Here is a 72,089-nt window from a genome sequence, read left to right on the forward strand (position 1 = left end):
CATGACCCGAGCCAAAGGCAGATGCTTAACTACTGAGCCAACCAGGCGCCCCAAGCCATGTAATTTGTGAAAAATGTTTCCTACGTTCTCGGAAGCAAATAGACTATTCTTCCTTGCTGGCCACATTCCCCCTAAATGGCCTGGGTACTTGACAACCATGGCGTTCCACTAATTCACTTCACCTTCTCAAGAACATCATGACTAAATGATCTCACGTGATTAATCATGTTATAAAGCCATCCCTATAAATAGCAACTTCTGATAATACATATGATTTTTTAACATATCATCAATTACCAAACTAAGGAGAGGCAGAAAAACAAAGGGAAAGTACAAATGCACTGAAGAAACCCCTTGTTTCACCAAGAAAGCCTCCCAGAAAGTAGAAAAATGTAAGCCTCAAAGTACAGTAGAGTCCTTATTTGCCACTGATAGCTACGGATGCCAACTCTAGAAGTAGAAACTGAGTTACTAATGTTTTATTCTGAATGTTTGAGTCCCCAGAAAAGAAATGGATAGGGAGAGGTGAAATTAGCCCATTTTTAGGGAAATAGGAAGGGAGCAAACTTGTAATGATGATTGTTTTATTTTATGCCACAATAAAATACAGGGCTACTGAAAATGGTATATTAGCTGTGAGTTCATATTAAACATTGTAAGCAGTATAACTCACCAGTTATCTTTCACATTAAGTGCTTTTTCTCCCTTCATCCAGTAACATATCAAAGCTATGTCAGAGTCTTATTTTAAGAGCTAGAAAAAGGGTTTTTTTTTTAATTCCAAAAAGAATAAATAAAATAAATTTTAAAAATTCCAAAATTAAGACCAACTTGCCAAATATTAAAAGTGTGACATGGTGGAAGACTCTAAATTGCCATGAAACAGGTCTCAATTCTCAGTGAATACCTACAGCAGTTACAAAACTGGAAAAGGGAAGACACCGGGGGTGGGACCAAAGGGGAGGGTGTGCAGAAGGGCTCAAGAGACAAGAATCTTCGAAGCCCTGAGAGGGACACAAGAGTGAGCAGGAAGTGTGTGTGTGGGTGTGTGTGCAGGAGGAGGACTCACAAGAGGGCAGGCGTGGAAGGCAGAGACCCAAAGAGAAGGCATGGCTATTGGGAAACTGGGCATCTGGGCAGAGGGACCCAAGAGGGCAGAGCACAGAGTGGGGTGGGGGGATTTGAGGAAGGGGGAAAGAACAGGGTTATGGGGAGGAGGGAGGAGAAAGAGAAGAGAGTAAAACACTTGAGAGAGCTAGTCAAAAAACAAAACAAAACAAAACAAAACAAAAAAACCCAGAGGAATGGCATTCAAATGCAAAAAAAAACACAAACAAATAACCCAGCCTCAAAGGCATACCCATTTCCCCAAAACACTGGAGAAGTAGAGCAAAACAAACGAACAAACAAACAAAAAAACCCATAGACTTCTGAAGCACGGTATGCATAAAAACCTCATACAAGCCTGCAAGTAATAGCAGTCATTTAAAAATTTCAAAAACTATCATTTTACAATGAAAGGTAGATCTGGCTAATATAACTTAATTAAAGTTTTTTTTTTAAGATTGTATTTATTATTTGACAGTGCAAGAGAGAACACAAGCAGGGGGAGCCGCCGGCAGAGGGGGAGAAAGAAGCAGGCTCCAGCTGAGCAGAGAGTCCCATGCAGGGCTCGATCCCATGACCCCGGGATCATGACCTGAGCCAAAAGCAGATGTTTAACCAACTAAGCCACCCAGGCATCCCAATTAAAGTTCATTTTTAAGAATAAAACTAACTTCTCTCAGTGCTTCACTCCACAAAAAACAAGGCAATCAAGTATATGCCTTTGAAAAATAAGCATAACTCTTAGGTTTGTCATTTGTGATTGTGGTAAAATATACATAATGTAAAATTTACCATTTTAACCATTTTAAGCATACAGGTCAGTGGCATTAAGTAAGCTCACAATGTTGTTCAACTGTCACCACTATCCATTTATGAAATCTTCTCAATGCCAGAGTTGGGCACTGAAAAATAATTCCCCTTTCCCCACTTTCACTTTATTTTTTTGTCTCTATGAGCTTGTCTATTCTAGGAACTTCATATTAGAACCATATAGTATTTTATGGCTTATATGAATATTTGTATACTTGAAACAACCTAAATGTCCAACAACAATAAGGAAATAGAGATTTTTTAAAGTGGCATAGTTACATGATGGAATACAGCAATAAAAGATACTTTATCTTTATATTTAGCAATTTGGATAAATCTCAAAAACAATGGTGACCCAAAAAAGTTGCAGAAGAGTAAGTAAGTTGATAAGACAAGTATGGAACACTGTTGATGGAAATGTTAAAGGCATACAAAAGAACAGATTATAAAACAGGGGTGTCTGGGTGGCACGTAGGTGAAGCATCTGCCTTCAGCTCTCTCTCAAATAAATAAATAAAATATCGTTGTTTTTTTTTTTTTTTAAAGAACAGATTACAAATCATTTATGGCCATCGATATTTGAACACATTTAACATAGATTGGGAAAATAGACAACAACTTCAGAAGGACAATTATCTCTGGGATGGAAAGAAATGAGACTGGGAAGGGGTACAAAGAGTTAACTATATAATGTTTTAGTTCTTTAAAAAACAATACCAAAAGAAAATATGGCAAAATGTTAACAATCATTAAATCCTTGGTAGGTATGTGGATGATGGTGTAGAATAGTCTCTGTACTTTTGTCTGAAATACTTTATAATTTTAAAAAGGACTAGTTAGTGTTTAGAATGACAGAAAATAAGACAATATGTGCACTTTGAAAAGGGAGATGTGCTAAAAAGGCCAATTATAGCTTTTATTCTCCCAGTCAACTTAATTGGTTCCTTTATAAAAAAAATTTATAATTACAAATGAATACACACTCATCATCTTTGGAAAAGATATTCATAAAGAAAGCTAATCAGAATGAGTGTTGTTATAGCACTTGAAGCTGCTTGAAGCTGCTATGATTCATACATCTTTTAAAGTAAATCATTTGAAAATTATTTAAAATGTCTATACCTATTAAATATATTTATAAAGATAAAAATTTTACACAAAAAATACATTCAGTCTAATTCATATACACAATAGATATCATGGTTGATCACTGCTGCTCTAGCAACAGAAACCTAGATGGGTAAATTCATACATCTAACTGAAGCCAAAACTAGCATCTCAGGTCCAGATCCCTGGCCTTCCTGTTAGGATTCCTCTTGAGTTTCATGGAAGGTAGAAGTTATATAAATGATTTTATAATTCAAACTTTAGGGGCGCTTGGGTGGCTCAGTGGGTTAAGCCTCTGCCTTCAGCTCAGGTCATGATCTCAGGGTCCTGGGATCGAGTTCGGCATCGGGCCCTCTGCTAGGCAGGGAGCCTGCTTCCTCCTCTCTCTCTCTCTCTCTCTCTCTCTCTCTCTCCCGGCCTGCCTCTCTGCTTACTTGTGATCTCTCTCTGTCAAATAAGTAAATAAAATCTTTAAAAAAAATAACTCAAACTTTACAGCGTTATTGATAACGTGGAATTACCGGAAATAAATGTTCTGTTGTTGGATTAGTTAGGCTGAGAGAATCATGGCCGTCTCACTCTATGGAACATTAGGAGGCTATTACTAATAAAAATTTGAAAACTATCAACCACATAGAAAAAACTCCCAGAACAGTATTAAACAAAAGGAACAAAACTTATATAAGAAAGGATTAAGATAATTCAAACATATGGGTACATATGGGGTGCCTGGGTGGCTCAGTCAGTTAAGCATCTGCTCTCTTTTGGCTCAGGTCATGATCCCATAGCCCTGGGATCAAGCCTAAATGGGCAGACTCCCTGTTCAGTAGGGAGTCTGCTTCTCCATCTCCCTCTGTGGCTCCCCCTGCTTTTTCTCTCTCACTCCTTCACTCTCTCTCTCAAATAAATAAATAAAATCTTTTTTTTACTTAATGTCTTTTAATGCTGGCTTAATGAATTACTTAACTAGTGTTTTAAGACAGTTCTATATATTATAGAAGGATTAGGTAAACTAAATCCCTTTTTCATAGCTATAACCCACAAAAACTTTTAGGTGTATTTTTTACTTTTTAGATCTCTCAAGTTTCATTTCATCAAAGCCTGTCAAAGCCCGAAATTCTGTAGACTCTGCAAGTCAGAGAAGCTCTCTTCCTATTTCAACTTCTGCCTCTAGATCTCACCTGCTATCAAGATTAGACTTCAAAAAAAAAAAGAATATTAGACTTCATTAAGTGAGTTCTATCTCTGAAATGCATTTACTGACAATGTGATCCTGGGCTAATCACTGAAATGCTGTAATGTTTGTATTCTTCTATCTCTAAGTTTCTGTATTTACAAAATTCTCCATGGAAGTCAAGTACTCTAAGATTCATCTCAGATCCAGGGCTCATTCACTACTTTCCTACCTCCTAAACCCCGGGAAAAACAGCGCTTAACATCAATTGCATCTTGCTAGGGGCAGGCCAAACCTTGAAGAGGGAACTGTATCTCCAAAGATAAATAGCATTTGTTTCCCAAGAAGTAAAGTATTATTTACCAAATACTTGAATATCTGGCACTGTACCAAGCACTTCAAATATGTTATATGAACCACCTTCCCAACCACAGACACAGAACCAATTCCTGGAGCCAGGGAAATCTGTATATGCAATTTAGAGGCCAAGGGTAAGCTGTCCCAAGATGAGCCATTTTGGCATGAAGATTATGCTGAGCTGAAAACAAAGTCCAAAGACTCAGTAAGAAACTGACCTTCCCCCCCCCACACCACAGCAGCCTAAAAGATTTTAGATAAAGGACCTGCTCCAGCAAGAGAGCTATCACCACAGATAACATTATAATAGGAACTAGGTATAGTAGACAGGAAGGAACCTAGCAAAACCTGTTTGATTAAAGTCCTCTCTAAGTCCTACAGTTTCTAAACGGTGCAGCAAACCTTTGTTTACCAAACATATATTCCTTTTCATCTTCTTGGGAGTTGTGTTCCTTCCCTTTGAAATCCCAGACCCCCTTTTCTCCTTAGTTCTGGATGACTTTTATACCTCATTTTGCCTGTCTGAAATCTCATGTCTGTAGATTCCCCTTACGTACAAAATTAAATTTCATTTTCTCCTCTTAATCTGTCTTATGTCAATTTAAGTCTTAGTCCAGCTAGAAGAATCTTGAGGGACAGAGAAAATTTTTCTTCCTCCCCCAAAGTGACAAACATCCTATGTGATTCCTAAATACATACAAGTTTGAAAATCAAAAATGGAAGGCCAGTGTTTTTCAAACTGTGAATAAGAATTCATTAGTGGATTGTGGTCTACATTAAAAATATATACATAATGGAGACTACCAGAGTGAATTGCATGTAGTAAGCATTGTTTTTGTGAAATGGCTGTCAATTATATATTGTATACGTATATACTTGGCAACAACATAAAATTTATTTCTTACTGTGGTCACAGAAAAAAGGTCTGAAAAGTACTAGCTAGGCATTACTGACTTAGGATAATGCACAATGAGGCAGAACAGTAATAAAAAAAATCAAGAAAGAGCATAGTGGGCGCCTGGGTGCCTCAGATGGTTAAGTCTTTGCCTTTGGCTTCTGTCAAAGGTCCGATTCCGCGGACCTGCATCAAGCCCCGCATGGAGCCCCGCATGGAGCCCCGCATGGAGCCCCGCATGGAGCCCCGCATGGAGTCCCACATGGAGTCCCACAAGGAGTCCCGCAAAGAGTCCCGCAAGGAGCCCTGCCTCTGGTCCCTGCGAGGCGGGAAGCCTGCTTCTCCCTCTACTTCTACTGCTCCCCCTGCTTGTGCTCTCTCGCTCTGTCAAATAAATAAATAAATAAATAAAATCTTCAAAAAAAGAAAGAAAGAGCATAGCATATAGAAAAGTTCCACAAATTTCTAGAGAAATAGAAAAACTTAAGACACTTAAACTCTAATTATCTATAGTCATAAGGGATATTGTGGTATAATTAATTTGGCCAAAAAGCCAGTAACTTTACTTTTAGCCAATAACTTAAATATTTCTTTTGTTTGCTGTGGTAATAACAAGTAGAATGGACAAATTATTCAAGCTTGATCATCACCTTCACCAGAAAAGGTGGAAGCTAGAAAAACATGACAGCCAAAAGAAGGAAAGCAATTTAGTTAACTCATTAATCGAATTCCAATCCGTGAATAATCAAAAGTAACCATCCATTAAAGCCATCCTATCTCTCTTTGCTTCCAACGCTCAAATAATGAATTAGGGGCTCCACTATCCAACAAAACTAATCACTTCCGAAAACGCCAAATGCTTATTAAGCCATCTCCCTTTTTCCCCCTTTTGTTTAAAACCAAACCACGGAATTCACGGGAAACCAGTGTCACAACTGCACCTCTACGTGAAGTGAAGACACTCAGATTGCCAAGCAGTGGCAAGCCGGCAGCGCGTCGGCGTTTCTCCACTCCAAGGCGGGAAAAGAAGGGCACTGGGTTCTCTATGCTACTGGGAGAGGGCTGTAGGTCTGGCGGCCGCAGGGATGCTCCCCCTAAGGGTTCGGGCCCAGAAGTCTTGCCCACCGCAAAAAAAAAGAAGTGAGACCCCACCCTACAAACACACACAAACGCTGAGCCGTGAAAAAGAAGCGCGATCCCACCTTACACACAAACACGCCCCTCACGCGAGCACGCGCGCGCACACACACACACACACACACACACGCTGAGCCGAGAAAAGAAGCACGATCCCACCACTCGCGCGCGCGCACACACACACACACACACACACACACACACACGACGAGCTAAGGAAAAGCGCGATCCGAACCTACCCTACACGCCCCCTCCCTCCACACACAAGCTGGGCTGAGGAAAAGAAGCACCATACCTCCTTACCTGCACGCGAGGGTATAAACACACACACACACACACACACACACACACACACGCTGAGCCGGGAAGGAACCACAAAACGTGTCTCTGTCGCGGGGTGGGGAGGGGGCGTGGGGAGCGCGTGCAGAGCTACAGCAAAACCTCAACCCCCTGGCCACCGAGCCTATCCTTCCACCCCGGCTGTCCCAGATCCACGGGAGGAATAGTCCGGTTTGGAATTCACGTGAGGGAAAAGCGTAATGAGCGAGCCTGCAGAGGACTGGGACAAACGAAATCCCCGCAAACTTACCTTGGTGCCTGCCGCCGCCGCTCGCCGTCACGGACCCAAAGTAGATGGATAGGACCTCCAAGACTGTCTTGCAGCCAGAGAGGCGGGCCTCGGCCTAATCCGAGCAGGGAAAAAAAAAAAAAACGGCCTCCACAGCGGGCAGGGTACCGCTGGAGTGACGCTAACTGAGACAGACGCTTAACTGGGGTCCACCTAGTTAACTAGAGAGGGCGGCCATTGACCCTGACTGGCACGCGATCGGATTGGTTGATTCTGGGGCTGTTTCAAAGGAAACTCTTCTGTGATTGGCCAGGAAAGTCAAGCGGGAACCCGGAGGTGGTGGGTGGAGGGGGCAACAAAACTGTTACCTAGGCAACAGAGAGACGCAGCGCTCTCAGCTGTCTATTTTCGGAGCTCAGCCCGCGACCCGAAAACTGACCCAGGTGAGGAAACCTGAACCTTAGGAAGGGGAAAGAAAGGGTCCCCAAATGCCCTGGCTATCGGGAAAACTAGGGTGAACTCTAGAGTAGTTACGACTCTGAAAGCTACCCCAAAAAAGCCACAAGTCGCAAAAAGAGTACAGACCTTTTCCCTAAGTTTCCCTTCCCTAGACACTAGAAGCAGGAGGCAGCTATAACAAAACTCAGTCTATTCAGGATGTGAGTGAGAGATGGGTCAATTTTACCATATAGGGGAATAAATGCTGTTCGACCGTCTGAAGGCCAAAATGAACACACGAAGGCTTCCCAATGCCTGTGTCAACTCACACACACTTATGGTTTCAACATTAATTTGAGAGTGAAAACTGTGTCGTTATAGGTAGATCTGGGCGCTCCAAGGCACCCACTGTTCCTTTTGTTTTACACGTGCAGGCATGATCTACCCAGAGTGCCTTGGTTGGGATATAGATATAGATATAGATATAGATATAGATATAGATATAGATATAGATAGATATCTATGTAGATAGATATATATCTAAGTAGACATGTAGATCTATATCTATATATGTAGATATGTATCTATGTACATAGATATTTTATTTTTTAAGGGGTATAACGTTGTTCAAACTGAAAAAAAATGGCCGGTGCCACTTTCTACGTGGACAATATCCTGTGTGCGAGAATGTGAACACTGTGGCCTGAGGGTTCCAACGGCCGTTGGTCAAATCCGTTGAGGATGGAGAAGCAGTCAGACTGTGCTTGAGTGGGCCAAAGCGTCGTGTGCAAAGACTACTTGTACTTACCTCAGCGAGGCTGCTACTCACCAACAGTTGATCAGAGAGTGAGTATTCTATGTCGTGGTACTATACCTGTTAAAAGGTAAGAAACAGTGTCAAAAAAATAAAATCTGTGTATGAGGAGAGAACAGAATTTGATCAGAGAGTTAGGGGTCATTTCTCCTCAGAGCTTCCTATTGTGACAAGAATTCAGAACAGAGACTGTTTCCCAAAGAAATTAAACAAACAAGCCTTTTGACTTAGGGAGAAAATTTCAAAGTACTGAAGGAAAATTTGCTGTCTCAGCTCCTTTTTAGATAGTGGTGGAGTATGAGAATGAGAGAAAGATTACTGCCAAGTGTATTAAGTCTGTCTAAAATAAAGAATAATAGAGGAAGTATTAAATCAAAAGAAGGTCATATATGAAATATTCCAGGTATTTCCAAAAATCATCTTCTATTGAATACATTTTAAATTTGTAAGAAAACCCTGTTAAGTCCTCATAGTTACTTAAGATTTGGTACATTTTATGACATTCCTAAAAAAGGCAATCATTCTTCGTATTATAAAGACAAAGTCAAAAATGAATTATTTTTACTAATCATTGATGTGCATAGATGTCAAAAATGTAAAAAAAAATAGCCAGTATACTGTAATTTAATTCATACATAGGCAGAGATGCTAAACAGCATCTCTGTTTTCAGAAGAAAACTTTTGTGTTTTCAGAAGAATTTTAATACAGAAATTGCCAAATAAGAACTATGTAAATAAAGTTGCAGAAGAAATGCCAAATATACTTGAGAGTAAGTTGATTTTGAATAATTTGAAATCATCCAGCTGTAAACAGTGCTTTACATAGGGGTATGTGTTTACCTATTAAACAAGTTCCCAAAGGATATTAGGTGGTAATTCTTTATGATCCTGGTTTTATTTACTATATTTACTTGAATTAATAAAATATTTCCTTTTGAATAGTCTGTAATTCAGGGTTTTCACTAATTTCACCTAGATTTTTCTCCAATTAGTTCAGGTCAAAGAGCCATCCCTACAGACACTGTGGGTGGAGGCAAATGAAAAAGAAGGCACAACCCCAGCCCTCATAACCAGAGTCTGATTTAATCTCTGGTTACTGATGCTGCTTCAGTGCCAGGGGTTTGGAGACATCCTGGTTGAGCTTGTTTAGTCCCTAACTGGTTTCTCTATTTCCATAATGAGCTGTCTCTGAAGTGTCTGTCTTTTTAGCTCTTTGTGGCTGGTAAGAAGAGAGATTCCCCCAATCACACATTTATGTATGAAGGCCCTAAGGGCTGAAGTTGATGTGGGCAAATCATAAGCTCTATCTGGAAAATGTTGCCTTTGGAATTTTCTTTATCTTTTCTTTTTAAAAAATTTTTTAATTTTATTTTTTCAGTGCTCCAAGATTCAGTGTTTATGCACCACACACAGTGCTCCATGCAATATGTGCCCTCCTTAATAACCACCACCAGCCCCTTCCACCCCTCCCCTCCAAAACCCTCAGCTTGTTTCTCAGAGTCCACAGTCTCTCATGGTTCATCTCCCCCTCCGTTTACCCCCAACTCACTTCTCCTCTAATTATGGTCCATATATACAATGGACAATTATGCCTCCATCAGAAAGGATGAATACCCAACTTTTGTATCAACATGGGTGGGACTGGAGGAGATTATGCTGAGTGAAATAAGTCAAGCAGAGAGAGTCAGTTATCATATGGTTTCACTTGTGAAAAATTTATTTTCTAAGAACCAAATCCCAAATCGATTTAGCAATATATTTTGTTTTTAATGAAATTACTACTTAAATTTTCTTAATTTCAATTTATTCTTGGCCTATTTAAGTGGTAATACCAGATTCAAGCAGTGGCACTCTAGAATCTTCTTCTTCTTCTTCCTTTTTTTTTTTTTAAATCACTACACTACACTGAGTAGGCAAAAGGAAGAATACATTAGGTATAAAGGCAGGAGATTATAAGTTCTTTTTTTAAGATTTTACTTGGGGAATGGGGAAGTGCAGAGGAAGAAGGAGAAAGAATTCCAAAGCAAATCCCACAACCTTGAGATCATGACCTGAGCGGAAATCAAGAACCGGACACTTAACCAACTGAGCCACCCAGGCGCCCCACAGGGTATGTTTAATAAGCAGTTCAGTTTTTAACAGAACACAGATTGCATGTAGAAGAATAAGTAAGAAGTAGCAAAATTAGGTTGGGGTGATATGTTAAAGGACCTTAATTGCCAGGCTTAAGAGGAACCTAATGCATGTCAAATTTCCAGGTGAAAGATATCCCTACAAATAAATAACACTGTAAAAAGGCATCTTGCTTTAGTTTGTCCAGTTGATCTGTTTCTGCCAAATAAATGTTTTCAACAAAGCTTAATAAATTGTTGAATTATTGTTAATTTTTAGACTTCTAAAAAAGGTGGCAGAATCTGTATTTCTATTAAATTTAGACTATTTTTTCCAAAAATTCACATCACTGTTTTTCTATTGATCCTTTGAACTATTTAGTTATTCCACAAAGTACTGGTGATTCATTTATTTCTCAAAATATAACAACAAGCATATCTTGATTTCTTATTTTGTGTTTGCAGGTTATTATTACAGTTGATATAGTAAAAATATTTTTGCTAGAGTGCCAATTTCATTATGACATCTCTATGCCCATTTAGCTACATATGAATCTGTGCCATTTTATGCCGGCCTAATTTGGAATTTAAGAAGTCTAAGTCCTAATGTGCTTGAGATATATAGAGTGTTACTATAAATTATTGTGAATGATTTGTTATATACTCAAACATACATCCCAAGAAGGGGCATCCTTTGAAAGCAGTCACTTTGGGAATCCATCCACTTGCTGTTGCTATGGCTTAAATTACCTTTGAAAATACCTTAGAATCGCCTTGAGGCCTGTAGCACATTCTTTTGAATCTCCTCAAAGTAGCAAATCTTCATATTTTGAAAGTAGATGTGATATCTCGATACATCTAGAAATCACTTGGAGACAAATCTGTTGTATAATCAAACTGAGTGATACCATAATGATACCTGTTTTCTTGGTGATACATATGAAGGCAATTCCAAAATATTTTGAACACTGATAGCATAATTTACATCAGCGTATAACCTTCTAAGGTGACTACTTTGAAATACAATAGCCGTGTGGATTTAATCATGCTTCATTCAGTATTCATAAACTGCTGACTCTATGTCAGCTCTGGTTTTTGAGACTCTCAGCTTAAAGGGAAGGCTTCCCACTGTCCACAATGCCCTGCCTCTCACCAGGTGAGAGCCAGGTCAGAGCTACTTCCCAACTGGTAGGGATTTAGAATAAATCTGCTTTCCCTAAATCCAGTATCCACTGTACCCACTGAACGACAGACTCCCTTCATAACGTAGCTGCCCAGAGTAACATGAGAAAGCCTATGATTTGGTACCTAGATTTCTTTTCCTGCCATGATGTTGAGCCCTGCCCTATTCTGAACCTTCATCTAGCTGCCAGCTCCTCAAAGATTCTCAAGAGTCAGACCCTGCCTCCTCTACCCCCACCTAAGGATCAGGGTTCTGTTCCACCTAAACAGACCTCCCTACAACCATGCTTATTCAATCTTTCTGCCCTGAAACACTGCTCATATCCCCAAACTGCTGCCATGTCCCTGCCAAGCAGATGAAAATATATGAATAGGAGTTCTGATTGCTACCTCAGACCCGGTATTTGGGACTTCTGAATACCCTTCTTCTGGGTTTGCTTTACCGGTTCCAGTTTATTCCCCTCTCATCTCACCAGCCCACCATTAAGCTCTCACAAGGCTCATCATCAAGTATCTGTGTATGCAGGCACAATGTATGTGCCAAATAAGAATGATAATTTTATGCAGCTTTTCATATTTTAGCAAACTCTCTCACCTACATTGCTATTAATAATAAGGCCATCACAGGGGCGCCTGGGTGGCTCAGTGGGTTAAAGCCTCTGCTTTCGGCTCAGGTTATGATCCCATGATCCCAGGATCCTGGGATCGAGCCCCGCATCGAGCCCTGCATCGGGCTCTCTGCTCAGTGGGGAGCCTGCTTCCCCTCCTCTCTCTGCCTTCCTCTCTGCCTGCTTGTGATCTATCTGTCAAATAAATAAAATCTTTAAAAAAAATAATAATAATAAGGCCATCACAACAATTTTGTAACGGAGGGAAATGCTGGAATAATAAAACAGTTTCTGCTATATTTGTTTTATAAAACCTCATTGTTGGGGCGCCTGGGTGGCTCAGTGGGTTGAGCCTCTGCCTTTGGCTCGGGTCATGATCTCGGGGTTCTGGGATCGAGCCCCACATCGGGCTCTCTGCTCGGCATGGAGCCTGCTTCTCCCCCGCTCCTCTCTGCCTGCCTCTCTGCCTACTTGTGATCTCTGTCTGTCAAATAAATAAGTAAAGTCTTAAAAAAAAAAAAAACAAAACCTCATTGTTTGTGCAATCTCAACTCAAAATACTGTTCATATCACTGCATCTGAGACCTGGACCCATTTCCCCTTTTTTTGTCAAAGGTAGAAAATGTGTCAATAAACTTTTTGCTTTTAATGTTCAGTAAATATTTAATGAACACATAATCAACTAGAACTTTTGAAATATAAACAAGAGCCTCTTTGTTTAATTTAATATGTGTCAATTATTTATTTCCATAGCAGACTACCAGACCATACTGTGAGAGAAGATTGTTTTATCACCATTTATTTCACCTTTTCCAATTTAATGAGTTTCCAATGTAATGAGTTTTATCATTAACTTATTTGACATTATTAGAAGTGATATTCATGCCCAGCAAAATTAAACTTTTAAAGGCCCAATAATAGCTAACATATGTTGAGTGCTTACAATGGTTAGAATGTGTGCGAGGCACAGTTCTAAGCTTTTTGACGTGTGTGAAGCTACTCAATCCTTGTAACAACCCTATGAGGTAGCACTACGATTATTCCTATTTTACAGGTAAGGAGGATGGGGGTGTATAGAGTTTAAATGATGTGCCCAACGTCACACTGCTGGAAAGTAAATGATAGATACATATCTAGGCAGCATGACTCCGGAGACCTTACTCTAAACCACTCTGATATACTGCCTCTATGCTAGACATACAAGGCTATTTCACATGTGTTTCATACCCTTGACATTTTAAATAAGCATTAAGATCAGTTTTCCATTTAAAAAAGAAAGTCAAAATAATAGTGAAACATAATAAAACAGAGGGTTTGTAAAACACCATCTGCATGCAGATTGATTTTGACAGGTGATTTTGTACCAGCACACACATTTGAGAATCCCTTTGTATTACTGTTGTAGGCACAATGCAGAAATTTTAGTGGATCATTTAATAACAGCACTAAAGAAGTGTTTTCTGTGAGTTAGTTTTATAAAATTATGTTTGAAAAATATGAGCAGAGTTGTAGAAAAGATTCCTATTATATTTATGCCCAAATCATTCACAATAAGCTTTATGCAGGTTATTCATTAAAGTCTGTGACATTTCCAAGATGTTTAAAGACCCTGAATTCCTACCCTAAATGTGACTATAAGGATTATTTTATTTTTTTGAAGATTTTATTTATTTATTTGACAGACAGAGATCACAAGTAGGCAGAGAGGCAGGCAGAGAGAGAGAGGAAGGGAAGCAGGTTCCCTGCTGAGCAGAGAGCCCTATGCTCCAGGACCCTGGGATCATGACCTGAGCCGAAGGCAGAGGCTTTAACCCACTGAGCCACCCAGGCGCCCCTATAAAGATTATTTTAAAGGCTGAAGGTTGGTAGGATTTTAAGTCGTGGTGATCTTATTTACGTTTTTAATGTGTTATTTCCTAAAATTTCCGTTATAGGCATATATAGTATCACTATGATAACCATAAAACAGTTCATTTATTTTGTGTGAACTCTTCACTAAAGCCAATGAACCAACCCACTAGAATTCTCAGGTGGCGGTATAATGCTAGGCATCATCGAGGGCTGACTAAAAATTTAATCTTTGGTCTTCAATGAAACAGAAAACCAAAATATCTCTTTCTGATTATCTTCTTCCTCAGAACACGGATTCTGAAAATATGGAATCTGAAAATGCGGAAACCGAAAATATAGAAACTGAAAATCTAGAATATGAAAATATGGAAACTGAAACCATTTCTTCAGTTTCAGCTCTGCAAGCCCTCTCTAAGCTACTTTATCCCGAAGAAGAGGATGATTTTGAGCCTGGACAGGTGGTCGTATACTTACAGATGAATTAGTTCTATTCACTCTAAGTTGTTAAACTGTATTTGAACAACTGGTTCCAACCTTGCTGTGGGAGCCATGTTGTGTCATCCAACAGGAGGTTGCAGGAGTCATTATACATGAGAGTATAACCTCTGGTTCATTCCTAGCAAACATAATTATCTTTTTTCTAAATTACCTGAACACTCTATAGGAAAATATTTCTGTAATTATGGTAGCAATAGCCACATTTCAAAATGTTTGTCATTTATATTTATGGCCAAAGAATGCTTCACAACCATTGCAGAGAGTGGTAACTTGGATTTTTAAGCCTAGACAGTATTTCTATAAAACAAATAATTTCCATGAGACAGTGTTAATTAGGCCCCCACCAACTAGATCCCTTAATTTTTAAAAATGTGTCCACACATGACAACAGACTAGAGAACAATTTGACCCAGATAATGGGATAAACTACTATAATTTTAGCTTACTAAAATTGCCTTCCGGGTGTATGCTCACACATAGCTGTGAAATCTAATTTGTTGGATAGTGTTTGGGATCATGGCAGGCAGCCCCAGGGAGGCTTGCTGCAGCAAGGTGGGCTTCATTTTGGGTAGGATAGTTCCATAAACTGACCTTCAGTCACTGCCCATATTCCCAGAATAATCAAAATACTTCTATGTAACCCCTGCTCTCCATTCTCCTGCTCCTTAGGTATCAGCAAACCTCAGCTGTCAGACTGCCTACATGAACGCAAACAAAATTTGGGCCAGAAATCTCACAAAATAACAGAATATATCAATTTGCTTTACATGATCTTAGTGAAGTTGTTATTATGACCAATTTTCCATGAATAAACCATCTCCAGTGAGCATGCTATCAGTCTGCTCCTCCCCCAAAATTCTTTTCTGCCATTGTGTGGAAAAACAAATGTAATCTGAATAGGCAGCAAATTCAGTGGCTCAGATCAACACTGGATGGAACTTCCACCCTCCAGGAAGAGTTTAGGTGGAAGGCACAGAATCAAGGAAGATGTGCAATGGGAATAAAATTTTTGGATGGAAACTGAATCAGCTTGGAGCCAGAATCCAAGAAGTGTTAGTCAGGGAAAAGTTAGTAGAGGCCAAACAAAAATCAGGACATTAATGATAGCATTGAATATATACAACACACAGGACACTGGAGAAAAATTTTGGAGCAAGGTATCAATGAAGTTGGGAAGACAAGTTCATTTTGGTTATGTTAAGCTGAAGTAGAAGGATACATCCTGGGAAGGGTAGGATTATGTCTTATGCAAAAAGCATATTAAATATTTGAGAAACAGCAATCTTGAAGAAAGGTGAGTGGACCTTGTAACTGGGACAGATTCAAAGATAAAAGATTTACCCTGGTAACAAAGCCTGTTCTCTCTGGCCTTTACGTATGGAGTTGTTTATTTGCATCTAGAGGTTATTCTAGGAGAAAGATGAGTGATTATGAGAATAGACGAGGATAATTTTGTCAAATTGTACAATTCATAGAGGAAAATTACTGTAATGATGTATGATTCTGTATATCTGGGTTACCAGCAATTTTGAGGTAATTGGTCACTCAGACACTGGAGTACAGATATCATTAGAGGATATAGAATTGGAGTATCAGAACAGTGGGGAATAATTAATGTTTCCAATGAACTCTTAAATTTTCCAGGAGAGAAATTGTTTTTCATTTTTTAACATGTATTAATCTTGGGAACTGTGGAATGATTACAAGAGTGATCTGTTTTTTAAAATACTCTCTGAAAACAACATTAGAACTGTTGTATACATGTTGGCTTATTTACACCATCTCTACCACGAATTGCTAAGAATCTGGGAGATTAGGAAGAGAGTGTTTTTTAAACTCACAGGGGAATCTTAAGACCTGTGGGAAATAAGGTTCACCACTCCACAGACACTGTAACCAAGTTGTTCTAACTCTCTTACCTATTGCAAAGTGGCATGAACAATGATAAATTTCTCAGATAATGGGATGTGGCTCCATGGTAAAGGCTGAAATGATATTTTCATGGAAAACATTTGCAAGATGGTTTTTAATATTTTTATTATCCTTGTTTTTCATTCCACTTGAAATTTGTTTTTAATCGTTTATTTTCATTAAGTTAATAAACTGAGACCCTCCTTCACTGACCCAATCATCACTGTGCATGGAGAGCATACCAATTTTTGTTAGGAATGTTCAAGTTTTCCTTTCCATGGATTTTAATTTTCCTTGGAAGGAGTCACTCAACAAAACAAGAAGCTCTCATGTTCCAAGAAATGCTTTGCCCTGATTGACTATTAGTATTCTGATGATTAATAACTTAAGGAAAGCACTACTAGTTTATATGAAATTAGTGATTAAAACGAAAAAAAAATGTAGGTACCATCTTGGGATTTCCACATAAAACTGTCTGTAACACCTTAACCAGAGACATTGCACTTTTGAAGCACCTTTTGGAAAGGAATGGTTACTGTCTTAGAAGCCATTGAGATGTTACAGATTAATTTCTGATTTATAGATGTTGGAATAGTTTAGCATAATAAAGACACAGGTGAGTTTTTCCACCAGCTTTCAAGGACAGACATTATTCCTCTTGCCCAAACAGGACATTGTAACTCTTGTACATACCTGAAGTCTTGGAAGATCCAGGCAGGGGCCTGAGAAAAGAGAGCCTCGTGTGCTAGTTTGCCAGGATTCAGGGAGAGAACAATGTTTTGACTGTCAGCAATGGAGTAAACTGGAGCTTCAGAGTCTGGCATCAGCAAGAACATTTAGGAAAATATTGGGATTTCTTGAATTATCAAAAGACCCCTGAGAGGGACCAGTGAAGTGGTTGCCACTATTCTGATAGTGTAATATGTATCATACTTAGTTGAAAAAAGGAAAATTGTTCTTGTACCGGTGGATAGAGGGGCACTCCTATGGGGGTGTGTTTGCTTGCACAGGGGATGGCAAAATGAACTTGCATGATGACTGAAGTGGTTCAGCATGTATTTGACACTCTTAATTTGGGGTTGCTGTTTAAATCCATTAGTTCAGTGTCATGAGGTGGCGTGACAAGAAAGTGTTTTAGGTCCCCAGAAGAAAAAAAGTAAAATCAGTTACCTGGAGTTTCGAATGAGTCCTTTGATATCTAAATACTTAAGACCCTATTTAGTGGTTTGTTTTTGTTTCTATGAAACTTTCCCATCCTTTTCCATCCCCCATCTAACTCTGGCAAGACACTGCCGAAACCCAAAAGTGTCGATGCTTTCATACTAATACTTAGTTCTGACCTTCAAAGAGATGAATGCGGTTCATTCCGCTATCCGCAGGGATACACAATTCACTGGGCTGGAACTGGGGATTTTGTCTGATCAAAGATCAGTTCTGCCTTTGGGTCTATTAAACTAAATACTTTTTGAAAGGAAAAGGAAAACACGTTCTAAATAATACTTGGCATCTGTCACTCTGTTGTATAACAATGATGATTAAATGAGAAGCTCTATGAAATTTTATATGGAAAGCTTATCAAATTTAAAGCATTACTGGTCATAAAGGTTATACAAGTAATAATTACTTGTTGGACTTTTTTTCTTCTCTCCCAGCCAAATTGTTCATCTGTCCTTGGAGCCATGGGTCCTGGGAATATTGGACCACCAACAACAGAAGAGCTCCAAGGTAAGTTATTTAACAAAGCATATAGATCAGTATAATCAGTAAAATCTTTTCTCTGGGAGCAAAAGTATAAGGAGAGTAAAACTAACACTAGAATTTGTCAAAGATGAACTCAAATAATTGTGGAAATGATGAACAGCCATTTACATATAAAGAGGCTGTTTTTACTCTACTATTATAGGTAAGTCATTTTTATATTAATGGAAATTAATTTGCCTTGAATTATTCACATTCACTTTTTGGCATATTCCCTGAGAAGTAAAACCAAGAAAGTCATGTGTGGTTAAACAACTTTTTATTACTTAAGGTCTAGTTACCAAGATGCTTAGTTTCTTCATCTTCTACCCTGCTATATTCTGGCAATTTCACAGAATTCATTAATTCATTCAACAAATATTTATTGAGAGCCTGTTGTGTACCAGGTAGTAAGAGCATCTCTGGAGCTATGAGGAAGATCAAAATAGAAAGGTCTCTGCTCCCATCGAGTTAATAGTCTTTTGGAGAACACAATAAATAACTACACAATTTTATCTTATATCAAAATGCTTATCAATTAAAGCCCATGAGGCGATGTATATAGTCACGGCTTCTATAAACTAGGATAAATATTTGCGGGAGATTTTTCCCAGCACTTTGGCCCATACGTTTTCACAGAGTTGAGCATTTTATACATCTTCAAAAATATAGAAAGCTCTAATTCTGTCATGATGACAGTTACCAGAGGGTGAACAGGGAAAGGAAGTGAAGTTCCTTCATCAATTTAGCTGATTGTTAAAGATTTTTATCTGAAAAATGTTTAAAATAATGGCTAAAATGAGGTCTGAGGGGATGATTTTAAAATTTCAGTTATTATCCTCTACATACTCAAGAATCTCTTTGCCTCATTCAAGAGATGTTGGAAGGCTAGTTCAAATTTTGATGTGTTTCTATGCTGCCTGAATTTCTGATAGTGTATGTCTAGTATCCTCTAAATTCTGAGAAAAATGAGTCATATGCAAACTATTTTATATGAAATCTGTAATTAGCCTTTACAAAGCTCATGCTAGACAGGAGCAGACAAATACAAAAGAGTTGGCAGTATTGAAAACCTGGTAATCAGGTGCATTTCTGGGGATGCTTAAAAGGAGAGCTTGAAATAATGTTCTGCACCTAATGTTGGAACAAGTGTAAGCCGGGCTTTTCCATGCCTCATTTGCTTTTAAATATTTAAGGATGACATGTAAGAACCCAGGTATATGCTTAGTCCTACATAAAGGACAAGTGATAGAGATTTTCTTTGAGGCTCACATCTACATGAGGAAAATACTAGATTAAAAAATTATCACTGGGGCGCCTGGGTGGATCAGTGGGTTAAGTGTCTGCCTTCGGCTTAGGTCATGATCTCAGGGTCCTGGGAAAGAGCCCTGCTTTGGGCTTGCTGCTCAGTAGGGAGTCTGCTTCTCCCTCTGCCTCTTCCTGCTGCTCCCTCTGCTTGTGCTCTTTTTCTCTCAATCTCTCTCTCTGTCAAATAAATAAAATCTCTTTTTTTAAAGGTTTTATTTATTTATTTGAGAGAGAGAGAGAGAGAATGAGAGAGAAAGAGAGAGCATGAGAGGGGAGAGGGTCAGCGGAAGAAGCAGACTCCCTGATGAGCAGGGAGCCCAACTCGGGACTCCATCCCAGGACTCTGGGATCATGACCTGAGCCAAAGGCTGTTAGTTGCTTAACCAGTTGAGCCACCCAGGTGCCCCAAATAAAATCTTTTTTTTTTAATAAAAAAATGATCATTGTATCCACTGTTTTCAGTTTCTTTCTTTTTTTTGAAAAGATTTTATTTATTTATTTGACAGACAGAGATCACAAGTAGGCAGAGAGGCAGAGAGAGAGGGAGAAGCAGGCTCCCTGCTGAGCAGAGAGCCCGATGCGGGGCTCGATCCCAAGACCCTGAGATCATGACCTGAGCCGAAGGCAGAGGCTTAACCCACTGAGCCACCCAGGCGCCCCTGTTTTCAGTTTCTATAACTGATGTTTTATGTCATGCTTTCATGACACAGGTGTCGGAGTTTTTAGATAGTAATACACAAAGCAAGATAAGACATTGGCTCCCCAGATCAGATGATTGTATGTTTGATTTGTTCTTTTATGTAAATGTTGGACATAAGATCCTATTGATGTTTCTAGAAAAAAATGTGTAATATTTCATTACATATGTAGGTTATATATAATATGTTTCATATAAAATGTTCTTTCACATACAGAGTATGTATTATATGTTACATATGTACACACACAGAGGCTAGAAAGATACAGACCAGAATGCTATCATTGATTATCTCTGGGTAGTTGGATTACAGATGATTTTTTTCTTCTTTTTGCTTACATGTTGTTTCCAAATTTTTTACAACTGTTATCACAATTTTACAATGTACTGGTTGTGGATTAATTCAAAAATTCTACATTTTTTTTTTGTTACTAATTTAGCTTGTTTGGACCAAAACACAAACTAGTGCTTACAAATAGAATATGTTTTACTTTGATGATCCCAAACTGAGCATGAAGAATAGAAACAGCCTCAGCTTTATCTTCCCTTTCTCCACAGTCATCCCTCAAAGCAGTGATGAAAACGGCAAGGATATCTGGGATCCAGAAGAGGTTCCAGAGGGAGCAGAGCATGAGGACATGTGGGATGTTAGAGATATACCAGAGTAAGTCAGATGAGGCCAGGAATGTGTTTGGGGCTTAAGGTAGATGTGTCATCTGATACCATTCTATTTTGGACAAGATTCATAAAGTAACTTTTACCACATAAAAGATAAAACTATGGTGACACACAGAAGGCATGTGTAATTGACGATTTTTTTTCCTTCTGAAGCAGAAACAAATAATGAAATATAATACCTTCCTTTCCGTTATTATCAAACAAAAACTGAAAAATACAGTCATTTCCATTACAAATTTATATTTACTATTGGCTAGTTGTTTAATGTGGAACTAACACTGGGAAAGAAAACCCATTAAGTTACAAGCATTCAACAAGCTAAATTATTTTACCATGTTTATGTGTCAAAGACCTGCCTTTAATTATTCAATGCTCCACAATTGTGGTAAAAGGCTGTATTCTCTCTCCAATTATCTATTATTACCTGGACATATTTACTAGTGATTTTAGGATTATGTTTAACATATTTTGCAAGCGGTCTTAAAGCCTCACTTTGTAGCTTTTTCAATAGGAATTATGAATATGAATTGTAAATATGAAATTTAGGATTATTATCATGAATAGCCCTTCACTCTGATGAAATAAATCACCCACAGTTTCAAGGAATTGAAAGTGTGTTCACATTCATAATTGAAATTAATGGTTAAATACACTAAGCTTTAAACATATGTATTCTAAAATAAAATCTTGATTGAGTATTTAGAATAACTTGAAAAACCAAGGCAGTACTTACTAAATTATAATGTATTTTACGAATTCTTGAAGACTTCTATGGTAAGTGATCTGACAACTTACCTAATTCTGACTATAAAATTGTGTCCAAGTTTTTTTTTTTAAAACCCAACCCTCTCTTTCTGTCCTCTACGTCAATTCTGAAAATAGAAGCAGTGGGAGACTGCAGATAATTAACTGGAAAAATGTATCCAGCTTTCAAATAAACAATGTCAAAAAAAACCCATAAACCTCATAAAAAAGATCAAAGGGGATTTTAAAACATTTCTGTGTGTACCTTAAAAATGAAGAGTAAATCTCAGGTTATATTTATACAATGCCCACAGATCCGATGAAAGGTATGAAGTAAGCCTCTCATTCATCATATTGTCTAATGAATGTCAAACATCCGTATGTGGCAAGTTCCAAATTTGAGTAAATTTTCACTTCTCATCCTGATGTTTGATGTTCTTTAGAAAGAACATCCATGAAAGTTTTAAATGAATAAGAACTCCAGTCCGGATATGAAGAAAACTATAAGATTTTTTTAATCTTTATTTTCTATCTTACACAAGTACATTCCAAAATGTCCCAGTGGGTAAAGAGGAAATTGGGAAAAAAGGGGGATAGGCTGCTCACACACACAAAAAAATCACAAGTGGCCAAATAAAAAGTAATAAGGACCTGAGCTAAGTCACTGGCCTTGGGGAGAAGTATGAGGGCCTTTGAGAGATTCTTAAAGGAATATATGTTATTTAATTAGATATAATAAATGACAAGAAAGTGCCAGAAATGATGATGAAGGTACTGACTAGGGTGAGTGGGTGAATAGTGAGGCCATTAACTGTGACTGGGAATGAAGGTAGAGGGAAAACAATGAGTTTGGTTTTGGATGTGTGGACTCTGAGGTGCCTTTGGGACATCCAGGCAAATGTATATAGTAGACAGTTGGAAAATTACATCTGGAGATAGAGAGAAGAGCAGCAGCTAGAGCAAATCCATTTGGGAGTCATGGGCATATGGATCAATACCTTTCTGTTTTGCTTTAACCTGTCTTCACCTTTGTAAATATCAGGTAAATGTTATAGTCTATTAAGAAAAAAGTGCCCCATATCAAATAGCTACTTATTGTTAGTCCTGTTCAAACTCAGAGAAATCCCTTTTCCATCCTTGGGCTTTCCTATTTGCAAGCGGTCAGAAGTTCAAGGTAGTCCTTTAGTCTTCCTATCCAGAGAGTTACCATTTCTTCATTAGGGGAGAATTAAAGGGTAAAGATCATCTGTAAATGTTTGCTCACTTCATTCCGTCTAAAAAGATGTAGGGTACATTATGGCTGGGTGCTTCTTTCTGTAAACCACTCTATCCCTAGGGACCCAAATGTGGGGGCAAAGAAAGATTTGTGAATTATCTTCTTTTTTTTTTTTTTTAAGATTTCATTTATTTGACAGAGAGAGACATAGCGAGAGAGGGAATACAAGCAGGGGGAATGGGAGAGGGAGAAGCAGGCTTCCTGCCCAGCGAGCAGAGAGCCTGATATGGGGCTTGATCCCAGGACACTGGGATCATAACCCGAGCCGAAGGCAGAGGCTTAACCCACTGAGCCACCCAGGTGCCCCTGTGAATTATCTTCTTGTGTGAGGTGAAATACCAGGAAAATCTTTCATCGGAGTAAGAATTCTGTAGGCCTAGATTCTAAATATTGCAATGTTGTTGTGCTGACCACATTACCAGTGTTTCTATTGTAGACTTTTAGACCTGGAGAAAATATTGTAGAGATCACTGAGTTCAAACCTACCTCTCTCCCATAAATTGTACAAATCTGGAAGCAGAGAACCCCATGAGTTTGTGATTTGACCAAGGGCACACAGTTAATGATGGAAAAAGAACTACACCTGGATTTTCTAACTCTACTCTGTGTCTCAAATTTAGCAGACAAGGATTTCTATCTATCCATCAAACTCTGGGTTATGGGCCTACTATTTTTCTGAGCCATCGTTTTCCAGGAAAAAAGACCTTTTTTTTTTCTTGTGCTTTTAATCTTACTAGAAGTTCCCTCAATCCATTTTACTTGTATAGCTCTGAAACAATTAAGCTTAATTTTTCAAAAAGAAGTAGATACAATATAAATCCTGCTTTACAGTATTAGGTATATGTATATATTTTCATGTTAGGTACTTTTTGACTGAATTTTCTAGACTTCTATTCCTTTATGATTCTGCTACATGCTCGAAGAAATGATCAGCACTTTATTTAGTCCTTTTATTTTTTGTAATAGCATGTCATCATAAGTTTGTAGTTTTGGGGGGTTTTTTTGTTTTTGTTTAATTTTTTTTTTGTTCTGGGACAGAAAATTGCTTTCTTTTGAGTCTCTGTATCATTGACTTTTTTTTTTTTTTTAGGTATGAGATAATATTCAAACAGCAAGTGGCAACTGAGGATATTTTCCTAGGATTTTCGAGAAAAGACTCTTCAACTGCATGTTGTGAAGATCTAGTGGTGAGCCTCTCTATCTTCCCTATGACCATTATGGCTACACTGACTGGCTGTTATATGCATAATACCATAGGCAAGGCAGTAAACTCTTTAAAAATAGTGGTTGCTATGTTTTAGGTACTAAGGGAATAATGGGATTGACAATTTAAAATTGGCTAATACATACAAAATAAACTAAATTTACACATGTGGATAAGATTTACAAATAAACATAATAGAATCATAAGATATAATACACTATTTCTAGTCCTGTGAAAACTGTCCTTCCCTGAATCTCTCTTATCTCTTATATCTATATTTCTTCTGATGAGTCAGCTTACATCGTGCAGTTTAAAAAGGGACTTTTTCTTAATTATTGGACCCGAACTTCTGATTTAAAACTCTAAAAAGACATCTAAAATGTTATCTTTGTTCCCTTATCAGAATGACACTAATTCTATGTAATAACAATAGCAATACCAATAAGATCAACCAGATCCCCTTACTTCTGTTTATTTAAGACTCAGAATGATCCTGTTGAAAAGTCTGCGCCTAACCAAGAAGGGGGGATATAACCAGTTTTGGCAGCAAACACTGGTAATTCTGGTGTGGAGAATTCTTTTCTTGAGATCAGTGGCTGTGCTTCTATCTTTTCCCCTCTCTGTCTCACAACACTCTACAGTATGGAGTACTGAATGCCCATTGGAAATGCTTAATCTTTTTTCCTTAAGCAAATGATAAATGGAATCTCTTTTTTGCATGAACTTCAGGTTTTCTCTTATTAGCAAAATCTAAGACATCCAATTGAATCAAGTAACATAATGGGAGTAGTGAGTTTAAGTAGCTTAGGAGATTTTTCAAACTCTAATGAGTTAAGGTTTCAAGTGATCTTGCAGTAATTAGTTCCCAGGGTTTGACCAGTAACATCCCAATTCCTCTCTTTTAAATAACTGTAAAATAACATTTTTGATGTCTAGTGTTGAGGATTGCTATAAACTCTGGAGAAATTCTGGGCCCTAAGTAAATAACTGTTGTGAGGCTTTCCATCTCTCTCCCTTTTAAAGTGCTACTAGTATTAAGAATAAAGGTGTCCTGGGGCGCCTGGGTGGCTCAGTGGGTTAAAGCCTCTGCCTTCGGCTCAGGTCATGATCTCAGGGTCCTGGGATCGAGCCCCACATCGGGCTCTCTGCTCGGCAGGGAGCCTGCTTCCTACTCTCTCTCTCTGCCTGCCTCTCTGCCTACTTGTGATTTCTCTCTGTCGAATAAATAAATAAAATCTTTAAAAAAAAAAAAAAAAAAAAAAAAAGAATAAAGGTGTCCTGAATGAAGACTCTTGGAAACCAAATTGTACCTAAGAGTAGGAGTACACAGTTTATGTAAAACTCAACAAGTATATGCTGAAGAAGACTTGATCCCCCCTTTTAATGAACTTCTAGTCGACTGGGGAGACAGAACTCACATAAATGAAATCAGCTTCTTATTTTTTTTTTATAAAGATTTTATTTCTTTATTTGACAGACATAGATCACAAGTAGGCAGAGAGGCAGGCAGAGAGAGAGAGGGGAGGAAGCAGGCTCCCTGCTGAGCAAAGAGCCCGATGCGGGGCTCGATCCCAGGACCCTGGGATCATGACCTGAGCCGAAGGCAGAGGCTTTAACCCACTGAGCCACCCAGGCGCCCCGAAATCAGCTTCTTATTAACAGTTAAACTCAGTGTTGACAGTCTACCAGGAGTTTAGAGGGTTTGGATAAGGTATGGACAGCACAGAATGGAAGCTGTGTGAAATATTTTTTGGTGCTATGACACTTCACAACATGTATACTTTTTTTTCTCTTGCATTTTCTTCATATATTCAATTTTCTTAATTCAATTAATCATTAGTTTTCGATATAATGTTCAATGATTCATTAGTTGCATATAACACCCAGTACTCATCACATCACATGCCTCCTTATTGTCCATCACCGAGTTACCCCATCCCCCACACCCATCTCCCTTCACCCACCTTCCTGACTCCAGGAAACAGAGGTTTGGAGACAAGAGTCTCTTATGGTTTGTCTCCCTCCCTGATTTCTTCCCCTTCAGTTTTCCCTCCCTTCCCCTATTGTCCTCTGCACTATATCTACCATTTACATTGACATGGATGGATTATGCTAAGTGAAATAAGTCAATCAGAGAAAGAGAGTTATCATATAGTTTCACTTATATGCGGAACATAAGGAATAGTGCATATATTCAATTTTTAAATACTTAGTGAGTACTATTACACACCAGGCTCTGTTCTAGGTACTAGGGATACAAAAGTAAATAAGATACAGTCATCACCCTCAAGGAATTTACAATAAAGGAGGCAGACATGTAACAAATCATTGCAATTCAGTATGGTAAGTATATACTTAGAGGAATATATGTGTGAGGTATATGGTGTCATAAAGCAGAAAGAGATCAACATTGGGTAGGCAAGATTTTTCCAGTGGACAACATTCCAAGAAACAGAGTAAAGCACATGGGGCAGTATCCAGGCATGAAATAGCCTGGCTTATTTGAGTAAGCTCTGAGCATAAGAAGAATAAAGAATAGTTGTCAGTGGTGTACTTGTAAGCCAACTCTCAAAAAAAGAAAAATAACCCCTGATTTGTAGCTTGAATTTTATCTTATCTTGTAGGCATATTAATGATGATATCCACCATCATTGCTTAACCCCACTGGTAAGACTCAGACTAAAGAGGTTATTGACCACATCTCAAGTATTTCTTGCTCAAATTTATCAGCTTACTATTCCTGTTGATAATATGGCATTTTCCCAGATCTAAGATATCATCAAATTGTCATTTATTTAATACAAAGGAACAATAAGTGTGCTACCCCATTAATTGTACACATTGATTGCATGACGCACCCCAGTAACAGAAACACTAAAATGTGGGGGGAATTACATCTTAGAACTGGCTAAATTTGTTATTTGGGGGCTGGACCTGGTCTATATGTAACAATCCAATACAGAGACGTTAAGAAGACCTCTGTTTAAGCTGAAGAAGATAGTAGCATGAACAATCTGTTTAAGTACAAGGAGTGATTTGGGGTTTAAAAATTCACAAGGACCACCCTTTCCTTTACCCTCCCCAGACTCCAAATAAGAAAGCAAGATTCATGAGTCTTAAATCAAAGCAATTGTCCTAAACAAAATTCTCAGTTACGATTATGTATGTCTTCAGCAAATCTTCTGTTCTTTCCTTCTAACCTCAAGCCAAAGAGCTTCATTATCTAAATTCTGCCTACTGCTCCTCTACCGGGTTTGTAGCTACCAAGCTTCCCTGGCCTTAATCTATAATTAGGCATTTTATGTTTTAAGTAAAAATTGTATGTAAAGTGTAACATGATGATTTGATACACATATGCATAGTGAAATGATTACTGCATTATTAACATATCCTCTCCTCACATACTTACCATTGTGTGTGTGTGCGTGTGTGTGTGTGTGCGTGTGTGTGTGTGTGTGTGTGTGTTGAGAGCACTTGGAATCTACTCTCTTAGCAGATTCCCAGTATTCAATATGGTATCAGTAACTATAATCATCATGATGTACATTTTAGAGCTACAGCTTTATATATCAGCTTTTTGCAGGTTTGTTTTGTTTTTAGCTGCCAACCATTTTCTTCAGACTAAATTCTATGAGAAAACCCAACATAGAGAACACGTAAACACTGCCTTGAATAAAAGGGTACTATCACCCATGAGGCAGCTCCTAGGAAAAAAACTGGGGCTCTTTGGAATGCAGTTTGAAAGATGCTTATCTAGCCTTTCTCCTTGTATTACAGTTGAGAAAATAAGGTCAAGCTTGTAAAGGTATCAAATATTCATATAAATTAATGGAAGAATAATAAGAAAGCTAGAAGGTGTTTTCTTCCTAGGTAACATGTATGTTTTACTTTAAACCTCATGAGTATAATGCCCCTGTCTTGTTCTATTTTACTTTATTTGATTTTACTATTTTTTATTTTCTTTTTTGTTCTCTATGCTTTCTATCGCTCCCAACAAAGATCCTGCTATAATGGGTTTGGTATATATCCTTGACTATGTAACGTTGAATACATATTTACCACTGTTTGCTATATTTTTAAATTCAACAAATGCTTATTGAGCACTTACTATAGGCCAGATACTTGATATACAATGTTGAACACAATAGAAAAGTTTCTCTTTCTCACAAGCAGCTTACTATCAAGAGATCAAGCAGTCTATAAGCAGCAGCACAGACTTCCATAAATACATTCAATAAAGAAACAGTGAGCCCAAATGAATAAAGGTTATTACTTACAGACAGGATAAGCAAGATCAGCCTGGTGTCAGTTCCACATGTCCCTTTGCCCCACAGGAAAATCATTGAACTAAAGGGACCAGATAACAGGTGACATGAGCGGTGGGACACTCTGTTGCCGAAGAGCCAACTCTAGGCTGTAGCCGGACTGTTTTATAGCCTGTATCTACACCCAAGGGGAGGGAGGTAGAAAGCCCTTATGCCTTATTGGAACTAGGGAGGAGGGTGAGAAACTGCTTCACTGGTAGCCTCCTGCAAGATAAGGAGCCTCCCACAGGGTAGAAAGGCAGATAAGAAACAGCCTTGAGGCAACTCCTCACAAGACTCTATCTTCCCCTGTTCCGGGAGGATCACAGGATGTTCTGCCAAGACTTGGGGCCGACTGCAGTTGAGCTTTGCCTATGTGGCCAACGTGGATAGTACAGGTTCACCAGAGTGCCACAGAGGAGCCATTTTCCTACATTTACAGCCTATGAATAAAGGTTTTTATCCTGCTTGTTTTTACTTAAAATGAAATAATAATAATAATAATAATAATAATAATGATAATAGCAAATCATTTTATAGAACGCTTACTATGTGCCAGGCATTTCCCTGAGAACTTTGCACATAGTAAATCATCAATCCCCACATCAACCTTATGAAATTGATGCTATTATTTTCACTTTACAGAGGAGGTTGCTGAGACACAAAGAAGTTAAGTGACTTGCATTAAGTTCACACACTTAGAATCTGGTAGAACTACAATTGGGCCCAAACAATTTGACTTTGAAAGAAGTCTGTATAAAGTGATATGGTCCAAGCAGACTCCACAATACAGGTGACATCTGGCCTGGACATGTGAAGTACATGGTAGTTTGTCAGGGTGGAAAAGCTGTCTGAGCAGAATAAACAGTGGCATCGGCAAAGGCCTAGTGCTATGAAAGTGTATGATGTGTTTTGAGAACTATTTGTGATGTTCTTGGAGTCCCAAAATGGACATGGAGCAATAAAAGAAAAGAGAATAAGCAGTTTAGAGCTAGTTGTAAAAGCCCTTGGATGTCACACTACGTGCTATGGATTGAATTGTGTCTCCCCGCCCAAGTTCATATGTTGAAGCTCTAACCCCTGTTGTAACGGTATTTGGAGATGGAACCTTTGGAAGGTAATTAGGTTTAGATGAGGTCACGAGGATAGGGGCCACATGATGATGTTAGTGTCTTGATACAAAGATGCCAGAGAGCTTGCTCTGTACACAGTGAGAAGGCAGCTTTCTGCAAGCTGAAAAGAGAGCTCTCACCAGAAACCAACCATATTGGCATGTTTAGCATGCTCAGAATTCCAGTCTGTAGTATTTTGTTATGACAGCACCAGCTAAGACACCATGAGCTATGGACGTTTGTGGGCACTAGAATTATAAAATGTCTTCAAGCAGGTGAATTATAAAATGTCTTCAAGCAGGTGAATTAAACAATTAGGTGTGTATTTCAAAACAGCTCTAGTGGCAGATTATGGTGGAAAAATTGGAAGAGGTGATGGTAGGAGATGAGTGTGAGTTGGGGAGATTGGTGGTAGGAAAACCAGCTGAGAGACAATTGCATTAATTCAGGTAAGAGAGGCAGGAGCCTAGAGTGTGGCAGTGTGGATAGAGAGCAAATCAGACGTTTCAGAGGTAATACTGATAGGATTTAGAAATTTGTCAAATGGGATATGTAAGGGAGAAAGAGGAGTCAAGAGTTCTAGCTTGGGTGACTGGGTAAATGGTGATAACATTAATTAAGATATGGGAATGTAAAGTGGTTTATCTCTAGATGGTAGTCTTAGAAATGGTTTCTATTTCTTTTTGCTCATCTGACTTTTTTTTTTTTTTTACAATTACCATCTATTACTTTTGGAATAAGAGTAAACCAAGGTGGGTTTTTGTTGTTGTTGTTGTTGTTGTTTGGTGGTATGGGAATATCAGGTAAGAAATGCAAAAGAAGACAAAGTTCTAAGAGAAAAATATTAAGTTTTGGTTATATTGAATTCAAACTGCCTGCAAGAAATCTTGTTGGAAGCATCCAGTAGGCTGTTAGAAATATAAAATCCATGCAGAACTCAAAGACAGGAACTGGAGATGTTGATTTTCAGAATTGGAGTTTGCTCTTTGAAGGATTAGAATATACTACCACTGAGTGCTGGCTTTGTATCAGGCTTAGAATGAAGTAGAACTGATTTTAGGTAGTACCTCTATGTTTGGAGAGGGGGGGGTGTTGAGAGGGACACTAAGAAACTTGCAGAATGGGACTGAGAACAGAATACATAGCCCTTGGGATGGGGTCAATATTCAGAGGAAGAGTTCAAACAGAGGCATCAGAAATTCTCACTCCAGTTCCAAGCCAGGTATCAAAAACCAAGAGGAATCGGATCAATGAAGTAAGGTTGAGACTGTGTCATGGCTTTAGAGATAAAAAAACAATGATGATGGGGGAAGCCAAAAAGATGTCATAGAAACAAGGTGGTAAAAATAAGAACTTGCCTACCCCTGTGAAACAGGGCTGACCAAAGTACCTGACCTCTTGGGTGCCAGCTGGGGGGCATAGAAAAAGGAAATTAAGGTATCGAGGATATGTAGGAAGATAGCCTGTCTTCTCCATAGGACTATTTGTGGCAGGAAGGGGGATGCGTGCAGTGGGGAAGTAGGTCAGTGGATTCCTATTTTCACCCATGCATGCTGAACAGCAGATTATCTCTAAAATCCAAAAGTGAATGGGGCTAGGGTTATTGATATTCCGCTAAGTGACCCATCATTTGTTCTAGAGGAGGGGAAAAGCAGCCTGCACATAGCTTGATACTCTTTTTGACCTGCAATGAATTAATAATATTTTGGTTCTTCTGATTTAATGTATCTGTATTGATAAGGGGACATTCTGATGTTACCTATAAAGCAAGGCATTAAGCCTGTTTCTCTTTCATCACCACCGCGTCACTGGGATATGAGCCTTACTCCATCTCTAAATCTCACTGAGAATGGGGTGAGAGTCAAGAATGGAATAGGAGTCAGTCACTATCTGGCAGATACAACCAGGAGTCACATGTTTACCACACATTCTCATCTCAAAAACGGCTATCAATCACCCTGAGCAAAGTGTCTCCCTAGCTTCTGAGAATTCACTTGTTTCTTGAATGGTCTACTTCTCAAGTCCTGTTTTCTCTCTTAGGTTAAATAAGTCTTATTCATTTACCTTTAATGAATAAATGAATTTGGCTGCTTGATAGTAGAATAGATTCTCCTTTCCATATAAATTCTAGAGGATGGACACGTTTTTGCAGGCTTTCTGATTATGCTAACCTTATTTGATTGGTTATATATCAGACTATGTGTCAGAGAGAAGGATATTTGAGCTGTAATACAATTCCTTATTATCAGCTCCAGGCAGCACAGTAAACCTTCAATTCAATTTCTAATAGTTCTCTCGGTAATATATGTACACTTATAGTTAATATCATAACATTATTTCATAATGATGGTAGAAGGATGAATACCTCCTTAAAAGCTAATCTAATTGTATAGATTTAATACATTTGTGATTACAAAAGTTAGATGTATTTAAAATTTTAAATAGTAACAAAATTAGTAGAGTTGAAAATATAAGTCCCCCATAATGAGAGATAGATGCAGAGTGCATGTGGGCAGGGAGAGAGAGAGATGGGGAGAATTTGCGATGGCTAGGGTCAGGTATGAAATGAGTGAAAGGTGTCTTTTTTTTTAAGATTTTGTTTATTTATTTGACAGAGAGAGACACAACAAGAGAGGGAACACAAGCAGGGGGAGAGGGAGAGAGAGAAGCAGGCTTCCTGCTGAGAAGGGAGCCTGATGTGGGGCTCGATCCCAGGAACCCAGGATCATGACCTGAGCTGAAGGCAGACGTTTAACGATTGAGCCACCCATGCGCCCAAGTGAAATGTGTCTTACCCATATTACTTGGTTAAAAAAAAAATCAGAAATTTTACATTTTGATGAGCTTTCATCAAAATATCTGAATCACATGGTCCAGAATCCTTGAATGAGAACAGGCAGAAACTTCTGAATCCATGCAAGCAGAAACAGATTGACCCTAAGAAAATGCCAATATTTGAGGAGTAGATAAGCAAAGAGGAACTGAGAAAGATATTCAGAGATGGGGGAAAGCTATAACAGCGTCCGGTGCTATAGAAGGGTAAACCAGGATTAGGGTGCAGAAGGAATTTTTAGATTCATCATTTAAGAAGTCTTTGGTGACCTTTGGAAGACAGCAGTTTCAGTGATGTGCTGGGAGCCAACACCAGATTGTAGAAAGCCAAGAAGTGAACAGGAAGCTAGGAAGAGAAGGCAGCAAATGTAGATCATTCTCTGAGGAGGAATAGCAATGAAGGGGAGGAGAGAGAAGAGGTGGTTGTTGAGGAGGAGGCAGGATTTAGGGGTAATTTTTTTAGGATAAAAGAGAAAAGCTAAAAGCTTTTCAGTTGATGACAAATATCCCTTCATTTGCTTATGTAATATTTATTGAGGGCCTACTGTGTGTCACTAGAGTGAATGAACAAATAGTAAAAAAGTAGTCATGGTATGTGCCCCCAAAGGACTTTTAGAAATGGGTAGAGGAATTTTTGGTTATAGGATGTTATTGGAATGTAGTACTTAGGGACCAGAGATGCTCTAAATCCTGCAATAAGAGGGACAATCCTAAAAATAAAAATAAAAAGTTGTCCTACACAAAATTAGAAAAAGAAGAGTTGAAGATATGAGGATGGACCACCTAGTATTCTACGTTTTTTATTACTTCCTTCTTCTTAAAACATGATTTTCTCTTTAATGACTCCCCTCTCTCCTGGTTTTCCTCCAGAATCACTGGGCATTCCTCATCTCTTTTGACCCCAAATCACTTGTTTTTCCTCCCCTGGCTGAAATTCTCTAGGTCTCTGAAAAAAAACCTATGTCTCTTTTTTCTGTATTCTCTTTCCATCCAGTCCAATGGCTTTAAATACTATTTCTCTACTCTTGGCCTCTCCCAGAATCTTCAGATACATATAACCAGCTGCTTACTTGACATCTCTCACTTTAATAGGCAATCCAAGCCTAACATGCCTGCAAACAGAACTCTTTTTAAAAAAGTTTTATTTTTTTTAAAGATTTTATTTATCTATTTAACAGAGAGATCACAAGGAGGCAGAGAGGCAGAGAGAGAGGGAGAAGCAGGCTCACCGCTGAGCAGAGAGCCCCATGCGGGGCTCAATCCCAGGACCCTGAGATCATGACCTGAGCCGAAGGCAGAGGCTTAACCCACTGAGCCACTTGGTTGCCCCCCCAAACAGAACTCTTAATTGTCTTCCCCCAAACCTCTTTTTCATTGATTTTCATCATTTCAGGAAATGGCAAGAACATTCACCCAACTGCACAAACTAAAGGCCTAAATCATCCCTCATTCTTCTTTCTGTTATACCCTAAGCAAGTCTTACTGGCTCTACTTTGAAAATATATTCTAAATCCATCTAATTTTCATTACTACCACGACTACCATCATGTTCCAAACTACCACCATCTTTTGCCTGGACCATTATGAGTCCTTCTTCTCTCTCCTCCCTCCTTCAATAATTCCTTCCACAGTGTCCAGAGAGATCCTTTTAAAAAGCAAATCAGGTCACATCACTTCTTTGTTGGCTTCCTACAGCACTTAGAACAAAATCCAAACTCCTGATCTTGATCTATGAGGCCTTATATGATGACACCTACCTACTTTTTCAGTTTCATTTGACACCACATTTTCTTCCTTGTTCATTATATTCTAGCCACCCTGGCCTTAGTAGCTGCATTTTTTAAAGTAGGCTCTATGCCCAATGTAGGGCTTGAACTCATGACCCTGAGTTCAAGAGTCACATGCTCTACTGACTGAGCCAGACAGGTGCCCCATAGCTGCAATTTTAAATAGTATAGTCAGGGAAGGACTCACCAAGGAGGAAATATTTGTGCAAAGACTTGAAGGACATGAGAAAGTGAGGGTAAGAGATTGGAAAGGTTAAGTGGATATGTAAATCATCAACACTGAAGAAAGAAATTTAAAGTTAGAAATATTGATAGAGAACAAAGAATTATTATTATTATTATTATTATTAAAGATATGAAGATGACCACCCAGCAGTATTTTACTGTTTTGATTACTTTCTCCTTCTTAAAACATGTTTTAAGGAATTGGTCGATGGTTTCCAACAAGAAGGGTCAATGGTGGTATAGTGTAAAGACATGAGACTCATTTTTAAAAGCTAGAGGAAAGGGGCAGGCCCAGGGATACAAATGCAATGGGAGGAAAAAAAGAAAAACAGGCACCAATGGTGAAGACTGGGGAAGCAATGTCATCAAGGGAGACCCAGATTTCAAGAAACTGAAAGGAATACTCAGAGGCTGACGAGATAAAGGGTGATGGACTGTGTGTTCCAGAGGAACTATGGAAGTGTTTCATAGTTGGTGAGGGGTAGGAAATGGAAACAAAATAGAGGATATGAAGATCCAGATGGTAATTATTAGGTGATAAGCAAGGACTTGGGAGTCTGAGGCTTCTTGTGTTCTTGACAAATAGAGATAAAAAGTATAATGGATTGTGTTCTGGTATTCTCAAGACAGCTAGTGGTAGTGAGACTTTGAGTGTTTGGGGGTGATTGTGGGCGCCAATAGAGACATGGAGGTCCTATAGATTCTTCTTATTTCAGAGTGACCTGAGCACTCCTGTGAGAGAAGAGGTGCTATGCTTCTATGATCTAATAAGACAGGCATGACACTATAATACTGGAATGTTTCAAAGTGGTAACATCAGGGGTACCTGAGTGGCTCAACTGATTGTCTGCCTTCGGCTCAGGTCATGATCTCAGGGTCCTGGGGTCCAGCCTCACGTCTAGCACCCTGCTCAGTGGGGAGTCTGCTTCTTTCTCTGCCCCACCCCCGCTTGTGCTCTCTCTCTCTCTCTCTCTCTCTCTCAAATAAATAAATAAAATTTAAAAAGCCGAAGTGATAACATCATAGAAAATTTATCCTTTAATTTAAAAAGATATCTATTGGTTTTGTGTCTTGGTTTCAGAGAACACATACCTCTATAGTTTTATTCTTCAGAGGTAAATATATTATTTCAAAGTAGGGATCCATCACTTTTTATTTTCATTTTCCTATAGATCATTAATACTCATGAAGATTTTTATAAAATACTTAGATGGCTGCAATGGGAAAAATATCTCCATAGTTAAACATGGGTTTCCATAGTAAAACAATGGGAAGTTAAATTACTGAAACAATTCAGAATGAGAGTTACCCGAACTTTTTCTGTTAATCAAAATTTCCTAACATTAAGTTTCAAATTGAAACTCAAATAGACTTAAATTCCTTGCTAAGAATCAAATATATTGGAGGTGGTTCCTGTATTTCTGTCAATTCAAAAGTAGTTTGATAATATCCTGAATCCATAAAGTAAATATCTTTTAAACTTTCAGCCCAAACCCTTCTGTATATCTTGAGCGTCAATAGAATTTCAGTAAATAGCATACATAGACTGGCCAAGTTAAATATAAGATATATTTGATTTATTCTTCCATTCTGGTTGTCAGGAAGTGACAGCTCAAGAGGAAACGTAGAATGGATGACCTCTGTGGAACATTTGCCATTTGGCCTTCTCATTTCAATTTTCCAACATCTTATAATCTGATCACAGACACTTGTCTGAGGAGCTAAGGAGCCTGTATTAATCATTTACAGATTACAGGAATGTTATCATTTCAGGAACCATCTTGTCATACAAATCTGTCGTAAGAACAAAACAATAAAGAGGAAATTTAAAACTCAAAATGATAATCCTACATTAATGACCTCCCCCTCCCAAGTGCTTTGGTATATTAAGCCAGCTCTGTTACAACACATAGAGGAGAATAAATAGAGGACCATGAAAGCAATTTGACTTACCTTTACCTATCTCCAGGAAAGCCCCAAAGTGCATTCCCAGAGACTAAGAGACAAGCTGAAAGAAGGGCTCACACAAACCTTAAGGTTGTGGACCTTTTCCTGCTACATTTTATTCACAAGGCCGGAAGACATAGGTTTGAACTGAAGTTGGTAATAGGTACTGTGGTAGCCAGCCTACGAGATGGTCCCTAATGATTTTCACTTCCTGATATTCTTCTCTTTATGTGGTCCCCTCACACTCTGAATAGGGCTGCCCTGTATAACCAATAGGATATCATAGAAATGAAAAAGTACAATTTCTGAGGCTATGTTAGGGGTAAAAAGGGCATTGCTTTTGCCTTACTCTTTTGGACAATTCACTCTGGGGAGAAGATAGCTATTGTGTCATAATGACAATCAAGCAGCCTTAAACCCTATGGAGAAGTCCATGTGGTGAAGAACTGAGGCCTCCTGCCAATAAACATGTGAGTGGGCCACCTTGGATGCAGATCCTCTAGCCTCAATAAAGTCATCAAATGTATGCAGTCCCAGTCAATATCTTGGTTAGAACTTCATTTTAGACCCTAAGCCAGAACTACCTGGCTAAACTACTCCCAAATTCTTAACTCACAGAAAATGTGTGAGATAATAAATGTGTATTGTTTTGAGCCACAAATTAGGAGGGGGATGTGTAATTGGTTTTGGTTGTAAAGCAATAGATAACTCTAAGCAATTAATACCTAATAGGTGATAGGAACAGAATTCATACCCAAGTTTGACTCCAAAGGTTGAGCTCCCAAAAGGTTGAAAGGTCCCCAGTGAAATTTTTAGTTTTCCTTAGTTTACCTATTAAGATAAGTAATTCTTTGAAATAAATCAATTTGCATCCTATGTAAAGAGAGGAACATCAATTCCTTTAATTGCTTGGTCAGTGACGTACTGTACTTATTAATGTTGGACTAGTTAGATCTTGGGTACAATCAGAAGTCAATAAATAACCATGTCTCTTTTCTGGGAATTCATTAAAAGTATTTCTAAAGAAGTCTGATTCATGTTTTAGGAGTTTTTCTGTTAAGATTCCTATTGAACCTTCTATCTTATGAGATATTAATGCATACTATTCCACTTAATTTGTTCCTTCCTGTCCCTCCTCTGAAAACGTTTTTGTACACAATTTTAATTTTCTCAAGAGAAAAGATCAGTGAGTTGTTTCTGAATTACCCTTCACTAGAGTTGCCAATGATTTTAAGAACCACTTTGACATTCTACCCAGAAGTTGTATCTAAATTTCACATAAGTTATAATTTTTTTTCCTTCCTCAAATGTCATTTCAACCTTGGGGAAATAATCTTTTACCTTGAAAGAACTAAATGTTTCAGACTAAAGAAATAAATATTTACATCCCTTGGTCCAGGTGATATGAGTCATCCTGCAACTAAAGAACATCTCAACTCTCAGATCTGAAGTTATTATAAAAAATGGGGCACCTGGGTGGCTCAGTGGGTTAAAGTCTCTGCCTTCGGCTCAGGTCATGATCCCAGGGTCCTGGGATCGAGCCCACATTGGGCTCTCTGCCCAGCAGGGAGCCTGCTTCCCCCTCTCTCTGCCTGCCTCTCTGCCTACTTGTGATCTCTGTCTATCAAATAAATAAATAAAATCTTTTAAAAAATGGGTCTTTTTTTTATCCAATAGAATGCTCATTTACTTTGAGGTAGAGCACCTGTAACCACCTCTTTAAGAAATGCTCTATTTCTCTCACTTAAAACATCTATAATTATGAACATCTGAATTTTCAAAATATAAATTAGGAGGTAATTCTTTCTTTAATGAAAATACTAGCCATAGGATATATTTAGATAGTAGGACTTCTAGAGCTCAATTTACAAATATTTTTTATATACAGATTTAATAAAGTAAAATATAACTCACAGACATGTATTAGTCCACATATTTTATATTGCAAAAACACTATTGCCTACTTTAAACTTCTTACAAGGAATTCCATTTTCCCCATTATTTATTTGATATGTATTTCCCTCATAACCTGGTACTTTTATCCATACCAGTCCAGTTCTTAAATCACCCAATGTCTGATATTTCAAGTCTCATTGCTCATTTTAGAGAAAGCTTCATAATTTACCTTAACCTTAAGGTAAATTTTTGTGTTTTTTTTGTTTTTTTTTTGTTTTTGTTTGTTTATGGAAACCATATGCTATGGCATCTCAGATAGATGGGTGGATAGATAGATGATAGATGATAGATGATAGATACATAGATAAATGATAGATGATAAATCAACTTCCATCAAAAAAGGAATTAATTAAATTAGAGTGAGGGGCAAGACTGTACTGTGGTAAAATACACAATACAAAATTCACTAAGAGTGACACCTAGTACATTGACAATGTTGTGCAACCATCACTATCTAATTCCAGAACATTTTCATCAACCCAGGAGAAAGTCTATACTTGCTAAACAGTCACTCCTCTTTTTTCCCTCTCCAGCCTCTGGCATTCACCAATCTGTTTTCAGTCTCTATGGGTTACCTACTCTGGATATTTCATATGAATATATTTCCTACAGTATGTGCCTGGATTCTTTCACTTAGCTCAATGTTTCAAGGTTCATCCATGTAATAGTATTTCATTGCTTTTTATGGCTGAATAATATTCTATTGTATGGATATACCACAATTTGATTATCCATTTATCAGTCGATAAAAATTTGGGTTGTTTGTGCCTTTTATTCAAGTTATTGTGAATAATGCTGCTGTGAACAAAAACATCATATGTTTTAAATGCTCTGGGGTATGTACCCAGGAGTGGAATTGCTGGGTCATATGCTAATTGAGATGAGACATTTTTAAGTAAAATCTTACCAAACCAATGAAGAGTCCCATTTTTGTGTGTGTGTAGGGATCATGTCGTTATTTATCTTCTGTTATGTTAACAACTTTTATGGACTCCTACACTTCTCTAGGAATTGTGGTATGGGAGTTTACACTGAGATACTATAGGTGGCATCACCAACCCACACCCAACACGAGAACTAACCACTTTTTATTCAAAGTGTCTACTGATATAAAGCCAGCTGAAAGTCCCCAGCCCTAGCAGGTGCACTAGTACACACCTTCAGACAATGAAAGTTACAAGCAACCAACGTGTTTCTATATAGATTTGGAGTCAGACAGACCTTAGTTCAAATACACACAGTTGCCCTCAGGCCCTCATTAAATTTCTCTGTACCTCAGTTTCATCATCTTTAAAGTGGGGGTAATCCTACCCCTCAAGACTGTTATGAGTAAAGGGTCTAGGCTGACACATAGCTGGAACTTAATAAATATTAGTTCTCATTTCCCCATATTTCCCTACACTCTTCATATTAACTGTTCCTCAAGACAGCAGTATTTTTCTTCTCATTTTCTCTTTCAGGTTAAAATTAAACTGCCAAATACAAACCCTTCAGAAATTAAAATTGACATCCAAGAAATGATTCTTGACCTCCGTACTCCTGATAAGTGAGTAAAACTTAGAACTAGAATAATGTATTATATTAACAAAACTTTAGTCGATATTCTTAAAGTATACATAGTTATTCTGCATTACCCCTAAAGTCTGAAGAAAAGTGAAAAAGTCACTCAGATGTTTGATCTGCATAATATAAATATAAATATATTTGGAAACACCTGATTTTTTTCTGCTTTGCCCCCACACATTGTGAGTAGATTGACACCACCCAAACTGTGTCCAAAACACAGTCATTTACATTAAGATACAGTTTGCTTATCCGTGAGGAAAAAGAACTAGAGGTGAAAATCTCATAAGCTGTAAGTCTCTCATGAGGTTTTTTATACAGTGATGGTATAAGAGAAGCAATATCTTTAAACTTTTGGTTATTGTGCAGCTCTAAGGCTAAATTTGATTATGTTTATCTAAAGATTTACAGAAAAGTCTTGTCATCGATAACTTAAAATAAAAATTCTAATAATTTATCACTAGTTCCTCAAGTAGTGTGACTACACTGAAAAAGAATACAGATAATAGTGGAATAATTCAATTAAAACATTTTGATATTTTCAAAATATTCTTCTTATTACACAAGTTCAAATTATCTTCCCCAAACACAACACATACAGTAAGATTCTGATGTCAATGTTTATCCTGAAACCTGGACAGATCAGTCCTGTCTCTCAAAACCAACTCCGTAAAGAGAGAATCCGTGGAACCCAGTGTGCATCAGAAAAAATATCTAAATATCTCACTGCTTTGTTCACTTTTCATCTGAATGTATAGCAGTGAGCACACCTGGGTTGATTGCAATGGTTCTTTTTCTGTAACTCATGAACATTTTAGGCTGGGTGTGGCGAGCAGTCAGCTGCTGGCACCTGTTCTTTCTTGCATTATCAGTATCAGTACTTCTCTGTTGGTCTTAGGACTTCAAAAAAATAAAAAGTAGATCCTTCATACAAAAGACCTCTATGTGTAAACAACCCAGTGTACCTATGTAGCTTAATCTTGATTTCCACAGTAGATGCATTTAACCCCTAATGAACTAGAGATGAATATATAGAAAATATTTTCTCATCATGTATATCATTTCAAAACTATATTCTCACAAGAAATTGTCTCGTGTTATTAAAATTACATCCACTATTCCTACCATTCACCTCAAGGAGTATTGTTCTTTTTAAATTCATATTATATATGCTTTTACTCTTCCACACAAACTCTGCAAGGAAGATTGCTTACATGAACAGTTAATCTTCCATGATATTGGTGTGCTTGTTAAAAGCACATACATATCTACACACCATGGAGTTAATTTCCGTTCCCCTAGCAGTTCTCCATCAATCTTTAAGCAGCTGCTCTGGCTATGCTGTCATTCCAGATATCTATCAGGGTCCACTAAATGAAAGACTCATACAGAGATACCTGTCCACATAGAATGCAGGCTACACTAGAATTTTTGGATCATACTGTTTTAATATATTAAGTGCTCTGTGCAGAGAGGTGCTGTCTCTTAGGAAAAAAATCATGAATTATGGTAGAAGACTGAAGAGAGGCTTATATCATTTTTACCATTTTCCCAAACACTTGAGCATTTTTGGAGCCATGCTATTATAGGAAATTGTGTTATTGAAAGTGTGTCTTGTTTTTGAATTTATTGATATTTACATTAACTTTCTTTAGTTTCTAATTTTGACATCCTCTAACACTGTTTACTTACCCCAAGAAAGGTAAGAGAAAATATCCTGTTCGTGTATGTATAAGGCAGAACAAGTGAATCTATTTTAACTGAATGGACTAGAAATATCAGTCAAATGGTAGTCAGTTGCATTAGAATTATTAACAAAACCCAGATTTTTGGAATTATACAACCTAAAGAAATAAAGCAATTTCTTGAATTCTGCATTTTTAAAAAACTGGTTGTTTTGGCATGTTGATTCCCAAAATGGAGTAGATAGAAAGTAGGAAAGATTTTTGTCTTCATGTGAGGTTCCACTATTTTTTGAAGTGAATCCTAAGAATGTCATAAATGAATTCCTTGAATGGGATAATAAGAACATATTGTAAATACAAGTATGAGTTAAATTTTGGTTGAATGCTATTTAGATTATTCTCACCTTTGCTGTGCTCCTTTAACTCGGATTGATTGAGAATTGACTGAGTTTGAACTAAAAAAAATGCTTTCAAAATGAAGTAGTGAAGTTCAGCTCAGTAGCTATTTCTGTACTTGCTTTGAAAATAGTTATGGCTCCAATAGAAAACCTTTAAAAAGTCATGTATATTTTTAACCCAGATATTTAGATAAAATAATTTATTAACTACATAAAATAAAACTACATTATGTGAATATGCATAGAACAAGGTTGTCTTGTATTTAAATCTCTTGCAACATCTTCAGGAGAATAGGTATTATTTCTTCTTTGAAAGTTTGATAGAATTCCCCAGGGAATCCGTCAGGTCCTGGGCTCTTGTTTTTTGGGAGGTTTTTGATCACTGCTTCAATCTCGTTACTAGATATCGGTCTATTCAGGTTGTCAATTTCTTCCTGGTTCAATTTTGGGAGTTTATAGTTTTCCAGGAATGCATCCATTTCATCTAGGTTGCTTAGCTTATTGGCATATAACTGTTGATAATAGCTTCTGATGATTGTTTCTACTTCCTTGGTGTTAGTTGTGATCTCTCCCTTTTCATTCTTAATTTTATTAATTTGGGCTTTCTCTCTTTTCTTTTGGATTAGTGTGGCCAATGGTTTATCGATCTTATTGATTCTTTCAAAAAACCAGCTTCTAGTTTCGTTGATACGTTCTACTGTATCTCTGGTTTCTACCTCGTTGATCTCTGCTCTAATCTTGATTATTTCCCTTCTTACGTGTGGAGTTGGTTTGATTTGTTGTTGATTCTCCAGTTCTTTAAGGTGTAGAGACAGCTGGTGTATTCTGGATTTTTCAATTTTTTTGAGGGAGGCTTGGATGGCTATGAATTTCCCCCTTAGGACCGCCTTTGCTGTATCCCATAGGTTTTGGAGTGAAGTGTCTTCGTTCTCATTGGTTTCCATAAATTGTTTAAGTTCTTCTTTGATCTCCTGGTTGATCCAAGCATTCTTAAGCAAGGTGGTCTTTAGCTTCCAGGTATTTGAGTTCCTTCTGAACTTTTCCTTGTGATTGAGCTCCAGTTGCTAATATAAATGTAAGTATGTAAGTCTCTAAATTAAAATTCACTTTATAGTTTTTTTGTCTTTACTTTCATATATTATAGTTCACTTTTAAATAATTGCTAATGAAAATTAACACTGGATAGACATTTGATCAGTGCCTAAATTGCACCTTCTTAAAAGCAACTATACTATTAATGTAAAGGCTGAGGGATTGGGCTTAAATATTTATTCATATGTGATAGTACTAATCTATAGTAGGTATTCAAATATTATTTTGTGGTGACTATTTGCTTTTCATTCATTTATTTATTCATTCAACAAACATTTATAAAGTCCTCTGCTAAACACTGGGGGGACACAAAAATAAGATATAGTCCTGTGCTTCAGTGAATTGTACATGGATAAGTATTTGTAGAATTTTATTTTGTGTAAATGTAAATCTCAATTCAGATAACAGGCAGTAAAACAGACTGCACAAAAAATACTTCCCTTCTCCTAAGAACCTAAATAAGTTGCACCATTTCTGTTCTTCAAAATTTTAGTATGTGAAGCCATACTATTAAGGACTAGACAGAAATGCAGAGATAGATGGATCATCCCAATGGCCACTAACTGTCTCTTCTGAATTTATTTCTTTCTGGACAGAGAGGTGCACATTATCATTGGAACTCCTTAGTTGATTTATAGTTGTCTTTTAGTGCAATGAAGCTACTACCACTGAGCTTTGCTTTATTTTTGAAGTGAATACATTATCATTTGTAGAATAAGGGATAAAGCAAATCTAACTCCAGCTCAACCTATATTATAAACAATTTTAAAAAGATAGACTCTAAACACTTTTTGCACCCACTTTCTGGAGATACCAAATATTACAGGCTATATTAAAATACATCATGATAGCATTACTTCTGGTAGATAAACTGTTTTTCCTACCCCAAATATCTGGAATGGAACAAGAGTCACAGAAAATTTCTCCTTTGGTTCCAGATATTCGTGATAAATACTTTTAATGAGCCCCATTTCTTTAACTTAGGTCTTTGCAAATGAGTAAAGAGGCAATTGGTTTTCAAGAGTTCGTTTTCAAACACTACTTTTACAAATATTCAATAAGTAGCCCTAAAAAATACCAGGTTACTTTACTGATTTGGACCTTATACCTTCTAAAAGAGCTTTTCGGCCCACTTTTTATAGAGATACTCAAGCCTTCTCAATGGAGAATGTGAGGTAACAAGAGTTTCATGCATTTAATTTTCTGCAGATACCAGCATGTGCCGACCCCATGCATAATTCAGATTCATATCCCTATGACAGAATTATGGATGTCTCATCCCAGCAATGCATCTAAAGCATACAGCTATCCTGTAACTGAGCCACAACGGCAAAATAAACCCAGCAATCTCTCACAGGGCTTTTTGTCAATGTATAGTAGAAAGAACCAAAAGCAAGCACAGAGAAGCACTTTCATTGATCTTGTATTAAAATCATTCCAGGCCTGAATTTCAATAACTATACCTGTAGTGGAGACTCAGCCTGGGATTACGCTAGCAGAATTATTATAAAACCATTCCAATTTTCAGATTTGTATCAGTCAGTCACATTCCATCTACACGTAAGCATGGCTAGCAACAGGTCTATGCAGCCAACTTAAAGTTGCAATGGCTCTATTTCTCTGTCTATAAACCAAGGCCGAGACTATGTGTCTATAATGCAAAATGGGGTCAATTTTGAAAAAAAAAAAGAGTAGGGGATCAAAGCCCCTGCTTGGATTTTTAAGGCCAAAGAAACTGGTATATTATTTGTGTTATTTAGGCATATTTTTGACCCAGTACTTATACTGTCTAAATATTTTTTGGTTCCCAATCTTCTGATGGTATGTATTGCTTTCCATTACCTTATTAAAAGTGATAGCTTTTTTAAAATTTAAAGTCAATTAGTTAACATATTAGTTTCAATGATTCATTAGGTGATATCTTCTTGATATCTCTTTAGGAAGATGATTCTAGGTTTTTGTCTTGTCTTGTTTTGTTTTGATTTTTAGGAAGCTGTTGATAACCCTTCCCTATCCTGTGGAATGCAACAGTGCCAAAGCTTTCTATATTCTGGAAACTGAGACTCTTGAAGTCACCACAACTTTGAAAAGGGAGTTGGATTTCATTAATTTCTTCTAAAACTTCATGAGTAAGGAGGAAAAGGGGTACATTGGAGTGATAAAAAAATAAAAGAAAACTTTGGAAAACAATTAGTTAATGTTTTCTATCTTCTTTATTACTCTGACATATTTCAGAAAGGGTCTCAATTCAATTCAAGTGAGATCCTGATCTTTTGACAGTCATTTCTATTACTCTGATGGAAAATACTGTTTTCTCATATTCATAAGCTGTTCCATTTTTATAACAATAGCTGGATATAGCTGACAGGTTATCCAGTTAGATTACTGCATGGTCAATTAAAACTGAAATATGACCATGAAATGGTTGGTCCACTTATTTCAGGAGTCTGAAGAACTTAAGCCAGTTAAGTATACTATGATACAATCAGTTGCATTGCAGTTGGTCGTTATTATTACCAGAAAAGTTTATTTGGTTGCCTTTTCATTGATTTGATCAAATGATATACAGTGTTCTCTGGTTAGGCTTTCACAATTCTGGAAGATACAAATAACAAAAGATTATAAATAGTTTGGTGTACCATACTAACACGTTTTACTTGAATAAGAAATACTCCAGAGCACACAGCATTATTTTGCTTCCCCAGTCTTGCTCTCCATGTTTGGATCTAGTTGGGTTAAAAATAGTCTTCCTTTTGTGCACTAATAATTACTAGCAATGCCTTTTGGGGTACTGTGTGTATATTTAGTATCAAAATCCTTGACATTTAAAAGGAATATAAAGGAAAGCATAGTGCATTTACAAAACCTGTTCTTTCTCATTTCCTATCTTTATTTGTAATTGGCCATACCTATTTTTATGAATTATGTCAATGTCACCTGCCTCTTCTGGACTGTATATCCTGTTTATTTCAGAATTATTTATGAATGAATCGCATTTTAAAGCTCAGGTCTCACACCTCACTGTAGAACTGTGAAGGTAATTGGGAGTGAAATTTTGAGAAGAGATGAAAAATTGAAAGATGTTTATTACTTCTATATGAACTAGTAGGGGACTAAATACTCAAGCAGTTGTTTTCTAGACTTACTTTCATTGGTCACTACCAAGCATCTAGTTTGTGACTTGATCTAACAGAAGGAAAAGACCAAGACTTGGGCCAAACTAGTTGTGTAAACGTCTTGAACTCTTGTAGAGAATTTGCCATTGAAATTAGCACCATAATTTCCTCTATGGGGGCAAGAGTTGAAGGTAGGATTAGCTAAAAGGAACTAGTGTCTGTGAATTTAAGTCCATGATGTTGCAGGAACAGAAGAGTGTCCTACTTTGCTTCCTCAGCATCTTTTTTAAAGGCTGTATTTTAAGAATTTAAGATTACACCCTAAAGTGTAAACTCAGGAGCAAGCTTAAGAAGTAACCAATTTTTTTTCTTCTAGAAAGCAACAGTGAGTCAGTGGAAAATATATCTCTTTTTCCTATGCACCGGTCCTAATTATAAAGACCATTATTATTCAAGCTGACTGAATGTGTACAAGTTGTCCAGGGAAGAGAAGATAGAGCATATCCGGGCCAACTTGAATTGGGCTTTGGTTATGTGGTACTGTATCAATTATATAATGAAACAGAACTTCAAGATAATGAAATGTGATTCAGTAATTTAGACCCATCTGTACAGGATCCTACTTCACTGTCCTTGGCCTCAGAAATAACAACTTCGTTGTCATCGTTGTTTGCTGTCGTCGTCGTTTTGTTTTAAAGCTAATTCATAGGACTTCCCTCCTTTAAAGGGGAATAGGCCAATAAGGGATGGAGAAAAGAGAATACAAAAGGAAATTTATCTTGTCAGCACCTTTCAATGAATCTTAGCCATGACCAGGAGACCTGAAAGTTAAAACCGCCATCGTGGCATATCATTAGCTTTCTCCTTTATGAACTTCTTGACTTCCTTTTTTGGTTCCATTAATCTCCAGGAGCACTCAGGAGGATTCAGTTGTACATTCATTCACTCATTTATGCTTTCTTTCAACAAACATCCACTGAACACTTACCACATGCCTGGCACTGTATGAGGTGCTGGGGATAGAGCAATGAGCAAACCATCTGTGGTCCCTATCCTTACAGAGCAAATGGCTTCTCAAGGGAGACAAACAATAACCAAGTAAACACATAAGCGTTTATTTTCAAGTTTCCTTTTACTGTTATGATGGGGAAAATGGGTGCTTTGAGAATATTGTTCAGAGAAACCAAACTTAGTGTGGGAAGTGAGAGAGGAAAAGGCTTCCCTAAGGATTTAACACTTCAACTGAAGCACGAAGGATACTTAGGACTTGGACTGGTGAAGAGAGTGTTGGGGGAAGGAGAACAGCAGGGCTTCCAGGTTCAAGGAGTAGCAAATGGGAAGACCAGATGAAAAGAACCTGGAGAATTCAAGGAAATGAAAGCCCGTGTTGCTGGATTAGAGTGAATCTGGGGAGTGCGCCCACAAGTAAGGTCGGAAATGTAGGCTAGAGCAATGTCATGCAAAACCTTGCAAGCCGAACTTAGGAAATTGAATTTTATTCTCAATCCTTCGGGAAAGAGATTCAACGAGGCCAGCATGGAGATAGGGGGACCAATTACGAGGCTATGACCAAAATCAGGCAAGTTATTATTCTACACATCACCTGAAGTACAATTCATTGTTGATTTTTTTTCTAATTAGGAAATATATGTGTGTATGTGTGTGTTTGTGTGTGTGTGTGTGTGTGTGTGTGTGTGTGTGTGTATTTGCTTACATGCTCCATGCAGGAAAATTTAACAACACAGAAAAGCTCTTTAAAAAAAAAGTGAAGCTAAGAAAATAAATAAATAAAGCAAAGCTAAAAATCACTTGTAAGCCAACAAACCATAAATAACCACTCTTACCACTTTTAGTGCCTCTTTTTGACCTTTTTTTCAATGCATAACATAGCTACTCTTTTTCCCCAGAAGGGATAATATTGCACAAACTGGTTTTATAACCTACTTTCTTTTAATTTTAAAGTAAATTCTTTTTTCACTTTTGTTTCTTGGAATTCTAATTTTATTGCAATGTGATAAAAGATCTATGTGTATTTGTAAAGAATGAATATTTTGTAATTATCTGGTATAGAATTCTATATATATCGATTTAAGTGGTTTTTTTTTTAAATTGGGCTGTTCAATTCTACATTCTTGTTAATTTTTGGTCTGCTTTCTCTGTCAACATGGAGAGGTGTATTTAAATTTACCTCTGGGGCACCTGAGTGGCTCAGTATGTTAAAGCCTTTGCCTTCGGCTCCGGTCATGATTCCAGGGTCCTAGGATGGAGCCCCGCATTGGGGGTCTCTGCTCTGCAGGGAGCCTGCTTCCCTTCCTCTCTCTCTGCCTGCCTCTCTGCCTAATTGTGATCTCTGTCTGTCAAATAAATAAATAAAATCTTTAAAAAAATTTACCTCCAATGATAAATTTGTTGGTATCTCCTAGTAATTCTGTCAGGTTTTCTCTTACATGTTTTGAGGCAATGTATTTGGGTGCAGACAAATTTAGAACTGTTACATCTTCCTGGTGAATTCTTTCTTTTATAAGTATACTATGATACTCTTTATCCTTAGTAATATTTGTCACTTTGTATATTTTACATGCTTTATATGTTTCATATGTTTAACTTTAGCATAGCTACATCAATTTTGGCTAGTATTTGGCCTTTTTCCATCATTTCTTATGCCCTTATGTTTTGGGTGACTTTTATGAAAATTTAGCTAAATTTTGGAATTTTATTTTTATTTTTTTAAAGATTTTATTTATTTATTTGACAGAGGGAGATCACAAGTAGGCAGAGAAGCAGGCAGAGAGAGAGAGGAGAAAGCGGGCTCCCGGCTGAGCAGAGAACCCGACACGGGGCTCGATCCCAGGACCCTGGGATCATGACCTGAGCCGAAAGCAGAGGCTTTAACCCACTGAGCCACCCAGGCGCCCCTAAATTTTGGATTTTTTTTTAAAATTAAAGATTTTATTTATTTATTTGAGAGAGAGCACAAGTAGGGGGGAGGAGCAGAGGGAGAGGGAGAAGCAGACACCCGGCTGAGCAAAAAGCAGGATCCTGGGGCTGATCCCAGGACTCTGGGATGATGACCTGAGCCAAAGGCAGATGTTTAAACAACTAAGCCACCCAGGCACCCCTAAATTTTGGATTTTTAAATGCAAACAAGATTCTGTCTTTAAACTCCTAAGTTTGAGTCCAACCACATTAATTGTGATTAATGATACATTTGGATTTATTTATATCACCTTATAAGATTTCTTTCTTATTCTGTTTTTTCCTACACTTTTTTTCTTTTATGCCTTTTTTCCATTAATCTATGTTTTCAAAAAGATTCTTCATTTATTTGACAGAGAGAGACAGCCAAAGAGGGAGCACAGCAAGGGGAGTGGGAGAGGGAGAAGCAGGCTTCCTGCAGAGTAGGGAGCCCAATGTGGGGCTCGATCCCAGGACCCCGAGATCACAATCTGAACAGAAAGCAGACGCTTAACCGCTGAGCCACCCAGGTGTGCCTGCGTTAGCCAATTTTTTTTAAGTTCTTTTTTTCTCCTAGTGGTTTGGAAGTTACACATTTTGGTTCTTTCTTTCCCTTTTATTTAAAATGTCTAAATTTTCTCAGTAGTTCTGCCTTCCCTTAAAACAATTTAAGGACTTAGACAATTTTAACCAAACCATGACTCTCCAACTTTGTTTTCATAGCCTCAAATTATTCATCATCATCATTTTTTTGTTACAATCAATGCTTATTAGATCTACCCACATGTTTGCCAGTATTTTTGCTTACAATTCCCTTTCCCACATCAGTGCTTCCTTTCAGAAGTAAATACTTCAGTATTACCCTCAGCAAGGATTTATGAATTCTTGATCTTCTCAGTTCATTTCTGGAAATGTTTTTGCTGCCCTCATTCTTGAATAATAATTTAGCTGGGAGGTTGCCTGGCTGACTCAGTTGGTAGAGTGTGGAACTCTTGATCTTGGGGTTTTGAGTTCAAGCCACACAATTTAAGAATAAAATCTTTCAAAAAATAATTTAGCCGGATTTTGAAATCTAAGTTGACAGATATTTTCCCTCAGAACTTTGAAGAGATTGTTTACCTGTGTCCTGGCCTATACTTTATAATTTCAAAGTCTGCTGTCTTTCATAGTTTTTAAGAATTTTCTGCTCGTTTTTGTTGTTCCGCAGTTTGACCCTAACATATCTGAGTATAGATTTAATTTTATTCATTTATTTTTTTTGGCACTTGCACCTCTTAAGTCTTTTTTATCAATCCTGGAAAATCCTCAGGCATTTTCCCTTTGAATGTTGCCTTTCTCTGATTCTATTTTCCTTCTGGAATGCATCTTATATTAATGTTTCACCCTTCATTCTCTCTTCCTTGTTGTTTTGCCTCTCTGTCACACTTTCCATGTCTATTTGTTCTTCATGCTGGGTAATTTTCTCAAATCTAACCCCCACCCCAGCTCAGTGGTTCTCAGGATTCTGAGTTTGCTGGTGTTTGTGTCTACTTGTTCTCACTCATGTTAGATAATTTATTCTTGTAGTTTTTTATCATGATGTCTTCTTTAATGGGGTTTGTAAAAAAAAATTCTGTGAAGACTTTTGTGGTCCATGTTGTGGGAACATCCATTCAAAGCAGTTCTACTTTTGCTTCTGCCAAAAGTATCAGGGTAAAAGTTCTTGGTAATGCAGATAGTATAAATTAGAATAAAAAACCCACATGAGTTTCAGGCCTGTGCTTTAATTCACAGATATTTTTCCTTCCATCTAGGACTTAGACACAGACAGATAAACATCCTTGTAATTTCCCTCTGTTAAAGATGTAGATTTTTTTCTAGTCTACCTTTTATGGAGAGTACAGCCCTTACAGGGGAACTTAATGATGTGACCATTGGGCTCAAGACCTTATCTCCTGTCCCTGTGGTTCTTTTTGGTTAACTTTTTATTTTAATTCCAGTTAGTTAACATACAGTGTTATATGAGTTTCAGGTATACAATAGAGTGATTCAACGTTTCCACACAACACTTGGTGCTTATCAGGACAAGTGTACTCCTTAATCCCCATCACCTGTTTAACCCATCTCCCCCCACACACCTCCCATCTGGTGACCATCAGTTTATTCTCTATAGTTAAGAGTCTGCTTCTTGGTTTCTCTCTCTTTTTTCCATTGCTCGTTTGTTTTGTTTCTGAAATTCAACATATGAGTTAAATCATATGGTATTTGTCTTTCTCTGACTGACTTATTTTGCTTAGCATATTACTACTCTCTAGCTCCATCTACAGTGTTACAAATGGCAAGATTTCATTCTTTTTAATGGCTGAAGCATATTCCATTGTGTATATATACCACATCTTTTTTTTAAAAGATTTTATTTATTTATCTGACAGACAGAGATCACAAGTAGGCAGAGAGGCAGGCAGAGAGAGAGAGACAGGGAGAAGACGCCTCCCTGCCGAGCAGAGATCCCGATGCGGGACTTGATCCTAGGACCCTGAGATCATGACCTGAGCTGAAGGCAGAGGTTTAACCCACTGAGCCACCCAGGCTCCCCTACATACCACATCTTTATCAACTCATCAGTTGATGGACATTTGAGCTCTTTCCAGAGTTTGACTATTGTTGATAATGCTGCTATAAACATCAGGGTGCATGTGCTCCTTTGAGTCTGTACTTTTGTAACCTTTGGGTAAATACCTAGTAGTGCAATTGCTGGGTCATAGGGGTAGTTCTAGTTTTTTTAAAATTTGTTTTGTGACCTAATATGTGATCTATTCTGGAGAATGTTCCATACGCACTTGAAAAGAATGTATATTCTGCTGTTTTACCGTGGAATGTTCTGCATATATACCTGCTAAAACCATCTGTTCCAGTGTGTCATTCAAAGCCATTGTTTCCTTGTTGAATTTCTATTTACACGATCTGCACTTTGATGTAAGTGGGGTGTTAAAGTCCCCACTATCATTATGTTATTATCAATTAGTTCTTTATGTTTGTATTAACTGTTTTATGTATTTGGGTGGTCCCATGTTGGGTGCATAAATATTTACAATTATTATATCTTCTTGTTGGATTGTCCCCTTTATTATGATATAGTGTCCTTCTTTGTCTCTTGTTACAGTCTGTTTTAAAGTCTATTTTGTCCAATATAAGTATTGCTATTTCAGCTTTCTTTTGACATCCATTTGCATGATAGATGTTTCTCCATCCTCTCACTTTCAATCTGCAGGTATCTCCAGGTCTAAAATGAGTCTCTTGTAGGCAACATTTAGATAGGTCTTGTTTTTTATCCATCCTGTCACCCCATGTGTTTTGGTTAGATCATTTAGCCTGTTTACATTCAAATAATTATTGATAGATACCTATTTATTGCTATTTTATTACTTGTTTCATTGTTGTTTCTGAAGGTTTCCTCTGATCCTTTCTTGTCTTTCTTTCATGGTTTGCTGGTTTTCTTTAATGATATATTTGGATTTCTTTCTCTTCATTCTTTGCATATTGATTAGTGGTTTTTGGTTCCTGGTTACCATTAGATTTATATATAACATCTTCTGCATACAGAAGTCAATGTTAAGTTAGTGATCATTGAAGTTTGAATCCACTGTTTCTCCTCTCCTCCTTTTGTTTTAGGTATATGTTGTCATATTTTACATCCTTTTATTTTGTGAGTTCTTAGACTCATTTTTTACAGAAATATTCATTTTTACTGCTTTTGTGTTTCCTACCTTCATACTGTCACTTTGGGTCTTTTCTTTCCACTCAGAGGGTACCCTTTAATATTTCTTGCTGGGATGGTTTGTGGTTAGGAACTCCTTTAAAGATTTTTGTTTGTCTGTGAAACTCTTTATTGCTCCTTCTATTCTGAATGATACCCTGCTGGATGGAGTATTCTTTGCTGTAGATTTTTCTCATTTAACACTTTGAATAGATCATGTTCCTCCCTCCAGGCTTGGATAGTTTCTGCTAAAAAAAAAAAAAATCCCCTGAGAACCTTATGGGATTTCCCTTGTATCTTACTGTCCTCTTTTGTCTTGCTCCTTTTACAATTTTTTCTTCTTCATTTTATTTTGCCAATTTAATCACAATATGTATTGATGTGGATCTGCTTTTGTTGGTTTTACTGGGGGCACTCTGTGCCTCCTGAATTTGGATATCTGTTTCCTTCCCCAGGTTAAGGAAGTATTGAGGTATCATTTCTTCAAATAACTGTTTTTTTAAGATTTTTGTTTATTTATTGGACAGAGAGAGATATTACAAATAGGCAGAGAGGTAGGCGGGGGAAAGTAGGCTCCCCGCTGTGCAGAGAGCCTGATGCAGGACTTGATCCCAGGACCCCAAGATCATGATCTGAGCTGAAGGCAGAGGCTTAACACACTGAGCCACCCAGGCATCCCTCAAATAACTTTTCTACCCTTTTTTCTCTCTTCTTCTTCTGGGACTCCTATAATACAAATGCTACTATATTTAGGGAGCTACTAAGTTTCCTTAGTCTGTTGTAGTTTTGCATAATGCTGTTTTTTTCTCATTTATTCAGCTTGATTACTTTCCATTTCTCTGTCTTCTAGGTCAATCATTTGTTCCTGTACTACTTCTAGCTGGCTATTCATTGTATTGAGGGTGATTCTAATCTCATTTATGGCACCCTTCATCTATGATCTGTCCCTTTTTTTTATCTCTATATTAAGGATCTCACTGATGTCCTCCACACTTTTCTGAAGTTCCAAGAGTATCTTTATGATCATTACTTTAAACTTTCTATAAGGCATGGTACTTATATTTGTTTCACTTAGATTTCTGGTCGTGGTCTTGTCCTGTTCTTTCATTTGGGACATATTCCTTTGTCTTCTCTTTTTGTCTAAGTCTCTGTGCCTGTTTCTGTGTATTACTAAAATCAGCTACATTCCCTAATCCTTTTTTTTTTAAGATTTATTTATTTGAGAGAGAAAGTTCACAGTGGGGGAGGGGTAGAGGAAGAGGTACAGAATCCCCAGGCAAACTCCCCACTAAGCACACAGCCCAATGCAGGGCTTGATCCCATGACCCTGAGATCATGACCTGAGCTGAAATCAAAAGTCGGATGCTTAACCGACTGATCCACCCAGGCATCCCATATTTCCTGTTCTTGAAGGTAACGGCCTTATGAAGAAGAGGTCCTATAGTTCCCTGCTATGTAGTGTGCCCTCTTCCCCAGGGCCTGGCACTTCTGGGATTGTCTCCAATGTGTGCTGCATGTGTGGTGCTATTTTATCCTGGCTGCTTTATTCTTCAGGCCAGTCATCTGCAGAGGCTGTCTCTGCCTATTGTGGGCAGTGTTTGGCCCTTGTCTGAATGTGACTCATTTTAACTAGGTGTGCTCTGCTTGTGAAATGTGGCTTATTGCCAACTCTGCCAGAACTAAGGCTCTGGAAAATTCCTGGGTCAAGAGACATGATATTAGCAGAGGTTTAGGCCAGTCTTCTGGAGGACGGGGCCTGCCATGCTGGGACAAACGTGACTGGGAAGGGTGGTTCCACTGAAGTAAAGGGGGGCAGAGCTGGTTAGGTAAAAAGTGTCAGCACTGGGCTGGTTCCTGCAGGTGGTCCTATGCTTATGCTGAGGGGCAAGGGAGGGAAATTGTGCCTGCCAGTTCCTTTGTTCCCAGAGGGGTCTCTCTGTGAATGCTGCCACTCTGGGACTCACTATGAGAGGAGCAACTAACCTCCCCACTGTGTGCCCCAGGTACTCTTCAGATCACTGTTTCCACATGGTATGTTCCACAGGCTATTTGCCCTGTCTTGTCTCCAAGAGTAGTCCCAATGCCCTCTGGGCTCTTATCTGAGCCAAGCCCGCTGATCTTTAAAGCTCCAGCTTTTAGCCCCACTGGTTGCAAGAACCCACAAAATTCAGCCCCTCTTGCTTTTCAAGGCAATTGCTATGGAGATTTTTTTTCCCCATGCATTCCCCTGTGTGCTAGTCTGTTTCTCACCCTTCTCTGCAACTGTCCCTCCCTCACCACCACACTGGCCACAATCCACTTCTCTCCCAAACCATGTCTCTGCACTTTCTACCTTCTTAAATGTGACCTGTCCTCTACTTTAAGTCGTGGAGTTTTCTGCTAGTCTTCAGGTCAATTTCTGGAGTATTTAGGATGATTTGATAGTTATCTAGTTGTATTCATGGGATGAAGTGAGCCTAAGTTCCTCTTACTCTGCCATCATCTTTCCCTACTCCCCCACCATCTTTCCCTACTCCCCATGTGGTTCTTAAAAGCTGAAACTCCCTTCTCAGGGCAGTCACAACTTCCACTCACAAGATTACAGCTTTGATTTTCAGTTTCCTCTTAATTTCTGGAATCCAGGGGTTTTCCTTTTTTTCTTGTGAGCTCAGTTATGCAATTTATTTCATTTGTGCAATTAAAAGAGTGTTTGTATATCTTATCTTGTACTTATTGAAGTTTGTATCAAAAGGTTTTTCAGTTAATTTAGTGGGCCATATTATTGGAAATGGTTAGTCTGCTTTCATAACTGAGCATAATATTTTGAATATTTCTACATGTTAATAAATATTCTTAGCACAATTATAGGCTGAATTTCCCAGAAATCTGTCTCCAAGTAAGGCAAGAGTATATGGGAGAGTGCTCTTGCTGGAAGTGAAATCGCTGGATAAATGCATTTTTAAATATTTTGATAGATTTAGCCAATTTGCCTATCAAAAAGTTTATACTTGTATATACTTTCCCCAAAATATATGAGTACTTATTTCTCTGCACTCTAAGAAACCCCAAATATCATCATCCTTTTTCATTTCCAATTTCATAAGGAAAAAATAGCATCATATCACTTTTACAGACTACCTTCTTTGACATTGTTTTGTGTTGGTCTCAGCCTGTCCATACTGATACTAACAGCTAGGAATGCCTGGGGCCACACACACATTTTCCCAACCACAGACAATGTGTGGCTGGACTGGCCCTTATGCTTCCTATTGTGATTGTAAGACATTTCTCCACAACAAGCAGCGGGGAACTCTGAAAAAACAAGGATTATTACTTACATATTCAGGATGGTAGACAACATACCAGGGCCACAGAGAGGTCACAGGTAGAGAGTTTGTGTTCTGCTTTTATTGGGTCAAGGGTGAGGTGCCTAGAGTCTCCTGGGTTCATACTTCATTGCTGAATTTAAAACATCAAAGTGGGAATTAAAGCACAGGAAGGGAAAAACAGTCAGTTACCTAGGTCACCCAGGGCTTTCTTTTTTTTTTTTTTAAGTGAAATGTGTGACAATCATGGCAGAAGGGATAGAATGGGAGAAATGGACTTCTTTTTTTTTTAAGGAAATATTCTTTTTTTTAAAGATTTTATTTATTTATTTGACAGACAGAGATCACAAGTAGGCAGAGAGGCAGTGGGGGGGAAGCAGGTTCCCCGATGAGCAGAGAGCCCGATGCGGGGCTTGATCCCAGGACCCTGGGATCATGACCTGAGCCGAAGGCAGAGGCTTAACCCACTGAGCCACCCAGGTGCCCCCACGCAGGGCTCTCTAAAAGGGGAACTTTGTTGGGTCACCTGAGTGGCTCCAGTTGGCTAAGCATCTAACTCTTGATTTCAGCTCAGGTCTTGATCTCAAGGTTGTGAAATGGAGCTCCCTGTTGGGCTCTGTGCTGGGTGTGGAGGCTGCTTGGGATTCTCTCTTTCCCTCTTCCCCTCCCCACTCCCTCTCTAAAAAAATAATAAAATAAAATGGAAACTTTGTAGGTGGGGGGTGGCTTGTCTCTTTATCTACTTGTGTAGCTGGTAATGTGTTTATTTGAGATGGATATTTCTGAAATGGATGCCTCAGCAATCAAAAGTTTAATGTTAGACACAATCAAAAAAGCTAATTGTCAGGTACTTACATTACAGATGTACTAGTGAGGTTGAACATTTCTTATATATTAATTAGTCATTTATGTTCTCATTTTGAGGACTGTTATTTCCTTTTGACCATTTTTGTATCAGAATATTTAACTTTTTCTTATTGATTTGTAAAAGCTACTTACATATTAAGAATATCAAATCTGGTTATCTGTAATATATTTTACAAATATTTTCCCCAGGATGTTCTTTACATTTTATTTTTGTTTAAAGTATTTTCAAGAGGAAGTTTTTATTTTTATGTAGCATATTTGTAGACAGATTATCCACTTATTTTTATTTTTGGTAGTTTTAAGGCCTCATCTTCTACTTTAAACTCTATGCATCTAGAGATTATTTTAAAACAATTAATTTTTAGCCTCCTAATACTAGACTTGAGCTTTATAAAATACATTTAAAACATTCACTGTCACACTCTGACTTCTTCCATTTAATTTTAACCATGAAATCATCCATAAATTATACTGTTAGAAGAGCAGTTGATGATTTGTAATATATTATAAAGTAACAGAATTTGAGTGCCATGCACTTTTAGTCAACTCTTCTGACAAGATAATTTTTAAATGTTTCTATTTGACTTTAAAATATGTTTCGTATATATGAATAGGTCTTACACTGAATTTATACCAGTGCAGATTTAAGAATTCTCTTATGAACATCCAACTAGAGATGATTTAGAAAGCACCTGTTTTCCTCATCCTGCCAATCTGTTTTATTTTTGCTTGTTTGTTTCTTACTCCATACAGAAAAAGACAGCATGATCTTTCAACTTAAGCAGTGTTTTAATCTAAATATCCTGTCTGAATATTACCACATTCAGGATAGGAATATTAAACATGTGGATAGCAAGGGCAAAGGTTAATTTTTTTGTTTCCAAACTTCACCTTGTGGATAACTAAGAGTACAGGGAAAGGCAAGTCCAAGGTTAACATGGAATTTTTCTGCAAGAAAGAAAAAGATTTCCTCCACCACACATTGACAAAAAAGGCCTCCCAAAGGCACCTTCCACAAAGAAACCAACAGAAAAAGGCATACCCCTCAGAGGCCAACCAGGAAGAGGCACTAAACAGTGCCTATGCTGAACTTTGGCCTCAACTTGCTCCCTTTTGCTCAGATAACTTAGGCCCTACACAACTTCAGGAAGTCTTTGTCTACATCCTCCATTTTTCCCTTCTACAGTCTTTGCTGCACTACAGACTTGAAAAGCCAGTTGAGGAATCCAGATAAAGTCTCTAGCTTGGTTAGTAGATTTCTGTTTTGATTGATATAGTTATGCAAGATAATAACATTAGGGAAAGCTGGATGAGCTGTAAGAATGCTATATAAATTTTGTCACTTCTGGTAAGTCTACAATTTTTTAGAATAAAACTTTGCTTTGAAAAGTTGGAGGAGGGCACCTGGGTGGCTCAGTCATTAACCTTCTGCCTTCGTCTCAGGTCATGATCCCAGGGTCCTGGGATTGAGCCCCACATCAAGCTCCCTGCTCAGCGCGGGAAGCCTGCTTCTCTCTTTCCTGCTGCCCCTGCTCGAGTTCCCTCTCTCGCTGTGTCTCTCTGTCAAATAAGTAAATAAAATCTTTAAAAAATGTTGGAGGAGTGGGGTGCCTGGGTGGTCCAGTCAGTTAGGCACCTGACTCTGGGGTTCAGCTCAGGCCATCATCTCAGGGTGGTGGGATCAAGTCCCATACCAGGCTCTGTGCTCAGTTCAGAATCTACTTAAGATTCTCTCTCCTTCTCCTTCTGCCCCTGTTCCTCCATGCTCTCTCTCTCTCTCTCAAATAAATAATTTTTTTTAAAGAGGAGAAAGCTATAGGATTATGGTCATAACATCACTACTCTGTCTTTCTTTGCAGCTTGGAACTCTCTCTAGTTTTTGCCATGCTCACCTGTGATGTGTTTCATATTTTGCTGCATATACTCCACCAAGCAGGGAATCTGTTTACGGGTGACAGCTGGTTTTATTTCCTAAATACAACCTGTTCAACATAAACACATAATCTTGAGCTTAGTCTTAATTCTAATAAGGCTGATTAATGAACTTCTTTGCTAGACACTGTGGAAGTGGTATACGGAAATACACAGTAAAAAAAAATCTATAGTTTAGTTTGGGAAACACGAGTAACAAACAATACAAAAGCAAACAAATAAGATGGTATATAAATGTTAAATTGTGTTCCACAGGACATTAACAAAAATGGTGGAGTAAGAACTACCAGAAGAAATCCTCTTCTCCATAAAAGCAGTGAGAAAACTAGCAAAAATTCTTAAGAATTAACTTTCTAAGACCTCTGAAAATTAACCAGAAGCTTGCAAGAATTCAGGGAGTGCTTATTCAAGTAAAAGGGGTGAATCTGAGTAAAACCAGCAAGATTTGTGGCATTTTAACTTACCTTATTCCCACCTCCAACCTCTCCCTAGCTCCATAGTAACTTTGAAAACCAGTGGGCCACAATCATGATGAAACCAAGCAGCCTGGAAACCACTGGAGGGAGCAAAATGAGACTGAAGCTTGTGATGGTTAATTTTATGTGTCAATTTGACTCAATCACAAAGTGTCCAGATAGATATTTGGCTAAACATGTTTGTTTCCTTATAATATATATATTTCCTTACTATATGTGTGTATATATATATATATATATATATATATATATATATATGTATATATATTTGGTATGTCTGTGAAAGTGTTTCTGGATGAAGTTAGCATCTGAGGGGCTCCTGTGTGGCTCAGTCAGTTAAGTTTCTGCCTTTGGCTCAGGTCATGATCCCAGAGTCCTGGGATTGAGTCCCTCATGGGACTCCCTGTTCAGCGGGAAGTCTTCTTCTCCCTCTGTCCCTCACCCTGCTCATGTTTTCTCTTACTCTCTCTGTGTCGCTCTCAAATAAGTAAATAAGTAAATAAGCATTTGAATCTATGAACTCAGTCAAGCAGTTTGCCCTCTGCACTGTGGTTGGTCATCATCTAATCTCTTGAGAGCATAAATAGAACAAGAAGATGAAAAAAGATTTAGTCTTTCCTGCCTGATTGCTTGAGCTAGAACATTGATCTGCTTTTGCCCCTGATGCTTTTGGTTCACAGGCCTTCAGAGCCAGACTAGAATCTATATCTAGCTTCTCTCAGTTTTCAAGCATTCAGACTCATACTAAATTTCACCACTGGTTTTCCTGGTCTCTAGCTTGCAGATGGCAGATCACAGGACGTTCAGCTCCATAATTGTGTGAGCCAATTCCTTAATAATATATATATTTTTTGTTATACATGTATATAAAATTATATATAATAGTTTATATTTATATATAAGATAATATACAACATATACTATATTATATTATATCTATAATATACAATAAATATATTTATATAGTATATGTAATATATTATGTGTATATAAAATATGAACTATAATATATATAAATATAATATTATCTATAAAGAGATATATCTCCTATTGGTTCCGTTTTACCAGAGAACTCTAATACAGAGTTCCTTCAAACTTCCATGCCCAGCATTACTCTAATACCTAAATAAGACAAAACTATCACAAGAAAACAAACTAAGGCCAATATTCTTTATGAATATAGATATAAAAATCCTCCACAAAATAACAAACTAAATCTAGCACTATATAGAAAGAATTATACACCATCATTAAATACTGTTTATCCCAGGAATGGAAAGTAGTTTCAACATATGAAAAGCAATCAGTGTAACACTGCATATTAATAGAATAAAGACAAAAAATACATGATCATCTCAATAGATACAGAAAAAAGCATTTAACAAAATTAAATATGCTTCATGACAGAAGCATTTAACAAATTAGGAATAGAAGGAAATTTCTTCACCCTAATAAAAGCATCTATGAAAAATCTAAAACTAACATACTTAATGGTGAAAGGCAGAAAGTTTTACCCCTAAGATCAGGAACAAGACAAGGAGGTCCACTCTTATAACTTCTGTTCAACATTTTACCGGAGGTTCTAGCCAGAGCAATTAGGTAAGAAAAAATAAATAAAAATCACCCAGATTAGAAAGAAGTAAGACTAACTGTATTCTCAGATAACAAGAAGATTTTGTATATTTAAAAAAATCTATAGATTTCTGCATATAGGAAAACCCAAAGAACCCTAAAAAATGCCTCTGAGAGCTAATAATTCAGTTTATCAAAGCTATAGGAAACAAAATCAACATACAAAAATCAGTTGTATTTCTATACAAAAATCAGTTGTATTTCTGAAAATGAATTAAGAAAACAATTCCATTAGCATCAAAAATAATAAAATCAGAACAATAATAAAAAGAATTGTAAGACTTGTACAAGGAAAACTATAAAATATTTTTGGAAGGAATTAAAGATGACCTAAGTAAGTAGAAAGACATCCCATGGTTGTGGATTGGAAGACTTAATATTGTTAAGACAATAATATTCACCCAAATTAATCTATTAGACTCAACACAAGCCTTATTAAAATCCCAGGTGGCTCATTTGTAGAAATTGGCAAACTGATTCTGAAATTTATGTAGAAATACAAGGAACCCAGAATAGCCCAAAGAATCTTGAAGAACAGTTGGAGAACTCACAATTCTCAATTTCAAAACTTACTATAAAGGTATCACAATCAATGTTTTAGAATAGGCAAATGCACAGAGATAGAAAGTAGATTTATGGGAAAAGCAGAATATGGAGGAATGAGCTAGTGGGCATGTCCCCACTTTTGGGGGTGACAAAACTCTTTTGAAAATAGAAAGTAGTGATGGTTTGTGGTTCAATATTATGATGGTTCAATATTATGTACTACTTTAACATTTGAAATGAGGGGAAAGGTGTGGTTCTAATGGCCTAACTGTAAGCCATCATCCCAAATCTACTTCTGTGGATAAGGTGCCCAAGCCAAACAACATTCTTTATCATGGGGGCCAGGCAAAATTCCTGTTTATCCTTAAGTAAAAGATTTTAGTCCCCTGCCAGTTTGTGAAATTATTCAAACAAATCAATCACATCCTCTTGGGGGAACCAATGATTACTTCACTCCCCTGATATTACAAATCCTGCCTCCTAAAGCTCCTGCTTATTCACTCTGCTCCTGAGTATAATTCCTATGTGACCCTGTGTGGCAAGCTGTGTACTCCCCCCAAGATTTGAGTATATGTGATTAACAAATCACTGTCAATCTCATCTGTTCAGTGTCAGGTGTCATGTGTTTGGCCATCCCTATAACCTTAAAGTGGGACTCCATCTCTCACCAATGGGGTAAAGAGCAGGCAATAAAAATATGACTGCACATCTTTGTGAATACATTAAAAATCACTGAATTGTACAATTTAAAAAGGTGAATTTTATGTTTTGTAAATTAAAAGTCAATTTAAAAATCATGAAAAATTTATTTGCTACAGATGATAAGTTCTGTAGATTTTTAGAGGAATAAGAGATTGGGAAAAGCCCCATACAAGAAATGGGTCTTAATCTGGCTTTTGTAGAATGGCTTAGATTTGGGCACACAGGGTAAGTGAAGGTCCAGAATAAGAAATGAATATGACAGGTTTGAAATTCAATATGGAAATTAATCTGACTAAATTGGATGATTGCTTTAGGTATTGGTAGAGAATGAATCTGGCGAGGTAGGTGAAGTAAAAATTAGAGAAGACCTTGAAAATCAGCAGAGGAACTTAGTCTTGATCCAGTAAATCCAGATTTTTTTCAGATAATTGACACAATACAGAGATTAAAGGAAATATATAACCTAGTAATTAAGGAGCATAAGATCTATAGTCAGACAGACATAAGTCTGAATTGTGACTCTATTTCCACCATGACCATGGTATCTTTACTATTTCACAGCTTTAAAGTTAGTTAATAACTCTGAATATTGTTATGGCAAGGCATCATTGTCACTTTCTGTCATTAACTGTGCTAGCATTCTCCCACTTACTGCTTGTTCTAAATATTCTTTCTTTTTTTAAGCCTAGAATGATTGAGCACTAAGACTCTGGAAAGGCTTGCTAACCTGATCTTCCGTTACATTTGAATTGCTTAGAAAATTTTATTGTTTTGAAATAGCTTGACTAGAACTGAGCTAAAATTTATCTTTCATTGAATTTATAGGAAATAATGTAAACAAAATGGTTTGTTGCTTCAAAGTATAAGAAATTAATTTTGTGAAGACTTCAGCTAGTGTTTTAATGGCACAGATGCCTGATGTAATGGATAACAGTTGGGGTAAACAATAGATTACCTAAAAAGCTTAAAAGGAATACATGAAAATGAGTTGTCCATAGAGACTTTGAAAAGCTACTATATATTCCTTGTAATCTAGAATACCAGGTACGAGGTAGGGCTGTGCACACAGTCAGAAAAGACCTAAGCTTTCACCTTTGGCTGACTTTGAGTTTCTATGCATTTAGGGAGTGCAGGCTAATGCAGAGTTGTAAACTGGCTTGGAGTTGAAGGTATGCCCAACATGCTTACAGAGCCCCTTGGCAAAGACTGGAAGATAATTAGTTCTAGGCATTTAAGGAAATTGCTAATAATTAGCTTTCCTCTAAACTAACTGAGCAGAGACTTTATGGCCACATATGACAAAGAAGGCAGAATTTACTGAATTAGTTCAGAAAATTTACTGAACAAGCAAACAACAACAAAAACCAGCAATAACAACAAACCCTGGGGGAAGGAATGACATAATTTCCAGGGTTACCCAATTATATTTTTAAAAATATCCTTTATTTGATGAAAAATTATGAGAAATGAAAAAAAGGGGGGGAAAACCATGGCCATAACACAGGAAAAACACCAAGCAATAGATCTATCCAGAAGGAAACTCAGACATCAAAATTATTAGACATAGTTTTAATCATCTATTGTAAATATGTTCAAAGACCTAAAGGAAACTATGTCTAAAAAACTAAAGGAGGGCTGCCTGTGTGGCTTAATCAGTTAAGTCTCTGACTTCTGATTTCTGCTCAAGGCATGATCTCAGGGTTGTGAGGTTAAGCCCTGTACTGGGCTCCATGCTCAGTGGGGAGTCTGCTTGAGATTCTCTCTCCCTCTGCCTTTGCCCCTCCCCACCCCACTCATGCTCTCTCTCTTTCTCTCTCTCTCTCTGTGTGTCTCTAAAATAAATGAACCAGATGGAAATACTGGAGTTGAAGAGTACAATAAATGAAATGAAAATTTCACTAGAGGGGCTCAACAACATATTTGAACAGAAGAGTTGTGAACATAACAGTAGATCTGTTGAAATTATCAAGTCTGAGAAACAGCAAGAAAAAAGAATAAAGAAAAATGAACAGAACCTCAGAAACCTGTGGGGTATCATGAATTATACCATCATATATATACAGTCAACCTCAGAAGGAAAGAAGAAATAAAAGGAAGCAGAAAAAATATTTGAAGAACTATGACTGATAAACATCCCAAATTTGATGAAAATATTACATATAAAAGGCTCAGTGAAGTCAAAGGAGGACAAACTAAGAGATCCACACTGGGACACATCATAATCAAACAGCCAAAAGACAAAAAAATTTTGAAGGCAATAAGAGAGAAGTGGCTAAGTATACAGAAGTCATCTTCAATAAGATTAGCAGCTGAGTGGGCACCTGGGTGGCTCAGTGGGTTAAAGCCTCTGCCTTCAGCTCAGGTCATGGTCTCAGGGTCCTGGGATCGAGCCCCACATTGGGCTCTCTGCTTGGCAGGGAGCCTGCTTTCCCTCCTCCTCTCTCTGCCTGCCTTTCTAAAAAAAAAAAATATATATATATATATATATATATATATATATATTAGCAGCTGATTTCCTTTCAGAAAGCATGGGAGCTAGGAAGCAGAGGGGCAACATACTTAAAGTGTTTAAAAAAAAAAAAAGAAAAGCTTTTAAAGGTCAACCAAGGAAGAAACCAAGACACTCACAGATAAACAAGAACTGATGGAATTAATCTCTAGCAGAAGTACACTCCAAGGATACTAAAGGGAGTTTTTCAGGCTGAAATAAAAGGATGTAAGATGTTAACTTGAATCAACAAGAAATATAGAGCACTAGCAAAGGTAACTACATAGAAAAATATAATAGACAGTACAAATGTATTTTTGTATGTAGCTCCATTTTCTAATATCTGACATGAAAGATAATTTCATAAAGCAATAATTATAACTATGTTGATGGATACAAAATATAAAGATGTACTTTGTGAAAATTATATAGATAAAGGAGTAGATAAAACAATATAAGAGCAGTATTTTTTTATACTATTGAAATTCCTTTGGTTTTAATCTAAACTAGATTGTTATAAATTAAGATGTTAATTATACTCCTAGAGCAATCACAAAGAAAAAATACTCAAAAATCTTAGTAAAAACAAAAGACAAGGAATTAAAATGGTACACTAGAAAATATCTATTTAATATGAAACAATGCAGTAATTGAGGATTAATAAAACAAAAAAAAACCATGGCGCATGGAAAAAAATAGCTAAATGGAAGGCATAAATCCTGTCTTATCAATTACATTAAATGTAATTGGATTTGGGCTCCTGGGTGGCTCTAAACATCTGCCTTCAGCTTGGGTCTTGATCTCAGGATTCTGGGATCAAGCCCTGCATTGGGCTCCCTGCTCAATGGGTAGCCTGCTTCTCCCTCTCCCTCTGTCTACAGCCCCCCTTGCTTGTACTCTCTCTCTCTCTCTGTGTCAAGTAAATAAATAAAATCTTTTTAAAAAATATAAATGGATTAAACTCACCAATCAAAAGATAGAGATTGACAGAATACATAAAAATCAAAATCCAACTCTATGGTGTCTTTAAGAGACTCATTTGAGAATTTGAAGATATAAATCTGTTTAAAGTATGGAAAAAGATATATCATGTGACAGTAATCAAAAGACTGGTAGAAGTGTCTAGACTAAAAATATACCAATAAACATGAAGACAAAAATTGTTTAGAAAGACAGAGTAGAACATTTTATAAGACTAAAATGATCATCAGGGATGGGGGAAGTGAGGAATAAGGATTAAAAAATACATTTATCATGATAAAAAGTAAAATAAAATGTTTTAAAAAAAGATTAAAATGACCAATCCAGAAAGAAGATACAAATATTAAAACATATATGTGCCTAACAACAGAGATCCAAAATACTTGAAACAAATACAGGCAGAATTGAAGAGGGAAATAGACAATTTAACAATAATGGTTGGATATTTTAACATATCAGTAAGAGATAGAACAATTAGACAAAAAAGCAGCAAGGAAATAGACTTGTACAACGGTATTAACCAACTAGAAATGCCAAACATCTAAACAATATTCCACCCAATAACAGGAAAATACACATTCTAAGCTGCACATGAAACATACTTCAGGAAAGAGGATACGTTATGCCATAAAACAAATCTTGGTAAATTTAAGAGCTTTTACATCATACAAAATATGTTTTCAGATCATAAGGGAATGAAATTAGAAATCAATAACAAAAAGAAATCTGGAAAATTCACAAAAATGTGGAAATTAAACAACATACTCTTAACTGCATCAAAACAGAATCACAAAACAAATAAGAACATACATTGAGATGAATGAAAATTAAAACACAACATTCAAGAACATAGGAGATGGAATGAACCCAGTGCTCAGAGGGAAATTTATAGCTGTATTTACCTTCTACCTTAAGAAACAACAACAACAAAAGAGCAAACTAAACCCAAGGCAAATAGAAGGAAGGTGATATTGAAGATCAAAGGGGAAATAAATAACATAGAAAATAGAAAATAGTAGGGAAAAATCAATGAAACTAAAATTTGGTCTTTGAATAGATAAAGTTAACAAACCTTTAGCTAGACTGGCTAGTTAAAAAAGAAAAGGCTGGAATTACTGCAATTGGAATGACAGAAAGGCCATCGCTGGCAACCCGTATAGAGATAAGAAGTATTACAAAGGAATTCTATGAACAATTGTATGCTGGCAAATTAGATAACCCAGGTGAAATGGACAAATTCCTAGAAACACACAAACTACTAAAACTGATTTAAAAAAAAAAAAACAGAAAAAATAGAACATTTCCCACAAGGGATTGAACATAAAACATTTTGCACAAAGGAAAACTCCAAACCAGATGGCTCCAAAGGCAAATTCTACCAAATGTTTAAAGAAAAATGAACACTTATCCTTCACAAACTCCTCTGAAAAAAATAGAAAGGAAGGAAAATTTCCTAACGCATGTTATGATTTATAACCCTGATACTAAACCCAAAGACATAACAACAACAAAAACAACAATAAAACAAAACCAAAGATCATGAATATATGGTCTCTGTGGACCTATGAATATAAAAGCAAAACACTTAGAAAAATACTATAAAAATATGAATCCATCAACTACAAAAAGAATTATATACTATGACCAAATGGGATTTATCCCATGAATATAAGGTTGTTTTATTTTTATTTTTTTATTTTTGTTAAAGATTGTATTTATTTATTTATTTGACAGAGAGAGAGAGATCACAAGCAGGCAGAGAAGCAGGCAGAAAGAGAGGGGGAAGCAGGCTCCCCACTGAGTGTAGAACCTGATGTGGGGCTCGATTCCAGGACCCTGAGATCATGACCTGAGCTGAAGGCAGAGGCTTAACCCACTGAGTCACCCAGGTGCCCCTATAATGTTGTTTTAAACACTCAACAAACTAGAAACAGAAGAGAAATCCCTCAACTTGATAAAGATCATGTTTGAAAGACTCAAAACTTACATCATACTCAATGGTGAAAGATTGGCAGGTTTTCCCTGGGGATCAGGAACAAAACAACACAACTATGTTCAGTCTCACTACTTCTATTGAACGCTGTACTAAAAGTTCTTACCAGAGCAATTAGTCAAGAAAAATAAATAAAACGCATCCAAATTAAAAGGGAAAAATAAAACTAACTCTACTCACATATGGCATGATCCTATACATAGAAAAGGCTAAGTAACAACACCAAAAAAACTTCTAGAGCTAAAAAATGCATTCAGCAATGTAGAAAAATACAAGATCAATGTACAAAAATCATTTGTATTTCTATACACCAAAAATGAACAATCTGGTCAGGAAACAAAGCAAAAACAATTATACAGGATCAAGAAGAATAAAACACTTTGGAATAAATCTAACCAAGTAGGTACAAGACTTGTACACTGGAAACTACAAAACATGTTGGAAGAAACTAAAAAGACCTAAATAACAGGGAAAAAATCATGTATTCATGGATTGAGATACAAAATATTGTTAAAATGACACCACCACCTAAAGCTATCTACAGACACAAAGCAATCCCTATCAAACTAAAACTGCCTTTTTTTCCAGAAATGAACAAGATTATTTTAAAATTTATATGAAATTGCAAGGAACCCTAAATAAGCAAAATAATTTGAAAAAGAACAAAGTTGGAAGACTTATACTTCTCAATTTCAAAACTTACTACAAATAATAGTAATTAAAACAGTATGGTATTGGCATAAGGATAGACCTATAATCAATAAAATAGTCAGATAGAAACCCATATACTCAAATTCAATTGATTTTCAAAGTGGTGCCAAGATCATGAAATGTGGAAAGAACAGTCTCTTCAACAAATGGTGCTGGGACAATTGGATATCCACATGCAAAAGAAAGAATCTGGACACTTACCTCATGCCATATGCAAAAATTAACTGGAAATGGATCAAGAACCTAAATGCAAGAGCTAAAATTATTAGCCTTTGAGAAGAAAACATAGGGGTAACATCTGCATGACTTTGAGTTTGGCAATAAATTCTTATTAGATATGACAAAAGTACATATAGCAAAGGAAGAAGTACATAAATTCAACTTAAAAAAATCAGAACTTTTGGACATCAAAGTATACTATCAAGAAAGTGAAAAGACAGGACGCCTAGGTGGCTCAGTTGGTTAAGCTGCTGCCTTCGGCTCAGGTCATGATCCCAGGGTCCTGGGATCGAGTCCCACATCGGGCTCCTTGCTCAGCAGGGAGCCTGCTTCTCTCGCTGCCTCTGCCTGCCTCTCTGCCTGCTTGTGTGTACTCTCTCTCTGACAAATAAATAAGTAAAATCTTTAAAAAAAAAAAGTGAAAAGACAACCCATATATCAAAAATTAATGCTATAGTATATGTTGGCTAATTGAACATAATAAAAAAGACAAACCATAGAATGAGAGAAAATATTTGCAAATTATATATATCTGATAAGATTTTATTATAAATATTATATAAAGAACCCATATAACTTAACAAAAAAGACAATTCAATTTTAAAATGGGCAAAGGAGTTAAATAGACCTTTGTCCAGACAAAATATACAAGTGGCCTACAAGCACATGAAAAGATGCTCAATGTCATTAGTCACTAGAGAAATGCTAATCAAAAACCATAATGAAATACAACCTCACACCCACTAAGATAGCTATAATTTAAAAAAAAAGAAAGAAAATAACAGGTGTTAGCAAGGATATAAAGAAATTGGAACCCTCATACATTGCAGATGAAAATGTGAAATGAAACAGCCATAGTGGAAAACATTTTGGCAGTTTCTTAAAAAGTCATAGAATTACCATATGACCCAGCAACGCCATTCCTAGAGAAATGAAAACATATGTCCACACAAAAATTTGTACATGAATGTTTATAGCAGCATTATTCAAAATGGAAAAAAAATGTAAATAATCTAATTTCCCATCAACTGATGAATGGATAAACAAAATGGGGTCTATCCATTCAATGGAATATTATTCAGTTGTAAGAAGGAATAAAGGAATGAAGTATTGATGTGTGTTACAACATGGGTAAATCTTGAAAACACAAAGGGTTACATACTGTATGATTTCATTTACATGAAATGTCCAGAATAGGCAAATCTATAGACACAGAAAGATTAGTGGTTACCAGGAACTAGGGGGGAAGCCATTGAGTTGTGCACTTAAAATGGTTACAGTGGTGTATGATGTGATGTGAATTTTCTCTCAATATGAAAAGGATATGTGATACTGTTATAAAGATAGAGATACAGATAATTGAGATATATTATAAATTGAGATATAATTGCAAATCCAGTAATAAACCCATACATTCACAGTCAGTTGATTTTCTACGAAGGTGCCAAGACCAAAAAATGGGGGGAAATAGTCTTTTCTAAAATTAGTTGTCTTGGGGCACCTGGGTGGCTCAGTCGGTTAAATGTCTGCCTTTGGCTCAGGTCATGATCCCAGGATCCTGGGATTGAGCCCTGCATAAGGCTCCCTGCTCAGCAGGGAGCCTGCTTCTCTGTCTCCATTTGCCTGCAGCGCCCCCTGCTTGTGTTCCCTCTCTCTCTCTCTCTGTCAAATAAATAAAATATTTTTTAAAATAAAAAAAATAAAATTAGATGTCTATCACATTGGTATACATGAATGATGAAGGTGGGTTTAGGATTGAGGTAACTGGCACCAAGAAATAGAAAAAAGTTTCTCAGAATGTGGTCCTTGGACAACAGAGTTTACAATCAGTTGGGAATTTTAGTTAAATGCCAATTTCTGGGCCCCAACCACTGAACCAAATTTTCAGGTGTTAGGCCCTGGAATTTACATTTTAACTAGCTCTCTAGTTAATGTGGATGCATACTGAAGTCTAAGAAGAACTGATATAAAGGGTGGCATCATGAGTTTTCGAGTCAGAAGAACCTGGGTTCAAATCCCACCTATGTTCTTAGGTGCTACAGCCAGCTTCCTGCCTTCACCCATGTGTTTCTGTCTCTCTGGCTTAGCTCTTACCATGAGAATCCTGGGTTGGTTACTTTGTGTTTTATAGTAACTGCAATATAAATGAACAAACCCAGGTGCAAAATCTTATTATAAAACCTAAGTCCTTCCTTCCAGCGCTGTCCCATCTCTTTTATCCCAGTGCCTCCAACAATGCCCTGCACCCCAGATCTGGTGCCCCCATATCTCTCACTGCAATATGAGTGGTTTCATCTTACTGCTAAAGATGGGAGACATGAAAACAGAGAAAGCTTCATCAAAGGGGCTTTAGTCTGTACTGAGCCTTGAAGGCAGAATTTCCACATGCAGAAATGGAAAAAGAATGCTCCGGAAGGAGGAAAGGCCATTAATGTAAAGGTAAAGAGGGAGGCTGCTACATGGTTTGTCACTGAAACCAATCAGGGGGCTAGGCTTGGGTTACTTGGTCATTGGTTTACTGGTTTCCCTCCAATTTGTAGTTTGTGTTCATTTTTCTGACCATTCAGGGGGCTTGCCCTCACTTAACTTCATTGTTGACTGACCCTCAGTTTCCTGCCTTTGTTGCAGCCCCAAGGCTTGTATACAAACTCTGAATGCAAACCTGTAATCCTTCCTGACATTTCCGGCCTAGCTGTCCCTTCCTGGCACCAATATTCCCTTGAATCCTAGCACTAATGTCTGTCCATAACTCCTCATAGTCCCAGGAGAGGACACTTCTGTTTAGGGTAAAGGACATGAAATCTGAAAATGCTTCACAGAAGAGGCTGTGTCTATCCCAAATTTTAAGGGATGAAGGCAGGATTTCCTCAGGAATGGAGGGAAAAGTAGTGTCAAAAAGAAGCCACAATATGAATTTATTAATTCAAAAATATTTATTGAGGTCTTCATCTTTTCCCATCAATCAATAATGGCAACACAATTCTTAGAGCACCTACCATATGCTGTGCTGGGCTTCTACATACTTGTTCAGTCACTCAAATTTCCACTTAACAAGACTTGTGCTGATTACCTACCTATCCATGTACTCTGTAGCATATGGAAGTGTGCTCCAAGGACTACCTTCATGACTCACCTGAGTAGCATCTCATATACCACCTTTTGTATCCTTCTTGCAGAGTTCCAGACCCTAGGTAATCCTTATCTTCAAAGCTGCAGACTTAGCAGGCAACTACCTTCAAGGAATCAGGCTCCTCATTCTCTCCTGCAACCCACTGCCATCCTCAACTTCCTAGTTCCTACTTCTCATCAGGTCTATTT

General features: G+C 37.4%; 1 protein-coding gene across 1 annotated transcript; it reads left to right on the forward strand.

Annotated features, from left to right (window-relative positions):
• Window positions 1-14,463: 14,463 nt before the first annotated feature.
• On the forward strand, window positions 14,464-45,231 carry DNAAF6 (dynein axonemal assembly factor 6; the record flags this gene model as incomplete). Its single annotated transcript, XM_080795773.1, has 6 exons — window positions 14,464-14,616; window positions 18,220-18,292; window positions 20,868-20,973; window positions 24,098-24,194; window positions 39,835-39,920; window positions 45,102-45,231. The coding sequence occupies 6 exons, from the start codon at window positions 14,464-14,466 to the stop codon at window positions 45,229-45,231; spliced, it is 645 nt and encodes a 214-aa protein (XP_080651899.1).
• Window positions 45,232-72,089: the final 26,858 nt, after the last annotated feature.

Source organism: Martes martes (genome assembly GCF_963455335.1).
Source record: "Martes martes genome assembly, chromosome: X".
NCBI lineage: Eukaryota > Metazoa > Chordata > Mammalia > Carnivora > Mustelidae > Martes > Martes martes.